Source organism: Hypanus sabinus, chromosome 26 (genome assembly GCF_030144855.1).
Source record: "Hypanus sabinus isolate sHypSab1 chromosome 26, sHypSab1.hap1, whole genome shotgun sequence".
NCBI classification, from domain to species: Eukaryota; Metazoa; Chordata; class Chondrichthyes; order Myliobatiformes; family Dasyatidae; genus Hypanus; species Hypanus sabinus.
In genome coordinates, this window is record NC_082731.1 from 11,006,621 (window position 1) to 11,078,709 (window position 72,089).

Genomic DNA, 72,089 nt, shown 5'->3' on the forward strand with positions numbered 1-72,089 from the left:
AGAGTAGTATGTAACAATTGAAAAAAATGCAAGATCCCGATGATATTTGACAATATGTACGTGAGCATGTCGAGTCCTGTAGGAGTTGGATGTAAATAAAAATCGCTACTTAAATTCGAGAATTGGTAAATTGACATCCCCCCCCCATCCCTCTCTCTGTCAGTCTGTCCCCCTTTCACTGCTTCTTTCTGTCTGTTTGTCCCTGTTTCTCACACAAATACGCGGTCATATAAACCGTCTGCCTCACTCTCAACTCTCTCTCTCTCTCTCTCTCTCTCTCTCTCTCTCTCTCTCTCTCTCTCTCTCTCTCTCTCTCTCTCTCTCTCTCTCTCTCTCTCTCTCTCTCTCTCTCTCTCTTACACAAACACACACACACACTCCAAAACAATCTTTCATTGCTAGCGTTCACATTTCCAATTCGAGGTTATCACATTGAATCTTTCCAACAGATGCAGCGAGCTGCTGATTATTTCCAGCGTTTTCTGCTTTTGAGTTCAGTTGTATCATACAGATCCCAACTGTAGGAAAGTTTCATTGCTCACCACAGTTAATTGAGCAAGTATTCACAAATGCTGAATTTCACGGATGCTGGTAACCCTTCGCAAAATAACAGACGCTTATGTCTGCAACACAAAACGTGTCAGATGGTACTGCGCCTGGAAGAGGCACAAAGATTTATTGTGAACCATAGTTCTTCCGAGCTGTACTTTTAGTTATGACAACATATTCCCTGGGCATTCAGTGCTGAATTGGTGAAATGATATCGGTACCCAAATATGTAGGAAATGGAGAGGTCCATTGTCTTCTCTGACCTTCATTAGAATAAGAGTGATGGCATTGAAGTGTGAACTGTGAATAAAATTTATGCTAAAACAATGGCTGGTGTGGGATTCTATAAAAGGATATGAATAAAATGAATGAGATATGAGTAAAACCTCCTATTTTTTCCCTCACAAGTTCAAACAAATATTGCGTAAATTTTACCTGTGAAATTTTGGGTTGGCTGAGGCCAATAGCTTTTAGGTTTTTTTTAAATTAACCTGTTGATATTCATGAGTTAAGGCGGATAAATGTATTTAGAACACATAAATTTTGAACATGATGAATGCTTAAATCTTGTCTTGGTATACCAACAATGATCACAGGATGGCAGTAACGGGGTCTAGCTGAACTGAAATATATTCCAGTCCATAAGAGAGAACTGGAGATTTCAAATTCAAATTCTTATGGCATTCTTTTTTTTAATGTCTGGTTTCAATTATAGTGGATTATTATCTTTCTAAAGACGAGGATCCTAAATGTTCCGTGATTATGGTCAAGAAGTTCAATTCGTGACACTGGAGCCAGCTGGGGAAGGAGAAAAGATATTCTTTCCCCAGAGCATTAATTTTCTTCCTGGCTTTTTAGTTCATGCCTTGCGATCTGCCAAAGCTAACTTCAAAATAAAGCCATTTATTTTTAATGAGATGATGATCTCAAATTCTCAGTTGTCATGCATGGATACTCTTATATTGCTGGCTCTTTTTCTTTCCTTCACCCACTTTCACAGCAACATGCCCGAATTTTATACCGGCAATTCCGACTGAACGCTGAAGGAACTCAGCAAACTCGGCAGCATCTATTGAAGGGAAATAACTACACGTTTTTTTTCCTTTTCCTGGTGTAGCCCGTCTTCCTAAATCCATTTCTATTCTCTTTTCCATGCTTTGCGACCATACAGCATGCTAGACCATGGACTCATCTGTCGAAAGACAGCGACGACATCTAATTAGATGTCATTGCTGCGTCTTTCACTCATTGAAGGAAATAAATTCTTGTATTCCAGAATCACCCTCCCCCATTAAACTCACCCTCAGTTCCAGCATGTGTATTTTCCTTGTTACCTTTTCCCATGTGATACTCCGTGTTAATATTGCCCAAATGTATCGCATTATGCTGTTCCAATTCTGTAACCAGCAACTTGCTGGGAACCCTTTACATTCACACAGGTTAATCGAGACTGATCCCAATAATTCAAAAACATCTTTTTATGGAGCTAAGTCGTGGATGAATTTACAACCATCTGGTAAGGATGATCGCAGAGAAACGGGACCCTACTTGGATGTTCATATGGCAACGTGCATTCACCTGGAAGAGAAAAAGTGTACACATCGGTTGGCAGAACTGATGGGTTATTTTCACATTTTCTCATCTCTGTTGAAGTTGTCAAGTGGTTTTATTTTCACTTCTGGTCGTTTTTCACATTTCCCCGCTTGTATGCTTGAAACCTCATTGAGCAAAAAAGTTCAGAATTCATTTTCTGCTTATTTCTCGCCAAATATCAGTGATATTTATGGACTCAAACACACACAACAGACGCTATTAATTGGCTTTAAGCACGACGCAGTGTTAAGCGGTCATTTCCCCATCCAGCTCTTTGCAGCTTAGGGCAACGTTTTACCGCATTCAAACCACCAGTGCTCGTGCCTTCTGCAAACTTACTACCCAAGCTTTCCAGTTCCTTATCAGAATAATTTGCAAATTTACTAACTCACCCTTCCTCTTCCTCATCCTGATTAATGATAAAAATCACAAAAATATAGGCAGTCACAACAATCCTATCTTCTATGGGAAAGCCGATTTGAGTCAACGCAGTCAAGTTTCCAGGGATCTCACCCCTCACGTCTGTGCGGAAAAGCCTGTCATGGGTAACCTTTTCAAACACGAATCTAAAAACAGGTGCGCCACGCTACCTATCTTCATCAATTTGTTTAGTCACATTCTCTGAACACCGAGTAATGCTCAGGAGGCGCGATCTACCCCGTACAAAGCCATCAAGATTTCGTGAGCTAAATTCTAGTGCATCTTGGTTTGAGAAAACCTGTGAATCGCAGCAGGAACATTTTAAACGTCAGTTTATTCGCTCATGTTAAAATTGTGTAACTTGAATTATACGATACTATTTGATAATCGTTTCAATGAAAGAAAACTATTTTGACGAAAGTCTTCAGATATCAAATAGTACGAGTATATTACGAAGCACATCGCCTTCAGCAATGTATATTTGCATTATTTATTTCCCCACTGCTACTCGTACACTTTAAGTGTGTTTAAATTTGACTTAGTTGTTCTTGAAATGATTTAAAACAATTGTTTGGAAAGTTAAGTGAACAAATTAATTAAAATTATTAATGTTAATGCTAACGTAGAATAATTGAAATATCTTTGTACTAGTTATAATAAAAATTAATTACATCAGTTTAATCATTTCCTTTTGATTTGCAACACGGCAAATTTTGATCCTCAGCCTCAAAGTACATTGCTTGCCTGAGTTAAATCTTCCTTATTTACTTTACTCAACGCGTAGGTTTAATTGGTTTTGTGGTTCAGTTTTATCAATAGTCAGTAGATCATGGTAAGAAAAATAGAATATTTAAAAAAGAACTCGTAGGCATGTGAAATTTAAACCAGAGATCCCAGTGGCAATAAAGCAATCAATGCGCATTTTACCTTGTATTGCATGCTCTTTGTTGTTATTCTGACAAGTAAGTCATATAATATGTTGATATGTCTCACAAGTAAGAAGCACATAGTATTGGCCAACACAGCGAAAAGCATAAAATCTTTTCAGGATATTATGTAATTTCCCTGTGATGTTAGGATTTTGAGTGATTCAACCTGTCCTGAATTGATCGCCAGAAATATCAGATTTTGGCGTTTTCCAGCTTTCTCCAAGGAAGTAAGGCTTAGATCCTGACATAAAGGAATTGGGATTTCATCCCGTTACTGTGACGAGAGCATGCGTTCTCCATCTGGTGATCTTATTGTTACACACCAAGCGCCCACACAATGTCTCCTTTCACGGGCAATTGAACAATCTCAATGTTGTCACACTTCCGTTAAAATTGCAAATAAAAGTTGGCTACCAATGTAAGTCATGAAACGAGTAATGCATGCATTTACAGCTTCATTGTTTTTCAAATGTGAGAAGACATGCACCTTCCAAGTTCCGGTAATCAACATTCTGTCCTCAGTGAAGTAGCAAAACTCGGTGATTCCCATCTGTGATGACATTTCAACAAGGAAGTTGGAAGCCCTTTTTTCAGTCCAGCAGCTTGGTAGGATTCTTTCAATTTCCATGCTCACTGATAAGAACTGGAGAGGCACAGTCTCCCAGATACCTACTCTCGTGATAGAGAATCACTAAGCAGAAACATAATCGTGATCAATATATATCCTTTATAAAATTCTACTTTGAGAGAAACACGTAAATGGTATAATATCACTGCTCCAAATGCAAATGGTTATGATTGGTTATTCGCGGAATTTCTTCATAATAGTTCCACAAGGCTTGCTAATAATGATCATACTCTCTCCACCCCGACTTTTTAAGGCAAGGCAACTGATTAAGATACAGGACACAGAGAATTATAATTTAGTTAATTCAATTGCACTTTCTTAGTCCCGAGTCTTGAGTATCAAACCTTATTTTTGAGCTTGGTCAACGGGGGAAGATACGAGAACTCATTTCTACACAACTTATTGCTCTGTAGGTGCATATGGATATTAGGAGAGGGCGCCCCTCAAGATGTCATACTAACTTAATTGTTTCGTTCAAGTTCAAAATTAGAATGGTAGATTACAAGGCGTATTGATTTTTTTCACATTTGTGGTAGACTCCAATCTCTCACTGTTTGACAATGATTTAATCACAGTTTATTTTAAAATATACAGAGGAATATGCTTGGCAAACTTTCTGTGAAATTCTAACCAAAATAAATGTTTCACAAAGCAGAAATCAGAATCAAACTGATAGAAGAAAGGGAAACAAAGTTGCAATTTTACAAGCACGATATCGCAATTAACACAAATTATACAGAGAGTAGTGGTCTATTGTTATCATCTACACAAGAGATTCTGCAGATTGTGGAAATCCAGAACAACACCCCAAAAGTTGGAGGAACTCAGCAGGTCAGGCAACATCTATGGAGCAGATAAATTTCGACGCTCCATGCTGAGATGCTCCATCAGGATGGTCACCATTCGTCATCATTTAACTTCGGGTCCATTAAAACAACAGCTGGAGTTGAGTCTGCTTCAATATTCTCTATTTCACCTGTAATGACAGAACACGAACAGAGACTCCAGTGAGCAGCTGAGAGAGGCAAACAGACAAAGCAACCAAATGGTCGAAAGAGCACAGTAACAAAATAAAATGTTCTTATATTTTCCTTGTAACTTGTTAGATTCATTATCAGCTCCAGGCTGCATCGCCAGCCTATATTTCTATATGCTCCATTAAATGTACTTATAAGTCGTAATTATACAGGGAAATGATTGGTCGACTGGCTTATTTCCAACCAACATCTGATTCCTCATATGTCAGATATGAAGGAGTTGATGCATTTTGCAGTTTTCTACTTGATCTGTTACCGCATGTCGCGTGGTGTACTTTCGGACGAAGTCTGACCTTACTTACTTTCTTATCCCGTTGCAGCGAGCGGATATTCTAAAATACACCGTGCGTAATTTTACATATTATTTCGGCGAACAAGAAACACCATTCATGTTAAACACCAAGAATAAGTTCTTCTCTGCCCTGGTCTGAACTGTTGTGTTGTTGGTCATAGTCCCTGGAGGTAAAAGTGAGAATGCTGCCGATCAAGGTTGCAGATCATCAGGGTGTTTTATGGCTCGTCCAGCTTTATTGCACAATAAATGGGAGTCGAAAAGTACAACGTCAGGCTAAGGGCACTCTTGGAATTCTACCGATATTCTGGTCTGCATACTAAATGTCAGACATTTGTTTTGAACCTACTACAGTAAAGGTTTGTAGTTTATTCGTTTATATGAATAGCTTGTCTCAGGAACGGGAGTTGGAAAAGAAATGCAAGTATACATAAAAGAATTAAGAATCACGTGCGTTGATGCTTTGAAACAAAATAAAATCGCATTGTGAATAGCAATCATAAATACTTTGAAAGTTTCCACGTATGAGTGACATAGAATTAAGAGAAATAGAAACGACATGATGGCGGAACTCAGCAGACTGGGCAGTATCTGTGGGGAGGAATTAGTAGTTGCCGTCCAAACCGGCGACTCTTCATTCCTCTCCGTAAATTCTGCCTGGACTGCTGAGTTCGGCGAGGATTTATTGTGCGTTGCACTGGATTTCCAACATGTGCAGAATGATCTGCAGCTAAGAGATATAGTTTCAGAAGAAAGAGCAATGAAGTAAAGATGGTGATGGGGAGGTCTATTTAAGACCGTTTTACAGAATACATAAAATATTGCATCTTTATCGGTATAGTTGCACCGAGTGATTAGATTGGCAGGGTCGAGACGAGTACGTTGCCTGTGTAGAATACAGACAGGAAGAATGTGTGTGAGGCCGGTGTTCTGTGCTCACTGTCAGATGTGGGAAATCCGGAAGACGCCCAGCATCCCGAATGGCCACCTCTGCGCTAGGTGAGTCGAGCTGCAGCTCCTAATGGACCGCGTGAGGGATCTGGAGATGCAGATCGATGACCTTCATCTGATCAAGGAAAATGAGGAGGTGATAGAGAGGAGATAGAGGCAGATAGTCACACTGGGGCCTCGGGAGACAGAAAAGTGGGAAACAGTCAGGAGAGGGAAGGGCAGGAGTCAGATGATTTAGAGCTCCCCTGAGTCTGTACCGCTTGACAATAAGTGTTCCTGTTTGAGTACTGCTGGGAGCATGGCAGAGTTGGGGAAAGGAGCAAAGGCTGCATCTCTGGCACAGCCTCTCGCCCTGTGACTCAGAAGGTTAGGGAAAGGAAGAACACAGCAGCAGTGATAGAGGATTCTATAGTTAGGGGGTTAGACTGGCGATTCTCAGGACGCGGGAAAGAAGCACGGATGGCAGTTTGCCTCCCAGGTGCCAGGATCCGGGATGTTTGTGATCGCGTCCAAGATAGCATGAAGTGGGGAGGAGAACAGCCGGAGGTCGTAGTACATATTGATACCAACGACATAAGCAGGAAAAGTTAGCACGTCCTGAAAGCAGACTACAGGGAGTTAGGAAGGAAGTTGAGAAGCTAGTAATCTCGAAATTACTGTCTGTGACACGTGACATTGAGTATAGGATTCGAGTGAGGTGGAGGATAAATGCTTGGCTGAGGGATTGGAGCAGGGAGCAGTGATTCAGATTTCTCGATCACTGGGGCCTATTTTGGGCCAGGAGTGACCTGTACAAAAAGGACGGGCTGCTCTTGAATCACAGGGGGACCGATATTCTGGCGAAGGCTATTGGGAAGAGGATTATTAGGGGGTGGGAACAAAACTGAAGAGACGGAGGAACAGACGGTTCGCTCACAGAGAGAGATTGGAGAGTGCAAGAGGGAGTATAGGTAGGTGATAGAGAAGGGACGCGCTCAGACTGATCATTTGAGATGTGTCTATTTTAATGCAAGGAGAATTATAGACAAAGCGGATGAGCTTAGAGCGTGGATCAGTACTTGGAGCTGTGATGTGGCTATTGCAGAGGCTTGAATGGCTCAGCGGCAGAAATGGTTACTTTGAGTACCAGGCTTTAGATGTTTCAGGAAAAACACAGGGAGGGAGGCAAAAGAGGTGGAGGCGTGACACTGTTGATCAGAGATAGTGCCACGGCTGCAGAAAAGGAGGAAGACATGGACTAATTGTTTATGGAGTCTCTGTGGGATGAAGTTAAGAACTGGAAGGGTCAATATCTCTACTGGGTGTTTTTATGGAGCACCCAATAGTAACAGGGGTATCAAGGAGCAGATAGTGAGACAGATTCTGGAAAGGGTAATAATAACAGGGTTGTCGTTGTCGGAGAATTTAATTTCCCAAATATCGATTGTCATGTCCCTAGAGCGAGGGGTTTCGATAGGGTGGAGTTTGCTAGATGTGTTCAGGAAGGTTCCTTGACACAATAAGTAGATAACCCTACAAGAGGAGAGGCTGTACTTGATCTGGTATTGGGCAATGAATTTGATCAGGTGTCGGAGCTCTCAGTGGGAGAGCATTTTGGAGATAGTGATCACAATTCTATCTCCCTTAACATAGCATTGGAGAGGGATCAGAACAGACATGTTAGGAAAATGTATAATTGGAGTAAGGGGAAATATGAGGTTATTATGAAGGAACTTGGAAGCGTAGCTTGGGAACAGATATTCTCAGGGAAATATACGGAAGAAATATTCAGGGTATAAATGCGTTGAGTTCTGGATGGGTACATTCCAGTGAGACAGAGAAAGGTTGATAGGGTACAGGAGCCGTGGTGTACAAAGGCTGTTGTAAATCTAGTCAAGAAGAAAAGAAGAGATTGCGAAAGGTTCACAAAGCTAGGTAATGATAGAGATCGAGGAGATTATAAGCCTAGCAGGAAGGAGTTTAAAATAGAAATTAGGAGAGCTAGAAGGAGCCATGTGAAGGCTTTAGCGGACAGGATTAAGGAAACCCCAAGGCATTCTACAAATAGGTGAAGAGTAATACGATTAGACATGGGAGAATAGGACCAATCGATTCTAACAGTGAAAAAGTGTGTATGGTACCAAAGGAGGTAACAGAGGTACTTAATGAGTACTTTGTTTCAGCATTCACTATGGAAACGGATCTTGGCAACTGTAGAGATGACTTACTGTGGACTGAAAAGCTTGATCATGTAGATATTAAGACAACTGGAGCTTTTGGAAAACATCAAGTTGGATAAGTCACCGGGACCGGGCGATATGTACCCCGAGCTGCTGTGAGAGGAAATGAAGGAGATTACTGAGACTCTGACGATTATCTTTTCACCATCAGTTGGGACGGGAGATGCTCCGGAGGATTGGAGGGTTGCTGAAGTTGTTCCATTAGTCAAGAAAGCGAAGAGAGAAAATTTGAACGAAATCACAGATGGATTACTGATAGAAGTTATCAGTTCTGATGCAAAAAGAAATAAAGTGGCGAGTCACATCAAGCTGGATAATTTAACAGTCCAGGCACCAGAGAAGATGATAGAGTAGAAAGGGTGGAATAAGTGTACTTTGCCTGACACTGTTGAATAATATTGTGTTTACGTCCAGACAATACGAACAGAAAATGAAGGAAGGAAAGATATGAAATAAAAGGTTGAGTTCTAATGACAGAAACGGGCCCTTTCGTCCACTTTGTTCTAAAATAACCACCTATACATATCCGACATTTGTCACATTAGTTGCACAACATGCGACATCTTGTCTATTCAAGTGATTTGCCAGATGTTTACTGTACGTTGCTTAATGTTCTCCACCACTTCCTCTGGAATTGTCTTCGTTTCCACGTTCAATGTCCTTCCTCTTCTTCCATGCAACAAAACATGACAAACATTCCAACTAACTACCCCAAACATACTTATCATATTTCATTTGATTATATATCTTTGAAGCCAGCCTCCTTCGCTCCAGGAAGAACAAGCCAAACCTATAAAATTTCTTCTGACAAACTCCAGTCAAGGGAATAGAGAAATCGACAAATGTCTTTTACATTCTGTTCAGAGCGATCAAGTGATTATAATATAATGGTGACCAGTACTGCTCAGAATACTCCAATCCCGGCCAGGTGAATCTTTTGTGAATTGGAACCACGTCGTCCAAATTTCGTTAATCTTTACTAGTCCAGTGAAGAAAATTGCCACATCCCTTCGTTACTGCCACATCCTCTTGTAATTCCGCCTACGGGGAACAATTGACTTATACACCAGTGTGTCTCTGCTCATCAAAAGTTCGTAGTGTCTTATCCTGGCCTGCATGTTCTCTAATGTCAGTGTATTTCACGTTCCAAAATTCATCCCCTGATCTGTCACAGGACTAACTTGCTTCTGCCAACGTTCTGGTCAGCTCTGCTACTGATATCCTACTAGTATCCGTTAATAAACATTTTGGGCAAACTTACTAATAAGATATTCTACGTCAAATACAAGTCATTAATAAATGGCATAGTCAACAATGGTTTCAGAGGTGACCATTGTGATGCACCACTCCGGAGATTTGCAATCAGAAAATCACTGCGATCTACCTCCTATCTCCAAGCCAATGATATATCTAGTTTTCCAGTTTGCTTTGGAGATCGTTATCAAAGGGTTTACGAAGGTCCATGCACACACATTCCAAGAGTGAGACCTGGATGTAGCATTAAATAGAGAGGTAAATGGACGTCGCACATCACTTTTGAGAATGAAACGCAGATATTCTGCAAAGTGATCATCCAACTTCAAGTGGAGGATCCATTGTGGAGGAGGCCTCATCGTGAACGACAAATATATTACACTATATTAGAAGAAGTTTGAAATAGACTGAAACTCTGCTTTATCTGCATTATGTGGGTCCCTTGATAACGGGATGAAAGGACTTACGTTCTGTAGTGGCATGAGGAAATGTCAGAGTGGTATCTGGGAAGCAATTGCGGTGTATGGAGGCGCAAAGGACTTGGTGCAAAGGAAGTATACGTATTAGTCTGGAATGTTGTTGGGGTCACCGGAAATAGTGAGGCATGATTTATTGACAAGGGCGCGGGTAAATTTGAAGCTGAGGATCCGATTTTCTTACGTCTTCAAATAGAGGCGAAGTGATTCCGAAACCAAAGGGAAAGGTCATAATTAGTCCTCGAGAAGACGAGAGCAAAATGATTCGGAAAGCTATAAACTTTATGAGCTCTTTGTCAACGCATGAAGCAGCAATATTGTAGTAGGTAATAACGTAGTTCGTAGTTCAGGAAAGCCGGTTGATGGAGGTGGCGAGTCAAAGGCTGTACCATCTTTTCCTCAAAAAGACGTTCCTAAAGTACCCCGGTTTCATCTGAGATCTCATGATAATACCTTTCATCAAGTTACGGTAAGAGATATTGAAGGATATGTTGTTCCATGTGAGGATGGTTTCAGCCGCCAGGTAAATGTGTGTATTAGAAACGCCCGTTCAAAGAGCTGGCCATAGTGTCCGACTTTTCCAAAGTGGATCAAGAACATCCTTTTTGCTAAGTGACAGCCATGATCCGGCTTCAAGCTGGATTAAAGCATAGCGGTATTGATAGTCTCCTCTCCTTTCAAAGAACTTCACAGGCAAACAGCAATGCTTATTCTGGGGTCAATTTTGCAATGTCAGACAAAGCCGCAGTGACCTACGCACAACTTTGCTCCTACAGAGATGACGGGGAGCAATATACTGAGAGAATTAAAATGTGTCTGTACCTTGAGTATAGGTTCGCCACCCTTCTTCTGAATATAGAAAATAGAGCATAGAAAAGTACTGCACAATGCAGGTCGTTTGGCTCACATTGCTCTATCGACTTTTAAACCTACTCTAAAATCAATAGACCGCTGCCCTCCAGCATAGCGGTGCACTTTTCTTACATCCGTCTATCTTAAAGTTTCTTAAATGTCCGGAATGTACCTGCATCTGCCACCACACTACGGCAGCGTGTTGCGCAGACTGACCATTCTCTTGGTAAGAAACCTCTGTCTGAGATTCTCCAATCAGAAACAAGAGAAAATCCGCAGCTGCTGGAAACCAAAGCAACACAACAGGCCAGCCCTCATCTACGGGAAAGAAAAGCACAGTCAACTTTGCGGGCAGAGACCCTTCATGAGGTCTGAAGAAAAGAGATGAAGAGTAGATTTAAAAGGTGGGGGAGGAGAGGGAGAGGCACAAGGTGATAGGTGAAACCGGGAAGGACGGATCAGACAAAGAGCTGGGAAGTTCACTGGAGAAAATAGGAGAGGGCAGAAGGCCATAGAAGTAAGAAGAGGGTGCAGGAGCATCAGAAGGAGGCCATGCAGGCAAAGAGATAAGGTGAGAGAGGGAAAAGGGGGTGCAAAATGGGAAAGGAGGATGGCATTACCAAGATTTCATGAAATCGATATTTCTGCTCGCTGTTCTTTTCCAGCCCTGAATCTCTTTCACCAATCAACTTCCCAGCTCTTCACCTCCCTGTTTCACCCACCAGCTTGTGTGTCTGCCCCCCCTCTCCCGCCCCACACCTTTTAAATCTACTCATATTGTTTTTTCTCCAGTCCTCCAAATGGTCTCGACCCTAAACATCAACTGTACTTTTGTCCATGGATGCTGCCTAGCTTGCTGAGTTCCTCTTATATTCTCCATGTTCCTTCCTCCAGTCATCTTAAAAATATATCTTCTCCTGTTAACCAATGCTACCTGGAAAAGGGCGTATGGCTTTGCACTTCGTCAATGTCTCTTAACATTTTTTTTACACTCTATACAGATGTCCATAATTCCTTTGTCCACTCGTCACTCCCCACTGATCTTCATTCTGGCATTTCCTCTGCCTCCCTCCCGGTTTCAGTTATCAGCCTGCGTTTCACTCTCCCCTCCCCAACCTTTTAAATCTACTCGTCATCTCTTTTCTCCTGACCACTAAAGGGTTTCGGCCCGAAGCTTCCCTCTACACGACCATTCAGGGCCCTAAACAGTCCTCTAGATGAGGCAGCAGTTCACCTGTGAGACTGTTCGAGTCATTCATTGTATACCGTGCTCCCGCTGTAGCCGCCTTTACAACATAAATTGGGGGATCACTTTGACGAGCACCTACCCCCAATCCACAGAAAACAACCAGAAAATGTTACTTCTGATCCCTATTCCCACTCCGACGTTCGTTCATGTCCTCTTTTACCGTCAAAATGACGGCACTCTTAGTTTGGAGGAGAAACACCTCATATTTCATCGGGGTAGCCTTCAAATTGGCAGCATGAACATAACCATATATCGATTCCTCTAACCTAGTATTTTTCTGACGTCCTCTTCCTGCCTTTTTCCCATGATCCACTCTCCTCTCCAATCCAATTCATTTTTTTCTTAAGTCCTTTACCCTTTCCGCCTATTACTTCCCCGATTCTCACTTCATATTCCCTCCTTCAGCTACCTACCTTCATCACAACCTAACTTTACCTATCACCTTCTAACTTGTAAATCTTCCCCTCCACTAACCTTATTCTGGGCTCTTTTTCCTTCCTTTACAATTTTGATGAAGGTTTTCGGCCCGAAATATCGGTTCTTTACTGCTTTGCATATATGCTGCCTAATATGTTCTTCCATCATTTTGTGTGTGATAGTTTAATTAAGTCACCATTCTTCTCCCATTCTAAAGAAAAAAAAAGTCCAAAAAGCCTTTCATACGACGATATGATCTCTAATCTCGCCAAATCGTGGTAAATCTTTACTGGACACTCTAAAGCAAACACTTTATTACTATAGCGAGGCAATCAGAAATGAACACAACACAATCTGGTAACACTGAGTTTTATAGAGCTGCAAGATCACCTCACGGCACTTGAGCTCAATCCTCCGACTAATACAGGCCAACACAGCATACACTTTCTTAACCAATTTATAGAGATAGCAGGAACTTAACAACGTGGACACCAAGTTCCCTCTGTTCCTTCAAGCTACAAAGAATCCTACCATTAAACCGGTTTTCTGTCTTGAAATTCGACCTTCTGAAGAGAACGTCCTCACAGTTTTCTGTATTGAATTCCATCTGCCACTTCTCAGCCCAGCTCTGAATCCTATTAATATCCAATTGTAACTTACGACAACCATCTGCAATATCTACAACACCGCCAATCTTCATGTCATCTGCCAGCTGGCTAATTCACCCTCCCACTTTTTCACCTAAGTCATCTGTAACAATTCCAAACTACGGGGATGTCGTAACAGTCCCTTGCAGAATATCACTACTCACAGCCCTCCAGTCGAAATACACTCCACTTACTACCACAGTTCATTTTCTCTGGGCGAGCTAATTCCGGTTTATTCAGCAAATGTCCCAGGATCGCCAGTCTCCTGACTTTCGTAATTAACCTACATGGATAACCTTGACAAATGCCTTCCTAAAATGTATATTTACTGTATCCACTGCTCAATCTTTATTGTTTCTTGTTTTCACTTTGTCTAAAATTTTAATCACTCTCGTGAGGCACTACCTCAACTTCACAAAGGAATGATCATAACCCTTAATCAGATTTGGCTTCGCCAAATGCTCGCAAACTCTGTCTCGAAGAATTAGCTGTAATAGTTTTCCCACCACGGACATCAAACTCAAAGCTTTATAATCCCCAGAATGATGAGTTCGATACATTTACGTAACGACTTTGCTGTCTAAATCAGTACTTGGTTGGTAGTATTGCCCCAGCTTGCCTCTTTCTCCACTTATATTGCATTAATTAGAGGACACTCCCAGAAAACCATGCTGTAATGGTAAACCTGCTGAGTACTGCAGAGCTCTTACATTAATTTCCTGCTTAAGCGTGTCGCTTAGTTGTCAGATTCCAGCAAGTATGGTCCTTCTATCCCCGCTTGTCACCCTCCATCATCTGTCTCCATATTCATCCAATCCTTCCCGTCTGGCTACATGTGTATGATTCGTTACTTTACCTTTGTATGCCACCACCTGTCAAATTAAAACAACTTCTCTCCATTTCCCACATTTATCTGAAGCTGTCCATGTCCATCACCCCGGCTAGATAAGATTTTCACCTCCAGCGTTTTGGGTCAACTTCCCGCTCTCTTCTTCACGTAGGCTGCTTTCCTCCTTAACATTCAGTTCTGAAATACTGCCTCGATATGGGAAACTCTCCCCTCACAATCTTGCATATACCAGCGAATTCCTCCAGTGGTTTGTTTCTGTGCCAGATTCCCCGCATCTGCAGTTTCTTGTGGCCCGTTCCTATCTCTGTGTACCTCTCCTTGTGTTCTAATTCTCGAACGGACCTCATTCACTCTTACATCAGACAATCCTGGTCATTTCTTGTCATCGTGGTCATCACGCTTTTATTCTATTAGGAACGCTAATTACTCACTATGCTTTACAAGTTCCTTTAACTCCTCTCGAGATCTAAAGAAGGGGTTTCTACCTCAATTGATCACCGCATTTCGCTTCCCACAGATACAACCTAACATGCTGCGTATTTCCAGCGTGACAACGTTTTCTATTTTAATTCTTCGCAGTATTGAAGGTTAAGAAAATATGACACATTTCCTCCAGATGAAGATACCGCAATAAGAATAAACTTAAAATACTCCTTAGCCACTGGCACTGAGGTTCGCATGGAATACTTTCGCCCAGGAAGCTATTAATGCTGTGGGTGAATGATTCAAAGGTAATTGTTTAATTTGTATTAGTCGTGTAAACTACATAGGTTGCTCATTCATCCGAATCAAGAATTATTTAAAGATGTATGAAAACCCGAGAGAAATCAATCACTTGTGCTTTGTCTCTATACAACATCCTAACATCCAATTTTACGATCACTCTGTTCTTTGTTTGTGGAGTAGGTGTTGTTAGATTACATTCAACTTTATTGTCATTGTGCCGAGTACAGATACAAAGCCAAATGAAGTTCAGTTAGCATCTAACCAAAAATGTAAACGATAGGTTTATTTACAAAATAACTGCGAATAAAAATTACGTGCTACAGCACACAAATATAAAAGTACAAAGACAGTACAATATGGGTGCAATACTGCTTAGCGCTGTGATGTGAGTTTCAGCAGCGTCACAGCCTCAGGGACGTAGTTCTTCCTGTGCCTGCTGGTGCGGGAGCGGTGGCTCCTGTAGCGCCTACCGGTTGGGAGGAGAGTGAAACTTCCATGGTTAAAGTGAGACGCATCCTTGATAATGCTTTTCGCCCTGCCCAGGCAGCGCTTGTGGCAGATGTTCTCAATGGTGGGCAATTGGTTGCCGATAATCCGCTGGGCAGTTTTCACCACACACTCGTGTGCTTTGCTCTGAAGATGAACAGAAGTCTATAGTGATTTCATTATAAAATTTGATTACCACTTTCCATTCGTTGTTCAGTTGTCAATCCTGTCAGCGTCACCTATGTTGATTAGCATAGCTCAACGCTATTTGTTAAATACTAATTTAGTAGTCCCACCATTCAACTTCCGAATTACAATACTCCTGTATTTGGACACGCTGATAACCTGCTGGAAAATTACTTTGTTTTCCGATCAGCTTCCCAACTGAGAAGTGTCCCACCTCTTCCCCATCCATTGCTCCTCGGTTCTTCACCACGAAGAAGTTTAAGCATAAATGATCGTTTTATTTACCAGTTCTAGTCTCCGTCCCAGCTCTTAATTCTCTCCGTCTCTCTCTCTCTCTCTCTCTCTCTCTCTCTATCTCTCTCTCTCTCTCTCTCTCTCTCTCTCTCTCTCTCTCTCTCTCTCTCTCTCTCTCTCTCTCTCTCTCTCTCTCTCTCTCTCTCACGCACACACACACTCACTTGAACTGACAATGATAGCTGCACATGTGTGAGCACGTGTACACACACGCTCGCACGCGCGTGCGCACACAGACTCACGAGTGAATCAAAGAATCTGATGCATACGCATTCAAATAATTAATTAAAAAGTATCATTCGCTCAGCTTCTTCCTTCTTGTTTTTTCGCATTTTCCCGGCAAATCCCGCTGACATTGTCAGTAATTCCTTCCTTTAGGGTTATAATTTTCGTGCATTGTATTTTAGTTATTTTATGCAGTGACAACTCATTCATTCGCGTTATTAGGTATGAAATGTAAACACCATGGAATCTTCACCGAAACCCAAACGTACATTGGGGAAAACCTGAATTGCTTATGTTAGAAGAATTAATTCACAACTTGCACCGCGATAAAATGTGAAATATACGTCAAACATTTTAATGTGTTTGTTTCGGCTACTGGACCATTGAAAGTTGCTGTTACCTTAATAGTCGTTGTAAATGCGCTGTACATCATACTCATCATAAAGAGGATCACAAAGACGAGAAGCGTTGAAGCAGAACAAACATCTTCATCCAAGTTTACGAATTCTTCTTCACCACCTGAATAGTCATCCAGGTCTACCGGAATTTCACCGACATCTGAAATCGAAATATATATTTTCTTAGGAAAGCAACATACACAGATGACCCACTCCCCTTGAAGCACTTGTTTATCAGACCGTTTTGAACTTCAGGTTTCAATTTAACATTCGTTCAATGGCATTTAATAGGTACTGGATTCCAAACTTAATTCGGAGCGTGCATGAGTCATTTGGTTAGACCATATCCTAACTTAAGAAAATAGTTCTGTGCGGTCCGTGTCAATTTTACTTAATGTGCTTTTTTTTAAATTACTGACCACGTATCCTCTCGATCCAGATTTAGATCCGTACAATCCCAGACGGTGAAATCCCTTTCTCTAGTTTAACTTCTGGTAAATGCCTAGTGCCGAGAATTGGAGTTGGAATTCATTAGGTATTGAGGAAGTGGAATTCATTTCCCACATATAGGAAGTCGATTATATTCATTTGATGATGTAGAGTTCTATTTATCATAATTACAGTTAAATTCATGAAAGTGACATCAAATGAGAAAGAGCACTGTCCCTACAGGCGATTGACAATATTGACCTCCCCACCCCTAACATATTCCGAGCAGTTGCCTCTGTAGCCCATCCCCATAGAGTAAAGGAAAGAGATAATTCAATAAATACTGTGATATTCCTTTCTTCTGGCGAGCTTTGCTTTATGTAGTTGCTGCTTGACTTCCACTTGAGCGTTTTATTCTCCTAAATGCAAACTTAAACGTCGATATTGGCGACTGCTTTAGTCTGTGACATTTCCGTAATCTGCATGCATGAATTTCCTTCTTCTCTTTCGAATATCCACGACTTCTAACACACTGTTGTTTTAAATATGTACCCTCTAAACTCAGCAACTGACACTTAACAAAATTTGCTGGAACATAGACCATAAATTCATTCATTAATTTTCCATCGTAAGATCACATTGTTTACAATGCTGGCAATATTATAGCCATCAGTCAGTTGCACTTCTCTGTACGGTGAGCTGAGGGGTTAATAATTGAGGAAAGGAGTGCTAAAGGGAATGCAATGGGCCTCACCAAGTAAGACCATATAATCCTCAAAACTCAGTACCAGCAGCCGAGCCAAGATAATAAGATACTGACTTATATCACCACTCTAGATGCGAGATGAGAGATATCACATCTCCAGAAGCATATTAGGGTTCATCTGGAATTCATAAGGACCGATACAGGAATATTGGATTGATTTCCACGGCAGATGACGCACCGATACTTACATAACTACAAGTTGCATCTCCTTCAAAATCTATTAACTATGGACATGTGATTGTCCATTGCAGCTTCAGACTGTGCTTTATTTATTTTTAGCACCGTTGGCGCTTTCGAAATAAATTTGCTGCATATTATTTTTAATGTATTCACCAGTATATTTCAGAATTATTGCAAGGAGTTGAAGGTTCCTTGCAAGGAATTAAAGGACACCAGCACAGGGCAGAAGTAGGACTATTAGGATAGGTCGCCAGAGATCCAATTGCCCGTTGATGTTCTATTTGTCTCGTGCAGGAAAGGAAAGTGCAGGGACGAATGGAGCAGTTAGATGGATGATAGTACACACTGATTTGTAGTTATTTAGTATATCACAGTACCATTCACCGAAAAACATCACGGGTAATATTTAACAGCAAATACCTTCGTGTTTTAAATTGCATGATCTAAATGTGGAGATGTAAGTAGCATATCAATAGAAATAGATGAGAAAAGTTGCAAACAGTTTTTGAATTATTTGCAATGTTCGGGACTTTCACATGACTGCCCAAAAACGGGTCCCACCTTGAGATATCTGGTCGGGCACAACAAGATTGAGAGGACATTGTAGACAAGATTGAGAAGCTTGCAGAGCTCTGAATTTCAAGACAAATATGTTCACAGAGAGACTTTGGCAGATCTTTAACTCGTGTGTGTCAATATGCATAGGGAAGATAAGCCAAATACCCTGTCTGCTGGAACACGATGACACACTCTCTGTTGTATAAAAGGGAGGGAATTGCCACAGTTGTGGGTGCTCAGAACTAATGCAAAGATAAGCTTGTAGTGGCAGTTCAGTTGAGACAGACGTAAAAGCAGGTGTTGAATAAGTGCACGTTATACCGAGCATGGATATCTATTTCCGTTTCAACAATTACAAGGAATAGGGATGGTTGCAGGGAAATTACTTTTGTATTCGCTGATGTCGAAGTCTTCGGTCTTCTTCATTCTCTTGAGCACTGGATGAAGTATACTCAGCATCAAAGGTCAAATAGAGCTTGGACGACATTTCTATTTACTTAGCATCATGTTTCTGCCTGAAATCAGCAACCAAGCATCATGTACTGTATTCACAAATATTCCCCACGGAGACGGTAGAGATATAATCCGGAAGTAAGAAGAGATATTACGGAAGGAAGCTTCTTGGCGAATACTGGATAGACTTACGTGAAATCTAAAAGAACAGCAGGCTCAGTTGATCTTTTCGAATGCGATTTTGGCATAAACATGATTTATAAATTTGCCGATGAAAACTGCTCTCGGCAGAATCTCACAGTTTGATGAAGGGACGTACAAGAGTGAGATTAATCAGATGGTTAAGAGGTGCCACAACAATAATCTTGTTCTCAATATCAGTAAGAGAAAGGAGTTTATTGACGACTTCAGAAAGGGGAGGCGAAGAAACACACATTAGTCCTAATCGAGGGGTCAGCAATGGAAAGGGTGTGAAGTTTAAGCTCCAGGACGCCAATCTCTCTGAATATCCATCTAGATCCCAAAATATATATGCAATTGGGAAAAACGCCTGCCAGTGTTATATGTCATTTGAAATTTGAGAAGATTTAGTATGTCACCCAAAAAAATTTCTGCGGAAATCTAACATTCTAACTGGTGGAATCATCATCTGGTATGTAGGCGCTACCGCAAATGACCGGTAATAGCAGCTGAGGGTTTCATCTAACTACTTCATGGACACGAGACCCCAACATTGAGAACATCTTTAAAAAGCCGATTCCTCAAAAAATTGGCAAATGTCATTAAGGGCTCCCACCACCCAGGACGTGCCCTCTTTTCACTGCCGTCACCAGGGATATAGGGGTACGAAGGCACGCACAAGAGATTTTAGGAAAAGATTTTGTTTGCTTTACCAACAGATTCTAAACAATCCATGAGCTCATTAACATAGCACACTGGCTTTGCTCTTTTAAGTATCGTATTATTGTTGTATTTTTTTATAAGTTTGATGTATTTGATTGTGCTGATGCCGCAAAATTCACGACGTATGTACATGAAAATAAACTTGATCCTCATCCATATTCCGAGCTGTTTTATGTGGACCTTTTACTTTCAAAGTTCAGATGAGAGGTATAGATGCACGAAAGAGTACATCCGTCAAACTAGATCACGAATCTCATCTCTACGAACTGGTCGGATCTGAATAACCTCAGTAGTTTCCCCTACATCGTTGCCTGCCCCGTCTCCCTGCCATATTTGCAACATGTCGGAAGGAAATAGCAGTATACTAGATGTATTAATGAAGCTAATATATAAAACCGAGTCATGGATTACTCTTAGTTGGAAAGATAAGAGAACACACCTGGAAGGTAAAAGGTTTTCATTCTGAATTTATTTCAAAGTAATGTGGCATACAGAATATATCACTACCTGCTATCTATCTAATCATTCTAATGTTATCGAGAGCTCATCACAATGTTACCGAACAGATGACATTAATGGAATATTTCACTTGTGCGATAATCTAAAGAGTGAATACTATGCGTGGTCTTCTGTGAATCCGCAAAACGAAAACTCAAAGAGCTACGCAGTAAGCAAGAAGTACTTCCAAAGTATTAGTCATTGAATAAAGCAAAATTAGACGCACGATTTAAAGTTGTCAGTTAGTACAAGTGACACGTTAACTAAAGTTGGTTTACCGTGGGATTTATTAATACTTCTGACTAAATTTGTTGGTAGTGACGGATGTCCAACCAAACAGCTATAGGTGGTTCCCTTCTCCCAATCTTCTGCGCTGATCCTCAGTTTGCTGGTGACTGAGTTAGAGCCGTTTTCCTTATCGCTGTTAAACTGGATTGAGTATCCCGAATGCAAAAGGGTGTCATTAGCCATCCAGCCGACATATATATCTTCCGGATAAAAACCGGTCGCGAGGCAAATTAGGGTAGCTGCTTCCTCGGCTTGAATCTCCTCAGCTGCTGGGTACAAGAGGTAGACTTTCGGACGCTGCACTTCAGTAACTGGAATAGAAAAAATTATGTTAAGTTAGTTTCGTCTGTGACTTGCAGATTACTCAGTAATCCTCAAGATTAGAGATTTTATTTACCATTCTATTGACTGGTTCATAAATGTCACTGTCCAACAATTTACTTAATGCACTCTGTGGCCTTAACACGGGGTTTAATTGCGCTTACCCTTGTTTTTTTTGGTGGCGATTGTCAGTGGTGTTGGCAGATCACGGTCTTCTACGAAGCAGAGGTATTCGGTTCCACTGTTCCACTCCTCCACACTGACTTTCAGTTTGGTGACGATGACGGATTTACTTCCCCTCCACTCTGGGCCGCGAGTCTCTACTCCGTTCATTCTTCGACTTCCATTTACTCGCCAGGAGACTATGACATTCTCTAAATCTGTGTAAACCACTTCGCACACAATGGTTGCTCTCCGAAGCGTCCAAATCTCTTCAAAGGACGGCTTTTTTATGATGACATTAATATCAGCCTCATGGCAGTCTTCTGGCAAAAAAGTGTGAATGGTTATTTTCATTTTATGAAACTTGAGATGTGGATTATATCAACTGTAACCAGACCACAGTAGCTCATAATCCCACTTTCTATGTATTTCTCTGTTATTTTCTGCTTCGCTAATACCATTCCTCCTGCCTTATCAGATTGATTCCTCTATCTTCTTTAGGTGATATCCAAAATAATCCTCCCGTTTATTTATACCACAGCGCAAAGATTACATTGACATGAACTTAACCGTGGCTGCATTCGGGAATGCGAATGTTCACCCTCAGATCAACAGAATACTGAGGGAAAACGTGGCTCGTTGGCCTGAACGTGGCTGCATCGGAAGAGATTCACATAAAATGAGCAAAACGTTTGTCTTTCAGTTTCTATTGTGATTGTTGAAACAAATTGACCGAATAGGATAATTAAGAATAATGCTATACTCCGTAAAAACTGCAAAGTTTGAGAGCATTATCTCCATTATGTACAGAGTGGAATGCTGTTCAAAATAAGGAAAGAAAATATGAAATATCCATAAATCCTAATAAGAGCGCTGTTGTGTGTTCAGTACAGCAACAATTTATGAACCCAGTACTGACTGCTATCTCCTCAATACTTTCCTTAATATTTTGCTGGAGGAACTCCACTAGAAATAGGAAAAAGTGCCAGTAAAGTGAAACCGAAGTGGCCAAACTGTCTGTGTAGGTTACCACATGCCACAAGATATAATAGAACCACGTGTTCACAACGAGCTCTTGCCACATAATTGATTTTGAAAATTACTAAAGTCTACTGCAATGTTGAGCCTACAGCTGCAATATTTACGATATCATGATATCTAATGTTAGGGAAATACTGTCAGAGCAGCTTAGGTGAATAAGAGCAGTCCATTTTGTGCATGTTAAACCGTACACCAATCATGTAACAGAAGCGACTGACATAAGAGTTTACGGTCGTAAAAGCAGCGATTGGTACTGGGGCCTCGGCTACTCTTAGTCTATTTCAATGATATAACTATTGGAAATGCTGTAATATGTCTGTTTGCTGGGAATAGAAGCTCGGCAGCATCGTGATCTGTGAGAAGGATTCCGGGAAAATTTAGAGGGGTGTGGACAGGAAAATAAATTGCTAGTACTTAGCTGATTGAATGTAAGGTGGAAAACGTGAGGATATCAACTTAGGAGAAATTATTAGAACGGTAGTGCAACCATGAGGAAATCTGGAGATGCTGGAAATTCAAACAACAACACACACAAAATGCTGATGGAACACAGCAGGCCAGGCAGCATCAATAGGGAGAAGCGCTGTCGACGTTTCGGGCCGAGACCCTTCGTCAGGCCTGACCAAAAGGAAAGATAGTAAGAAATTTAAAAGTAGTGGGGGGAGGGGGAAATGTGAAATGATAGGAGAAGACCGGAGAGGGTGGGATGAAGCTAAGAGATGGAAAGGTGTTTGGCGAAAGTGATACAGAGCTGGAGAAGGGAAAGGATCCAAACTGAGAAGCTCGAAAACGGATCCTGAAGCCAACTGGAGTCAGTTGGCGGCGGAGCCACGTTACAAAGAAGGATATATGACTGTAATAGCGGGTCTGGGTCAAAATATGATCGAAAAGTTGAAGGGCCGAAGGAATTATAGATGAGGGGCGGCGAGAGAGGGTTTCACTGAAATCCCGTCGAAGAGAAGATTTTAACTTCTTCAGTGTAGACATCACTGGCAGAGGCTTTGCAGTAGAATTTAATGAGTAAGCGCGAGGAAATCTGCAGAATCTGGAAATTCAAACAACAATACACACAAAATGCTGGTGGAACAGCAGGCCAGGCAGCATCTTTAGAGAGTACCGCTGTCGACGTTTCGGGCCGAGACCCTTCGTCAGGAATAACCGAAAGTAAAGATAGTAAGAGATTTGAAAGTAGTGAGGGGAGGGGGATATGGGAAATGATAGGAGAAGACTGGAGGGGTGGGATGAAGCTCAGAGCTGAAAAGGTGATTGGCGAAATCTGAAAAGTGTTGGGGTTCATCGTGGTCTGCGTGCTCTTTTACGTAAAGAATTGAATATCAAGAGCAGGTTGTTGCAATTACTTTCTGGAACTAATAATCGTAGAAATCCCATTGTCCCTTGCCACATAGATCATGCCCCATTAATACGTTAACAGTTTCATCTGATGAGGAGTTGTGATTAGATTTGAGCAATATGCATTCAGAAGCAACCATCTGTCCTTATCATGAAAAGGAGTTAACATTCATGAAGTTCATGAAGGGTATTTAAGAACTGCACTGACAATCTAATACAATGATGTCCTTGTGCCTGTATAATGATTTTCATAGTTTCCTTTCGTGCAATTTATGACTCCGACCGACAACACGACGCCAAGGCAGCGCAGAAGTAGAGCGACGTTACTACAGGTCGGAGCGTTCTGGATTTCGCTGGTCAATGCCTGTGTCATTCTGCAAAAAGTCTTTAAGTCTTCCCCGTGGAATGTATTGGTCGTCCCGGATGCTCCACTTTCCTCACACAGGCAAAAGACCGACAGGATAGGTTAATTAGTCATCGTAAATTGTCCCATGATTAGAATAGGGTTAACCAGCGTTGTGCAGTTGCCCGGGCGACGTGCCTCGAACGGCCGGAATGGCCTACTCCGCGCTGTAACACTAAGTAAATGTATTGCACTTCGCTGTATAATGGGATCTAATTGTCCAAACCATTGATGCAAATATGTTGACTTTGCATTTTCCTGTAAACTACATTCCAGCTTTTCCGTAAAAGCGGCGATAGTCTGAACTCCCTGCAGCGTGGAATGAACAGTCCCCGTAGACATCCGTGGATATCATTGTACGTTGTCGTGAGATCAGGTCCGAGCATCATCAACAGCATGCGAGATAAAAATAAGTTCGCCATAAATGAGGAATCACTCTCCACACCGAGTGGCATATCTATTTCTCTGTTCCACGGAGGAATGGTTTGCATGCGAATATTTCAATGTAACATAAGTTCAAAAAAGAAGGGATGTGAGAACAGTTTCAACTCAGACGTTGTTTCACGTGTCCTGGTCGGATGGCCGCTAGTGGTGTGGAAGATTTCAATACTTACTTAACACCAGTTAGTTGGGCTCACATTTATCTCTCCATCTATCGATCTGTTTAATATGTAGTTATTTATTTACTTACTTACTTACTTACTTACTTACTTATTTAAAGATATATATAGCATACGCCCTTCTGACCATTCAGACCACACCACCAGCAACCTCCGATATAACCATGTCCTAATCGCTGGACAATTCAGAATGACCAATTAACCAAATACCCGGTACGTCTTTATACTGTGGAAGGAAACCGGAGTACCAGGAGGAAACCCAGGTATTCTATAGGATGATCTATAACTTCTTACAGAGGACGATTCTCACCCAATTATTCACGCCGGCCATGTCGGAGACTTACCACTAAAGCACCACTCTATCACCTGCGAGTTATTAATATGCTAATTCATATCTATTGATCATATTGCACTTGACTTTAAACAAACCTGTTTACAAGCGTGGTCCATTGGTGTACGATATTAGAATATAATTACAAACGCCAAGAAGGGCTCCGTTCATATTGTCATTCATCAATTAATATTTGCACACGTTCTTCCAGCTTTAACCTATTGAGATCCTGTTGGTGAGGTACTTTAACATTATAATTCAATTTGTCTCCCCATGTTCAACAGAGATTCGACTATATAACACTAATTTTAGTTGACGCTCAAATATGTTACCTTATCGGACCGACGGAGAGGTCTGATACTAATAAAGTACTACAGTAATAATCGTTTCAATCTGCTCATTGCCGACCTTTGTGTAGTTTTATCTCTTGACTGGGAAGTAAAGCATGGAATGGATGCGTGCCTTTTGACAAATTGTACTTACTTTTCGAGGTGCTGATGTTTGCTTTCACAATAGATTGTGAAGGTGGGTGCGTGACGACACAGGTGTATGTTGCGTCCTTCTTCCAGTCGTCTGCAGTCAAGTAAAGGAGGCTTCTCGTGCTGAAGGTCATGTCCTGTTGAAGTGCAGTTGGGAGGCTGGTAGCGTTAGAGTAGAATGCGGCTCTGTCCTTCTGCCACAAAACGGTTATGTCATCGGGGTAGAATCCCGTTATCATGCATGTGAGCGTAGCGATACCCGCAGATTGAACCTCCTCTGGAGACGGGGACAAGAGGCGTACCCCTGGTTTCACTGGTTTGGCTGCAAGAGAAGGTCAATCAGACTTAATCTCCAAAACAGGTTGGACAAGTTTCCTAACTATGCGCTGGGCAAGTTGTTTAAGGATCCATGGTGAACGGTCTACTTGTTAGTCAGCTGTTAAGGATAATGGTGGTGATAACTTTCTGCCCGGAAGTGTATCACGAGCGGCGTACCACGGTTCTAAGAGCTTTGTTCTTGGTGATATAACGATATGAATGTGCATATAGAAAATATAATTTCTGAGTTAATGGATAAGAGTAAACGGTGGTGTTTTCAATTTCGATGACGTGTATCAAAAGCTATGGCAATACAGATCAAATACAATGTTAGACTTTGCGGATGCAGATTGAGAAATGCGTGTCGATGCAGTTTGGGAACTGAAGAAGGGGTACGCCATGAATAGAAAATATTTCATTATTAAGGAATGTTTATGAACAGAGCGATATTGGGGTTTAAGTCCATGGTTCCCTGAAAGTAGCAGCAACGGTAGATAGGGTGTTTTCAAAGGAACACGGCATACTTGCTTTCACAGGTCAAGATTAGCATATGAAAGTTGAGACGCTCTGCTTTAAATTTGCCAAACGCTGGTGCACTAGATTTTTAAATATCTGGTCGTCTCGTTGCAAGGCATTGCGCTGTAAACAGTGCATAAGAGATACAACAGTATGTTAACTGGGTTGGAGAACATCAGTTATGGGGAGCAATTAGAATCGCTGGCCTTGTTTTTTTCTGGAGTGAAGGAAACTGAGTAGTGACCCTACAACACCTTGCAAAATTATCAGCAACATGGGTACGATAAGTAGACAACAACATTCGTATGTCTAGACTATGAAATCCAAAGATGGCATATGCTTAAATTAAGTGGGAAGAGCTTTAGAGGGTACCTTAAGGAAAGCTAGTGCAAACGAGACTGTTGATATTTTAATCACGCTGGAAGTGGACACACTCACTGCATTTGAAAAAAACATTTAGACGATCATTAAAATAGTAAAGACATTCAAAGATTTTTTTTCTGTTGCTGAAAATTGGATTGAGTTAGATATGAAACATCTTTGAACATTGGGTTCGGAGGGCCAACTGTATTTCTGTGCAGTATGATTTTATGACTTCAACTTCTCAGAAGAGTAGTAGAAGGATACAATTATTAGAACGCCTGTTGCAAGTCTCCAGAAACCTGGTTTCGGTCTTGACCTGCACTACTGGAGTTTATATAGTTGCCGTGTGGCTGTGCGCATTTTGTTTTAGGTTCTCCGATTTCCATATCGAACACCATGCCGGTGCTAGCCACGACGACTTACCATAACTTACTCTTCAGTAGAGTAGAATCTGAGAGGAATTGTTGAAGCTACGAAACAATAAAATAGATTGAAGTGGAAATGTTTGAATGAGTGTTGAAGCGGGTTCGGATTCAGTCGACCGAAGGGTCTGTTCCAATGCTGTCGGGCCCTAAGCTTTCAACATTTCATTCGACGAACTCTTGGGTGGTGGAATGCTATCGGTGCACCATTTGTCAGAAAACCTGTCTTCCCCTGAATAAGATTATACATTATGATTCTAGCAGAGGGCAACTCGTTCACCATCATGCCTGTTTTCCCTGAATACTGCGGCCTGGCAGTTTCTGCTCCTCTTTCTGCATCTAAAAACAGATTATCGTTTTTACCAACATTGTGATTGTTGGTATTGCACCCACCTTTTGCGGTTCGTGTCCGTTTTGATAACGGAGCAGCTGATTGATTGTCCTGCACCGAGCAGGAGTATTCTACCCCGCTGTCCCACTCGGTCACGCTGCTGGTCAAACGGCTGACTGTCACGTACTGGCTCCCGATCTTTGCTGCTTGTTCTGTTTCAACACCATCAGCCCGTTCCGTTTCACCCACTGACCAAGAGATGGAAACCCCAGCTGGAGTCGTGGCGATCACTTCACACACCAGTGTGGCAGTTTTGTTTATCCACATTTCTTCAACGGTAGGATCTCTGAGAAATAATGCGTATTCTAGAAGATATAATTGAGAGGACTCATGACGAATCTGAAGTTTAGCAAGGATTTCAATATGGTAATAAGCTGCTACACGTTAAGAGCTTAAGATGTAATTTGTTCAATTTAAATCATGCTTAAGTCGTCTTTTCGTGCATCTTTGGGTCAGATCATGACCGCACGCTACTCTTCTATTCTGAAAGAAAGGAAAATGGTTGAAAATGAATAACGTATCGTCATTCATAGATAAGTGTGGCGAAGGATAGAGAAAGAGATGCAGTCGGACATCCCCGGAAAGGACGACGTGATAAAACACCGGCGTGGTGAAGGGGCAGTGGCTTGTGGCAGAGCAGTCAATGGGATGCAGCGAGACAGAGAGATTGACTGAGGGAGGACAGAACACAGGAAGATAGAAGGTGGAAGTGAATGTTAGGTTTGAAGAAATGCTGAATAAATATGCAGTGTTCAATCTATTGATGCAAGAATGATGGACCAGTTTAGCACAAGGTTTAACTGTTTGATAAGTCAAGTGGTTGCCTCGACTACTTTCTTTCTTTCATTTGTCTCTTTTGCAACATTTTCATTATTGCATGCTGATACCAGCCACAGATATAACATATCAGAAAAAATTAACGTGCTGTTAAAATGGAAAGTTTACGGGGATCACAGAGGATTTTATATTACTGCCCCTTTCCTATGCTTATTTTTTTAAGATGTCCGGATTCCATAGAATCATCTCAGAGATACAAATTCTATTCGATGCATTAACATGATCAGAAATCAATATTCACTGATGCGCCATGACGTCTGCTGACTACATTTCACAAGATTTTCTTGTAATTCTTACCTCTGATATTTAATGTTTGCTGCCTAAACATTCCAAATCACACTCCTATCTTTCCCTTATCCAAATTTAATACTGACACGTATCTCAATCTTCAGTACTCTGGCTATTTTTAAATTTTGTCCGTAGATCATTACAGCCCACCAAATTATGAGGAAAGTGGAAATACTGCACCTATGGATTGGGTACTCATTCTTACCTGACTCAGCTCGTATTTCTTTGCGGATGTTGCTGCTGGTTGCAGAGTGGGATACACTACACGAGTACACAGCACCACTGGCCCATTCGTTTAGAGGCACTTTGAGCACACTTGCTGAGGTAAACGTTTTGTCTGAACTTTCAGTGGAAGAAGTGGTGGTAAACCCGAACTGTACGGCTTGTCCGTTTTTCTGCCAGGTCACTGCAATGTTTCCAGGTAGGTATTCGCTCATGAGACAAATCAATTCAACAAAGCCCTGTGCTTTTTGTTCGGCAGTTGCAGAATAGACAAGAGTGACGTTTGGCGGGGTCGGCTGTTTTGCTAAAATTAACAAAAACAAAAGTCTTTGAAATGATTGGATCAATTTTAAGGTGTTCTTCTGACAATCTGTAAGGCATAAGACAACTACAATATTCCTTGCGTCATAGGAATCTCTACACGTCAAGAGCTACGTTAGCATTTCTAAGACCTTTTGGCTGAAGGGATGACTGAAGCTGAAATATTTCCTTCAGCGTAGTGGTATCACAGCTTAAGGTTATTTTATTTTTATATACCTTGAATGGTACTTCGAAATTTCTCCTGATTATTCTTTGTCGCATCAAAGCTGCCGTTGGCCATACGAATTGACTAGAGGAGAGAGATTTTAAATCTAGCTTTCAGAATAAAATCTCTCACTCAATGTCAGCAAGACCAAGGAGCTGATTATTGACTACAGGAGGTGAAAACCGCGGGTCTATCAGCCGGTCATCATAGGGGTCAAAGGAGGAGAAAGTTAGCAACTTCACATTCCTCTGCGTTCTCATTTCAGAGGATCTATCCAGAGTCCAGCTGGTAAGTGCCACTAGAAAGAAAACACGGCAGCGCAACTACTCTCTTAAAAGTTTGAAAATATCCGGTATGTCATCTAAAACGTGACAAACGTACGCGTTAGTGCCGTGGAGGGTATACTGACTGGTTGCATTACGGTCTGATATGGAAATATCAATGCCGTTGAACGGACATCTTGCAAAACATGGTCGTGAATACACCACAGTTCATGACGAATGCAACCTTCCCCGCCATTAAGCCCATCTATACGCCGCGCTGTCGCAGGAATGCAGCATTTATCTTCAATGACCCTGGGGTTCCAGGCCACGCTCTCTTCTCGCTGCCGCCATCAGGAGGGAGGTACAGAAGCCTAGGTACCCAAACTAATTGGTTCGGAATCAAATATTACCCCTTCAATATCAGGTTCTTGAACCAGAAGGAATGCCTTCACTCAACTCCATTCCCCTAGACGTTGAACTGTTCCCATAACCTATGGGCTCAGTTTTAAAAATATATATATATTCGTCTCATGTTGACGATATTTATTGTTTATTTATTTTACGTTTTTTTTTACTGTTTGATTTGCACAGTTTGTCTTTTCCCATTTGGCTGTCCGTCTAAATGTGTGCTGGTTTCTTTGATTCTATTGTGTTTCGTGGTGTTTGCTGAGAATGCCCGCAAGAAATTTAATTTCAGGGTTGTGTATGATGACGTATATGTACTTTGAAATTCGATGATGATGATGATGATATGTAGGCTTGTTAAATGTTAATCGTATCTGAAACGTCAGCAGTCTGTCCATATTTCAGTATATAGTATTTTATAGTCTGCACAATTTTCGACTAGGTTTACCTGAATAGGACTAAAGTTATCTTTCAACTTCAGCACATTTCCATTTTACTCAAACAGCAAGTTGCTGTTGATGATTGCTGAGGTGCACTAAGTGTGGGGATCAACAATGGCAAGTTGACAGTATATCTACTCAGATAGAGCAGGCAATATATAACATAAGTTGATAACATGAGTTAAGCATGAGTTTAAACTGAGTTGGCAAGGGGAAGGAAACCAGGGTGTTAGGGTCGAGGAAGAGGAAAATAGAAATAAGTAATGGAAGTCCTGCTGTTCTGGAGGATTAAAACTAATGTAGCAGGGGGATGGGAACAAGTGAAGAGAGACAGAGGGGTGTAAAATGAGAGTAGAAGCAAAAAGTAGTAACGTAAAAAGTAAAAGTAGCAGGCAGGCGAATCCAGGGCAAAAATCAAAAAGGGCCACTTTTCAACATAATTGCATAAGGGCTAAGAATGTCGTAAAACAAGCCTGGAGGCTCTGTGTGTAAATGCAAGGAGCATTCGTAACAAGATGGATGAATTGACTGTGCCGATAGTTATTAATGAATATGATATAGTTGGGATCACAGACATGGCTCCAGGTTGACCAAGGATGGGAGCTCAACATCCAGGGATATTCAATATTCAGGAGGGATACACAGGAAAGAAAAGGAAGTGGGGTAGCATTGCCAGTTAGTGATCAGATTAATATAATAGAAAGGACGGACATTAGCTGGAGAATGTGGAATCTATATGGGTAGAGCTGCATAACACTAAGGGGCAGAAAACACTGATGGGAGTTGTGTACAGGCCACCTGACAGTAGTAGTGAGAATGGAGATGGCATTAAACAAGAACTTAGAAATGCGTGCAACAAAGAAACAGCAGTTATAATTGGTGACTTTAATCTACATATAGATTAGGTCAACCAAATTTGTAAGGGGGCTGAGGAAGAGCATTTCTTGGAATGCATGCGGGATGGTTTTCTGAACCAACATGTCGAGGAACCAACTAGAGAGCACGCAATTCTAGACTGGGTATTGAGCAATGAGGAAGGGTTAGTTAACAATCTTGTCGTGCGAGGCCTGCTGTGTAAGATGGATAATATGGTAGAATCTTCATTAAGATGGTGAGTGACATAGTTAATTCAGAAACAAAGGTTCTGAACTTAAAGAAGTGTCGCTTCGAAGGTATGAGACGTGAGGCTAAGATAGACTGGCAAATGATACTTAAAGGGTTGACAGTGGATACGCAATGGCAAGCATTTAAAGATCGCATGGATGATCTACAGCAATTGTACATCCCAGTTTGGCAAAAGAATAAGCCAGGGAAGGTAGTGGACCCTTGGCTGACAAGGGAAATTAGGGATAGTATCAAGTCCAAAGAAGAAACATACAAATTAGCCAGAAAAGGCTGCACACCTGGGTCTGGAAGAAATTCAGAGTCCAGCAGAGGAGGACAAAGGGATTAATTATGGAAGGGAAAAAAAGAATATGAGAGAAAGCTGGCAGGGAACATAAAAACTGACTGTAAAACCTTTTATAGATATGTGAAAAGAAAAAGATTTGTTACGACAAAACGTAGGTCCCTTATAGTCAGAAACAGGTGAATTGATCATGGGAAACAAGGACATAGCAGACCAATTGAATAACTACTTTGCAAACACGAGTAAATCTTCAGATGCTGGAAATTCAAACAACAACACACACAAAATGCTAGTATAACACAGCAGGCCAGGCAGCATCTATAGGGAGAAGCGCTGTCGACGTTTCGGGCCAAGACCCTTCGTCAGGACTGACTACTTTGGAATAAATACTTTGGTCTTGTCTTCAGTAAGGAAGACATAAATAATTTTCCGGAAATATTAGGGGACCGAGGGTAAAGTGAGATGGAGGAACTGTGGGAAATACATGTTAGTAGGGAAGTGGTGTTAGGTAAATTGAAGGGATTAAAGGCAGTTAAATCCCCAGGGCCAGATGGTCTGCATCCCATAGTGCTTAAGGAAGTAGCCCAAGAAGTAATGGATGCATTAGCGTTAATTTTTCAAAACTCTTTAGATTCTGGATTAGTTCCTGAGGATTTGAGGGTGGCTAATGTAACCCCACTTTTTAAAAAAGGGGGGGAGAGAAACGGGGGAATTATAGACTGGTTAGCTTCACATCGGTGGTGGGGAAAATGCTAGAGTCAGTTATCAAAGATGTGACAACAGCACATTTGGAAAGCAGTGAAATCATTGGACAAAGACAGCATGAATTTCTGAAAAGAAAATCATGTCTGACGAATCTTATAGAATTTTTTGAGGATATAACTTGTAGAGTGGATTGGGGAGAACTAGTGGATGTGGTATATTTGGATTTTCAAAAGGCATTTGAGAAGGCCCCACCCAGGAGATAACTGTGAAAACTTAAAGCACACGGTATTGGGGGTATTGTATTGATGTAGATAGAGAATTGGTTGGCAGACAGGAAGCAAAGAGTGGGAATAAACGGGACCTTTTCAGAATGGCAGGCAGTGACTACTGGGTTACCGCAAGGCTCAGTGCTGGGACCACAGTTGTTTACAATATATATTAATGATTAAGACGAGGGAATTAAATGCAGCATCTCCAAGTTTGCGGATGACACGAAGCTGGGCGGAGGTGTTAGCTGTGAGGAGGATGCTAAGAGGATGCAGGGTGACTTGGATAGTTTAGGAGTGGGAAAAATCATTGCAGATGCAATTTAATGTGGATAAATGTAAGGTTATCCACTTTGGTAGCAAGAACAGGAAAACAGATTAATATCTGAATGGTGGCCGATTAGGAAAAGGGGAGGTGCAACGAGACCTGGGTGTCATTGTACACCAGTCATTGAATGTGGGCATGCAGGTACGGCAGGCGGTGAAAAAATCGAATGGTATGTTGGCATTCATAACAAGAGGATTCGAGTACAAGAGCAGGGAGGTTCTACTGCAGTTGTGCAAGGCCTTGGTGATACCACACCTGCAGTATTGTGTGCAGTTTTGGTCCCCTAATCTGAGGAAAGATATTCTTGCCATAGAGGGAGTACAAAGAAGGTTCACCAGATTGATTCCTGGGATGGCAGTACTTTCAAATTAAGAAAGACTGGATCGACTGGGCTTATACTCGCTGAAATTTAGAAGATTGAGGAGGGATCTTATTGAAACGTATACAATTCTAAAGGGATTGGACAGGCTAAATGCAGGAAGATTGTTCCCGATGTTGGGGATGTTCAAAACGAGGGCTCATAGTTTAAGGATAAAGGGGAAACCTTTTATGACCGAGATGAGGAGAAACTTCTTCACACAGAGAGTGGTGAATCTGTGGAATTCTCTGCCACAGGAAACAGTTGAGGCCGGTTCATTGGCTATATTTAAGAGGGAGTTAGATATGGCCCTTGTGGCTTAGGGGATCAGGGGGTATGGAGAGAAGGCAGGTACAGGGTTCTGAATTGGATGATCAGCCATCATCATACTGAATGGCGGTGCAGGCTCGAAGGGCTAAATGGCCTACTCCTGCACCTATTTTCTATGTTTCTTATGTTTCTACATTGATCATAATACAACTTTAATTCTCCGAGTCCACTCTGCCAATTAAGGATCCATTTTTATACTGCGAGAGACAATTTGCTGTTCCATATTCGATGGTTGATTGATGTTGTGTATTTGGATTTTCAGAAGGCCTTTGACGAGCTGCCACTCATGACGCTGCTGAACATGCTAAAAGCCGACGGAATTACAGGAAGATTCTAGCATGGAAGCAGTGGCCGCTTGGCAGGAAGCAAAGCAAGCCTTTTCTGTCTTGTTGCCGTTGACTAGTGGTGTTCCACTAGTGTTGGGATCGATTCTGTTTTACGTTATATTTCAGTGATTTGAATAATGCAATTGAATGTTTTGTTGAAACGTTTGCAGATGATACGAAGATGGGCAGAAAGGTAAGTAGTTTTGAGGAAATAGAAGGGCCACAGAGCGACTCTAGACAGATTAAGAGAATCGGCAGGGGAACAAATGGCAGTTGGAATACAGTGTGGAGAAATTCATGGTCATACAGCTTGGTAGAAGAAATGAAAAATTTAACTATTTTGAAAAAGGGGAGAAAATACAAAAAAAAACTGTGGCACTAAGTGACTTGGGAGTGCCTGTCCCTAAAGATTAATTTGCAGGTTGAACACATGTTGAGGAAGGAAATACGATGTTCACATCCATCTCAAGAGGACTAGAATATAAAAGCAATGATGTAATGCAGAAACTTCATAAAACACTGGTGAGGCCTCAGATGGAGTATTATGAGCAATTCTGAGACCCTTGTCTTCAAAAGGATGTGTTAAAACTGGAGAAGATTCATAGGAGGTTCACAAAAATGATTCTAGGATTGATTGGCTTCTCATATGAAGAATGTTAAATGGCTCTGTGCCAGGATTCGCTAGAATTCAGAAGAATGGGGCGTGACCTCATTTTTACCTATCGAATGGTGAACGGCCTTGATAGAATGGATGTGAGGTGCATGTTTCCTATAGTAGGAGAGTCTAAGACCAGAGTACACAACCTCAGAATAGACAGGTGCCCTCTTAGAACGGATATGAGGAGGAATTTCTTTAGCTGGAGAGTGCTGAATCTCTGGAATTCTTGCCGCATGAAGCTGTAGAGACCAGGTCTTTATGCATATTAAAAGCTGTGGTTGATAGATTCTTGATTGGTCAGGACACGAAGAGGTACGGGGAGAAGACAAGAGATTGAATAGGAGAGGAAAATTGGATCAGTCATGATGAAATGACGGAGCAGATGCGATGGGCTTGATGGCCTAATTCTGTTCTTATCTCTTATGGTCTTATGGCCTTATGGAATGAAATGGAAGCAAACTCTTGAAATGAGCAGTTTGCGTCAAATCTATTGAGCCAAGAAGGTGCTGGGCAGCCTGCAATTGTCGCCAGATTTCCAGCGCATGCCCAAATCCACTAAACCTAAGCAGACATCTTGGGAATATGGCTGACATTGTAATAGGGCATTGCTGCTCACTGGAATCACAGGATAGGTGTTTGGGTCCAGAATGTTTATAATTCGTCTGAAAGATATTTTGGCGAAAGCAACATGGATAATTGGAAAGAGTGATGGAGAAGTTCAAGACACACAGTAGCTTAGCCGTTCGCGCAATTCTATCACAACTCGAAGAGTTAGCGTACAAAGTTCAATTTTGATGCTGTCTCTAAGGAGCTTGCTTGTTCTCCCCGTGACCGTGTGGGTTTCCAAGGAACTGTCATTTAATTCTATAGACCAAAGTCATAACAGTTAGAACATCGTCCTATGGTTAGTCTAGGGTTCCATAAATGAGGTGCAATAATTCTACATTAATCCATTTTCGTGTATTTTACCCACAACCACATCAGTCCACCATATTCTATCATTGTTCTATGCACTGTGGACAATATTGAGTTGCCAATTAGCTAACCAATTGAACGTCTTTCAGATGTGGGAGGAAAATGGAGTATAAATATGGGATTAGGAGAGAGATTAGGTAAAGCATTCTTTTCTTTTACAATGTGTTGCAAATGTTGAAATTATTCAAATGTAGAATGAGGAAATTGGCATACTTCTTAATGCAGAGGACGTTGCGGACATGCAAAGCAAAAGGTAATCACATATTACAGAAGGAGGGGAGATATAGATCTTACAACAAAACTGATGAAGGTGAAGTGAAAGAGTAGTCCAATGCACTTTATTGGACTGAAAAACAGATTCCCTTCGATTGGAAATAGCACAGTAAAATAGAAAGGGTGTTGATGGTGAATCTAAGTATTTAATACATTCACCCTCTCGTACTCATCTCAAATGCTGACTCCTTCCCAATTTCTCAGTTAAGTGCATGAAATAGTCTGTACTTGACGTCTGAAAAGTTCCTTTCCCAATGAGATCAAAACCCGGGGGAATGATCGACATTAATCTGGGAGAACATGGGCCGGGCTGACGGAGTAATACTCCACAGCGCTATATACAAACAAAGATCATGTAGTTTACTTGCCTATTTAACAAAAAAAAAAAAACACGCACACGTGGAATTGGACTGGGTTTCCACAAAAATCCATTAAGAACGAGTTTCAGAGAACTTTTAAACACGACTAAGCTCGGGCAAAGGAGCTTAACAGCATGTTTAAACTAAGAAAGATGAGGCAAACAAACAGCAATAGGACCAAGTAAATTGGACGAGTGATAGATATTTTTGCGAATTGCTTCCCTGACATTTGTGGATCCCATAATAGTGTCGGAGGTTTGCTATCATTTGAGTTTGTTTTAGGAAGGAACTTCTTGTAATCATTCAATTGATTGATGAAAATTAAAACCCGTTTCGCAGAAACGTTTCCATTGGAACACATATTTTAGCATACTGCTTCAATGACGCCAGTTTTATATTTTGTACCATAGCATGGTCTGTTTAACAATGTAAACCTTTATAATTGGTGTCTTGAGCGACACTGACACATCTAGAATGTCATTCATTAAGATCTGGTGTGTAACTTTTAATTAAATGTAGCGCCCTGCCAATTGACTAAAGCATTCAGCGAGATGGTAGAGACTTGATATTATTGTGCTCTGCTTTCAAAGAAGACATTGATTATGTTGACCTTCATTCAGTATCTCTTCTCGCCTTGCGTACAGACCTTTTGCCTACCTCTGCCCTCCCTGAATATTCTGACGATTAACACTAATATATAACCAAAGTTATACAAGTCCAACGATTCTGACAACAGAAAATATGTTTATTCCTGGTCGTCTCGGCGCTCACTAAATCTATGGATTTGTTAGAGCATGATATGTGTTTCTAAATAGAAGACATTTTTCTTCCATTCCAGCTAAATGACAAGTTTTGTTTTCGCAACGAGTGTATGTTTTAACAGCCCCTCGAAGTATCAAGTTATTAATCTGAACTGAAGCCTATTTAATCTTCAAAGTTCTTCCCTAATTGGGTCTGCGACCATTGGGGAGTAAATCCACATTCAAATATGCAAGGATATGAGGACCTCGCACTTATATCAATACAGCAGGTAACACTTTAAAGTAACCATCGGACGGGGTTAGGGTGTAGCAGGTCGGGGGTAATTTGTGCGCTTCAATTTGTAAAAATACTCCAAGTTCAATTTTCGTCTTTTTAAACGAGCGAAAGTATTATCTTGGGAGGATAAAAGCGTGTACTTAAATTCTTCTGGGGTGTCTTAGTCAATGAACGTGTTTCTAATGAAATGCTTATACTCCAAAAAGACATTATCATATTGCCCTTTTCGGTTTGCATCATTTAAACGAGAATATAATTATATTTTACTTCGGGGAAAAGTACGTGCTTTCTCACATATAATTTAAAAAAAAGTCACTTACCAGCTTTCACAGTCAGCCTTGTGCCAGCTCCATCGTAGTAATTATAACACAATGATTAACTTCCTATTCAACGCAATTCAAAAAGTAATCATTAAAGCTGAATTGTTGACAGAGGCTTTCCACAATAATACAGGAACAAAGGACTGACCAATATATTCCATTTCCTTCAGTTTCACTCGCTCCTGTATTTATTCAGTTCACTGTAAGCGCACATGATAATAAAACTGGAATTTCGCTGTTTCAGTACCAGGGACTGTAGGTAGAATTCAATCTAAAGGCGAAGCAGAGTTGTTTGAGAAACTATGTTGAGTAACATCCATGAACGTAAAGGCATATTTTGTAATCCCATTTATAAATAGATGATCTTAAAAAAATAAAACTGTCTCGGAGGTTTGTGCTATGGCTTGGACTACTGTGTCACAGTAGTGGCACATCAGTTCACATGAGCACAATAACCTCCTTGTTGGAAATAGCGTATAAATCCGTCAGATAATACCATACGCCCATGATACGATGGTAGGGGACATGGTTGAAATGGTTGCACTGGCCTGTTTAAATCCCGTCGATACTAGCTCTCAGCCAGGTAGATAATATCAAGGCTTTGTTATTAATATGATGATCACATATGAACTACAATTACACAGGCATATAGAGCAAGGCTGTGCTTTGTGTACCAGTCTCTGGCAGAGATAAAGAATGTTTGTCTGAAAGCAGTTTTTGTCCCTAAAGGAAAATCTTGCATTAATTTTGCATTAATAATTGCCGAGGTGATTTTTGCATGAAGGGGACTGAAGATTCATCACTGTGGCACACCCCATACACACAGTCATTGATATCACTACTAAAAGGTTCCTTCTAAATTAATACAAGAAACCGAGGTCACGGCGGTTACAATTACAATCTAGCTTAATTTCGCATTATTCTATACAACTTACTTTATAACCAATAATCCTTCGAAAATAGTGTACAGTTTTATGCATTGTATATCTGCATTGTACAGTTCAGGAGCGGATTAACATTGACTTTAGTGCATTAGTGGTTTTTGAATTGCGGAGTCCGAGCTTTGTTTCACTGTGACAGTATAGGCACAGTGGTTGATTCAATAGCAAAAAGGTCTCTATTTACATAACTCTGGGAGAATACTGACGCTGCACCTCCAACTGCGTCCACTTGGATATAAGCGGCATTGTGACTGTTGCCAACTTACTACTAGTGTACATTTGCTCTACAGGGGAATCAACTACTGCTCAGTAATTTCCTTTTCCATAAGAACGAAGCAGTTAGAGATTCTCGCGTGAAAGATTTTCAAACTTTTTGAATTGGCGTGTGCTCAGTTTCGTTACTGTGTTCTTGAGCTTTGCAAAAATACGTGGCTGTGTCTTCAGCCATTAGGTTGCTGATCTTCAGGGAAAAGGACTTTGCTGGCTTGTTGACTGATTCCGCATATCGTCCTCCAATAGATAGCCTCTCCCAACCAGATCGACCCGGTCTTTGGATGAACCATGATGTGCTATACAGGCTATAGCTAGTATCTCTTAAAACACAGTTGATGGTCAGAGTTTCGCCTGGTCGTTTTGTTGCTTCTCTTGGTGTCTGTTCTACCCTTGCACTGAAGGCATCTGAAGGGAGGAAAACATATTTAATAATCACATATCTGAAGCAGCACCGAATTTAACATAAAATGAAATCTGTGGACGCAACGGCAAGACAGTAACCATTATTCTCTTTAAAACTGAACTGCACTTACTTGGCAACCAGGTTAAAAATATCGAAACGCATAAAATATTCATCGTTCCTTCACGACCAGAAAGCCTGTTTAAACAGAGAAGGTTCGAGACACCAGCGCAGGCTGTCTGTGCAACCCTCTGGAGAAGCAAAGACTTTATAAGCCTTGCGAGCCTGGCCTCATTTGCATAATGCAGAATGAAGGCACACTCACTACGATTATAGCTTGGATAATGATATGCATTATATCCGATAACTACATCGGTAAAATATATGACGCATTAACGTGAATGTATAGATAGAAATTTCAAGAAAGATCTTCATTGCTTCCTTCCATCGTACTGAACGTATTTCTCTTTGCTCTGTTATATGGTGAGAGCTCCGCAAAAATATGTTAAAGATCTAAATGTCATTATGACACAGAAAATACTCTGAAAACAATTCAGTTTATCACCACGATTAGCTAAAGATTATTCCTATTGACGCAGACAAACTGAGCATGTCCCTGTCTCCCTATCTTGCTTCCTCTATTCACCATTGGTAATCTACATGAATCTGATGCCAGTCGTAGTAACAAAATCTGAGCCGAAGTTTATTTTCATTTTGTAGTTTCGTGACTTTGCTTGCAATGTGCGTGGGCAGTAGCAAAGCCAAACACAAGATACAGGAGGAACTCGACTAGACAGAAAGCATTACGATATAAAAACTCAGATCTGCCTAATTTACGGTAGTAATCCGGGTCATTTCTGATCAGAAGACAGAAAGGAGATAGATTTAGGGACGAAGATCGTATCAGATTGTTCATTGTGAAGGGATTTGTCAAATTCGAACAACATGGGAAACTGGAACCACGTTCCATAAAGAAGTCAAAAGGAGAAGATGGGCAATTAATTTGAATGGAATACGTAACCTATAAGGAAGAGTGAATGGCGGCAGACGTGGCAAATCCAGTCAAGATGATTAAAAAAGCATGCTTAAGGTTTAGGGAAATAAAATCTAACAGCGATACTGAAAAAATATAAATAAGCCAGTAAAGAACTCGATATGAAAATTTGGAGAGTGTGAGAGAGAGAGAACCATATTTTGGCAAGAAGGATACATACATCAAGTGATTAAGGTAACTCGGCAGAGTATAGAACCACTCAAGGATAAAATAGGAAGCATGCTTTTGGAGAGCGATTATGAGCGTTCAGTACTAAAGTGTACTTTGCATCGGTTTTTACCAAGGAGAGAGAATTAACGGGTAGTGAGACCAGAGTGGAGCATGATAATTTGCCAGGACATTTTGAGATTAGGAATATCTTTAAAATCATTCATCTTGAAGTGTTTGCAGGGCCTATTGAAGTATTCTAGAGAAAGGCGAGAACGGTGATTGCTGGTGCCATGACCATCATATTTGTACAAGTTCAAGTTGATGTTTGTTTATTGTCATTTGAGTGTACATATTTACAACCAAACGAAACAACGTTCCTCTGGACGACGGTGCAACCACACAACATATATCACACACAGTACAAAAAAAGCAAAATATTATACTAAAATAAGGTAGCAAATTATAATTCAAAATGTATGTACTAATGCGCAGCGCAGGTAAATAGTAAACAGTACAGTAAGCAGTCCGCTGTCCTAGAGAAGATACATAGGTGTTGGCAGGGTATTCATCTTCTCACACCCTGAGGGAAGCAGCTGTTGTAGGGGACAATGTGGTTCCTTTGTTCAGGAATGGAAATGGCGTTAATCTGGAAATAATAGATTGGTGGATCTTATTGTCAGTGTTAGGGAAATTAATGCAGAGGATACTTAGAAATATAATTCATGAGCATTTGGAAAAGCAGAGCCTAATTAGGGATCATCAGCATAGCTTTGTGAGAGGCAGGTCATCTCTTAGTATCAGTATTGAATGTTTCGAGGTGATGAAGATGATTGATGAAGGTAGAGAGTTAGAATATGTCTACGTGGGTTTTCGGGAGATATGCGACAAGGCCATTCAAGGGAGACTCGTACAGAAGATTAAGACGCGTGTTATCTATGGTGACTTGGCCGTTTGGATTCATGATTGTGTCGTCTACCGAAGACAGTGCGTATTACTTGATTGTTGGCGCTGGTTCAAGTACTGTACGTGACTATTGTTGTTCCGTACCAGGACCTCCGACGTTACTGATGATATATATAGTGGCAAGCATTTGGTCTATGATGACAGACGAAAAAAAAGCTCATTAAGCTCGTTTAATTCAGCAGCTGATTTTATTGGGACAATTGCAAAGACTGGCAGGGCGCAATAGAAGCGTTTTCGCAAGTTCCCAAACGACTTTGCGACCCAGAAATAACCTTCTCCAGGAGCCCGTGCACGGACCGTAACACCGTGGCCACGGCCAGAACAACAGCCCGTCCCGCTTCTCCAGCGTGCCCACTGAGAGAATAGGGCTTGAATGCCTGGATCTAGGGTGGAGACCTCTGCCAACTCCGGCCATCGTCCCACGCTCAGCAATCCCTTTAATCGGGCCGGCAGAAGATCGCTCAGCTGTTCGCTGTGAAGCTGCAGGGCAATGGTGGGGAAGTCTTCATCGCTGCCACCTGAAGCGCCACCATCAGCGCTTACCGCTGTGTTGCTTTGGGCCATCTCGCGGTGTGCTGTACTGTGGCGGTTCGCGGTGAAACCGTGTTGCATTTTGCCGCCCCCGCCGGGTCCGCTTTCTGAAGGTGCCCTGCCGGAGAATCACGGATTCGGCGCCGAAGTAGAGTACTGCCCCCAGTAGATCCACGTGCGCCCATCAGCGGGACATCAGGTCCAGGCCAATGAGGCAGGACTCCAGGATGTCAGCCATACGCACCTCGTGTTCTATTGTGTTTTCCCCCAATGCAATGCGCAGCCATCTCTTCCCCCATGGCGCCGCACAGTTGCCAGTAACCGTAGCCCGCTGGACCGGCGTGGCTGTCCACACAGGCAAGGTGGATGAGCCATTTTGCGAGGAACCCTGGGTAGATAATGGTGAGGATTGACACCGTGTCCACCAACGCAAGACCTCTGATAACCCCTACCACGCAGTCAACACAAAAGCCTTGTTGTTCACCCAAACGTCCCACCCGGAGAGGGGACAGCCGAAGGTTTCTGCTGAAGGTTTCGAGCGGCGCAGGGGCTATGGCGTGGCGCTGCGCGGAGCAATCCCAGGCCATGTGGCTTGCCTCGTCATACCCTTAACAGAGACCGCTCCGTAACACGCGACGGGGCCTGAGCGGTGCTGGTCGGAACTGTCTCACGGGCTTCTCTTCGTCAGTTTTCTCCTCCACCTCGGCGACACAGGCCCAGGCTCTTTGCGGGCTGGGTGACACACGAATGCCTTGGGGGAGTGAAGTTGCTTCGCCCTTCTGCCTCTGCCAGCGATGATGGTGATGTCAGGGTAACATGCTGCCGAAGACGCTCCGGCGTGAGCGCCTTTCCGAAGGCGTGAAGGGCAAACACTTCCTGGGCCGCGGAAGGGAACTGGGGTTAGCCATGACGAGCATAGTGGCGGAGATCAGCTGCAAACGCCCTCCAGGCTTTCTTCTAAAAGTCGCCATCTGCTGCCCAATTCTTCTCTCATTGTTTCCTCCAATGGCCTCTACCCGAAGCACAGCTCCTGCGCCGCTTGGATAGCCCTATAGTCATGCTGCTCAGCTGTCGTTAGGTCGAGCAGGGCACGCGTGGCGTCCCCATCCAGTGCGAGGACAAGGTCCACCGCCGTTTTGATGGGGATGCACATTGTGCCATGCGGCAAATTTGACGCAACAGGAAAGGCTCCAGGCAGCTGGTAGCATTATATCTGAGGAGCTTCAAGGAGGACCATGTAACGTGAAAACTGTTGGTCCTCTTCTTCCTCTAGCGGCGTCAGTGGTAACTGCCATGTTGTCCGTCTTCCCATTGCTGTGGTATCTTGCGTTCCCCGGTGCGTTCCAGGAGGGAGTTGGGTGATGTGCTCTGCCATGTCTCCCGGGTTTGAGAGCCTGCGGGACAGGCTCGCCCCGTCGGGGTCCCTTGGGAAGGCATAATGCTCAGTTCCCAGATCATCCCTCCGAGTCGGCGCCCCATCTTCAGCCCGAAGTAGCAGGGTAGACATACTTCTCAGTCCTTTGATCAATTCCCCGGGTTCTAAGGTGCTTCATCCGATGTCGTATATCTTCAATCTCGCCGTCAATTTCTAATCCCGCTCCTGACCCCAATATGACGAGCATTCGGTGACAGACAAGAACTGCTCCTTTAACTCATCAGTCGTCTTTCTTGCAACAAACACAAAAACAGACTGGCCGGTATGACCCAAGGAAAGAACCATCCAGTAACATACTGGTGGTGGAGGTCATTATTACACACCCTAGTTACAGTCAATGTGACCCACAAACAAACAAACATACGAATAGCTATATAACCCAAGTTAAAATGTAACGATAAATGAACTTGAACTTCCCATCATAATCCCACGAAAGCATTTTAAGACAAGAACAATAAATTGCTCTGGCCACTAGAAATGCTGGGGCGTGCTGTCCACCAGGCCCACTTCGACCTCGCCACACCCCCCCAGAGCCCTACGATATATATTCATATTCAAGTACATTTGTTGAATATAGAAATTAGACATCCTTTAGATTTACATGCTTCCTGGTAGCCGCAAAGCAAGAAATCTGAAAGAACACAATTTAAAGTAAGAAAGAATAAGCATTAAAAAAGAGACCAAGCAACACACACAAAATGCTGGAGAACTCGGCAGGCCAGGTAGCATCAATGGAAAAATTGAAACAGTCGATGCTTCATGGGACCCTTCATTAAGACATGTGTTGTGTATTGCTTGGAACTCCAGCATCTGGGGTTTTTCTCTTATTAACGAAAGACCAATACTCCGTGCACAAGAGCACGAAAAATATATACACGACATGCAAACAAATGAAGCGCACGACAGCATTCTAAACCACAAATGAGTCCTCAGATCCGAACCCCGGAGTAGACCCAAAACTTTGCTTATCAGTTTATCTTATTACCGGGTACGGAGCACAGCAGCCGGAGCAGTCTTCATAGCCTCAGCGCCATGGAGATGACCATGGCGGAGAACGAGCGAAATCGGCACTCGTTCCGACTAATACCCTATCTTGTCAGTCTGTCTGGGCCAAGATTTAAATTGACCCAACGACGGAACAGCGAAATTCTCTGGCGCCCTGGAGAGCGGACTGGCCATCGCGGAGAGTGAGCGGAATCCGTTCTTGCCTCGTATCTGGGCAGGCGTTTTTAATTCTACTTCGCACTGGGGCCCAGGTACCGCTGACTGGAAAGGCCCTGGGCCAAGAGCACGCTGCCCAGCGAATCGCTCCGGCCCTGATTTCGTCGCCCAACACTAAGCCGCTCTTAACCTCCAAGTCCGCTCGGCCTTTCCTCCGCCTTCCTCGTGATGGAAAACTGGCACATTGCTTTGACTCCAGGGACAGGAACCCTCCCCAATCTCCTTCCCTGCCCAGCCCTTCATGTGCACGTCGGGTCTACGCATTGCCATTAATGTACCGACTCCCCGGCCGGTATTCCAGACAGAGCTCATTAGCAGATAATGCCGACAAACAGTGCCTGTGACATCCAATTTCGCCGAGGTCAGGGTTGTCCGTCCACAGCCTTTTTCAATGCCAGGAACTCCAACTTGTGTGTGTGTGTGTGTGTGTGGGGGGGGGGGGCGGTTGTGTAGCTTCGCTCAGAGGGTGACAGACTCCAGCAGTTGTCAACCCTGTGCCATGGTCCCGATACAAAACTCCCCTAAACCCTGTCTGCTGGCATCCGTGTGCAGTACATACGGCAATCGGGGATCTGCAAAAGCCAGTAGCTTTTTCGTCAGTAGCTCATTTAGCAACTGAGAGGCCTCTTCACATTTCGGATCCCATGCCGCTCCTAAAAGCTCCGAGGGGCTAAAATAATCTTTAGCAGCTTCTGTTTTCGTCCTTCTCCCTCTTTTCTCCAAGGGAGCGAACAGCACAGAAGCTAATTTAAATGGTAACTCACTTTAGAGTTGTCCTTCACGAACCTCCGATAGTTCCAACAGAATTGAAAGAACGAGGGCAGGGCGCTCACAGACTGAGGCCTTGGCCATGTGGTCACCACCTCTATGTTAGACGGATCTGTAGCTACTCCATCACATGTGCTCCACATAATTGACAGACGTCCTGGTACTAGTCCAGGGAAAGTTCTAACCTGCAGCTTTCAGGCAGCACAGCACCTTTCAGTAGCCTAACGTCATACTCCTTCAAGATGGACCGGAACACGATGAGATCATCCAGGTACAGCAATACCTTAAGCAAGTTCATATTCCCCGGCTTTCTCCATGCTCTGGCCTATCTTTCCAAACTGGAAGAATCCCAGTAACCGTCTTCTGTTTGTCAGGATCACTCATGCGTATCTGGTAATATCCAGATGTAATATCCAGGTAATATTCAGAGATGTTCCCAACTTCCTTCAGCTTCCACACATGCTGCCGAAGGTCTACACCTCTTCAAGTGCCATTCGCAGTGACCTGTCTCTGAACGCTGTGTTCTCTGTCTCCCGAATGGTGTGGCGAATGCTCTTGGAACAACCCACATCAAACTCGTCAGTGGAAAAGACATCTTCCAGCTTCAACATCTTCTCTATCAATCATCCCTCCAAATTCCAGGTACCGGGGAGTCCCCAGAGTTGAATGACTCGGCAGTCAAATTTCCCTTTTTTGGAGAGAGTTTCTTCCCGACTTGTCTCACAAGAACACTAGACATTACCGTCACCGGAAAGAGGTGCGCCAATGACATAAGCCGGCTATGGGTGCCCTCCCTCTCTGAGGTGTTCCTAACAATCACAGTCATTCTGTTGACTTGTGCAACCGAGGACCTCTGCAGCTCGAATCTCATCAATACCCCAGCAGGTAAGGACGACTTCTCTTCGTGGTCTTCTTGAGCATCTACCAAGAGGTCCTTAACATCAGGCATTCCGGGAAATTTGGGGTTTCCCGTCACTTTAGCTGCTTCTCCAGACCGTAACACGACTGGTTTGGACTGGGTGTACCACACAGTCCCTCTTTTATGCTCATCATCCAGCCCAGTGCGGCCACACACTTCCTCAAAAGCAGCTCAGAACATAAGGTAAATGGACAATGTTCTCTGAAAACTGTCTCCAACTTTCTCCTTGCAGGCTCCCATTAGCCTCCTCACAATAGGAGGATTCGTCCCCACAAGAACTGAAGCTTCGGCCTTTTCGAATGGGTCCGGACAAACTAACACAAATGTATCAAGGACCTCAGCTACTCCCACATCTGCCTCCGAAAACTCCAGATTCAAGGACAAGTGACCATCATATGGGTAGTCATCCGTACTAAGCCTCCAGATCACGAGCGCACTGAATTGCGTCAACGGTAAATGCGTCAAATACTGGTTGTAAAACAAACGGTACATCAGAGTAACCCGAGAGCCTGTGTCAAATATGGCTCTTGCATAAATACCCTCGATCCGTAGCGATACACTGGAGCTTGGCCCCACTAAGCCTTCAGGAGTAGGATATTTTGCTTTGGAGTTTTCGTTGATATATTGATTGGAACGTATTCCGCCCACTCCCCCGCCAAGAAGCCAGGCCGTTTCTTCACTGGGTTCTAAGTTTCCGACGTTTTTCTCCGCTTAGGTAGCTGGGGGCTTACTCTCGGAAGATTTCTCGGCCTTCACACTCCCGCCTGAAGTGTTTCTCTTCCCCATCGTTATCGCAGATAATACCTGTCGCTCCCCTTCTCGCGGGACCCTGTTCACTAGCAGCCCTCAGGGGGTTAGACTCCCAGTCGGCTTTGTCATGCGGCGTGGTCTCACCCGCAGATAACAACATGGATATCTTAGTTCTAAACTCCACTACAGTTCCCTTATCATCCACGAGGAAGGGCTATCAGGGATCTCTAGCAACGGAGGCTACTACCGAGGAATTTACCTTGCTGACGGAGATCCGACGCGCCTCCGTCGCATTTTCCTCCTCTCGTAATTCTCTGATCAGCTCAAAACAAACGAGGGAGTGGGGCGTGTCTTCCAAGATATTGGGAGACCCCAGGCGATCATGTCATGCGTCTGTGCACCTTTCAGGTACAGAGCAACCTTGGAGGTCCATGTCCACAGCTCACTGAGAGTTGCAGCACAATTTGATAGGGTGGTAAAGAAAACGAATCTCATGTTTGCCTTTATTAGTCAGAGATATGTGTTCAAGCCTCAGGAAATAAAGTTACAATTTGATATGTGCAGAAGAGCTTTATAAGCATATAAAGTGCAGGAAGCCGAAATATTTTCAACAGGATTGAAATGTGTGATACTAGAAGACTTGCATTGACGGTGAGAGGAAAATTTAAAAAGAGAGGTGCGGGCCATTTATTTTACATAGAGACCGATGTGGGTTTGGACACGTCGCTCGCATCCTCAGGCTTTACTTCATTATGAAATGGTATTTTCTGTTAATGGCAATCGAATGAATAAATTGGATAGACGAGGGAACCAAGGTCAGACACCATGTTTCTATGATAGAGCCATGCCTTTTCAGTGACACCATTTAAGGTGGCCGAGTATTCCAACAAAAATACTTTATTATCACTTGAAAGGAATGTGTTATCCATGTCAGAGCAATAACCAAGTCGCAGAAAAAATTGAAGCCAAATTGAAATCGATATTCATAATTTTGTCAGTCTAACAAGAGAACATATGACGGTATTGCTATGACTTTATGCATGTGCATTCGTACTGGCAGCTTAGGGTGATTCTTGATTCCCGGTAGCATGTTATCATCGTCTGGATCTAAGGAGTTGGTGCTTAAAATCAGCTGTTGTGGAAGAATAGTCCAATCAAACAACGTAACGTGCTGAACAACGAGTAAGTGACCGTTGCGCCCTTATCTTAATTCGCCATCTATTATTGTCCATCTGTTGTTCACCGAAAACCGCAACATCTAGGGTCGGGTTTGCCCCGTGCTGCTTTTAGAAGGAGGCGTTCGCTTAATTTCAAGAAGTAAAACTATGGGATGAGACACTGAATAAAATTATTGACAGATAGAATAGGTGGGTGGAGGCAGCAGTAGTTTTGTACAGCTGTTTCAGTGAGCGGAGCTGCCTCCTGCACTGCGTTGAAAAATCAAAGACATAAGCATATTCATTCGGCATTCACTTGGTGATGTTGGACGAAAGTGAACATCTGATTCAATTGAGTCTTTAACTTTACAATACACATGATTTGTACAGTGGCCCCAGAAATTCTTCAGATATGATTTTATAACCGATCACCAGTACGATTAACATACACAGATTCCCAATATTGCGTGTGCGCTTCACGTACACGCCGATCTATACATTAAAATTCTGTTTCTCTAAATTATTTTGGAATTAAGAATGGGAAACACCAAGACGGCAGACGATATTTTAAAAGATATTTTGTGTCATATTTCTTCAGAGGTTACATTCCGGAACGAGTCAGAAGACAAAAATTGCAAAGAAGGAGGGAATTCAGTTCTATTACAATCGGCAGGTTAGTAGTACTGAGCAATTGTTGGAGCGCATGATGGCAAGTCTCCGTTTTCGATAGATTCATCCAAATGTCTGAGAAATAGTGGCTGCTAAGATGGCTTTTGACTTTCCAAACAACATTGGATTGTCGCTGTGAACTTCGTAAATAAACCTGAAGTTCAATAATGGATTGCAATTCAATCTATCACGTATGTGAAGGAGGTCATCGCATTTGTTCAGCCTTTCTGATTTCTATATGACAAAACTGCTATAAATGCTGTCCTAGGCCAATCAACATCTCCGTTGTATCGTCTAGTCTTTGAAATGAGTCCCTGGTCCTATGGCAATTAATGAGTCAGTTGTGAAGCAGATAAGCAGCTTCAAGTTCCTGGGTGTCGCCATTTCAGCGGAACTATCTTGTCCCAATACCTCATTTGTAATGGCCACTATTCTCAAAAATCTTGTGCTGTGCAATTGTTTTCCCAGTGACCACATGTGCGCAGTGAATAATTTCTTCAGTACAAACAGTATAAATAACCCGTTTCTAAAATCTGTAGACAAATCATCACGTACTCCACGCTATCAACACCATTGATTCAGAAACCGGTAAAGGAAACGTTCATAAAATATACTTAAATGCCAAAGAGATAAAGAGTAACAACCTTGTGTGCACATTTTAAGATTCCTTTGTGCGCTCATAGCAAAAGATGCATTGGTGCGCACAGGCACATACATTACGGGGAACATTGGCTAGCACATTGATGAAATTACGAATAAGGAATTTGCGGAGATTTATGATATCACCAAATGCATTTGCAAAATTCTTCGGATGTACTGTGGAGAGTATTCGGACTGGTCGTTTCACCACCTTGCGCAGAGGTTCCGAAGTGCAGTATCAAATGAGGTTGCAAAGGGTTGAAGGAAGACTCAGTCATCTGCTTCACAGACGGATACATGCCACCATCACGAACATTCCAAAAGGCTGTCTCTCAAGAAGAAGACATCCATCATTAAGTACTCTCACCATCCGAGATGTGCCCTCTTACTATTGCCATTGAATAGAAAGTATAAGAGCCTGAACACCCACCCTCAGCTATCACATTTCTGAATGGTCCTTGAACCTAGAAATACAACCTTACGATTCCAATTCTATGTGTTTATTTATTGCAGCTTATGTAAATGTTATATCTTGCATTGTACCTGTGTTGTGAAGAAACACATTTCAAGACATATTCTTTGTCAGTGATAATAAAACCGCTTTCCATTCTGATTCGAATTTCAAACAGAGTGGAATTGAAACCCAACGAACGGAGCCTTAAGTTTCACCCTGGTGTGCAAAAAATGTTTTGTGTTGCTGTCTTAAAGAGCTGTGATAGTTTTACAAGGCTCTGTTGTAATTGATCGGAGTGACCTGAAGATGTGGTCCGGAAGTCTGGAAAAATTCAACGAAGGAGTAATGAGAAGTCAGGGCATATATGTACTGAGTAAGATAAAATGAAGGGCTCCGATTTATAGATCAAACGTTGTGGAAAATTTGGTACAGATTCTGGTTATTGCCCAAATGCTGAATCTTGCAAAACACAGTTAAGTAAAAAAAAATCAAAGGAGTTATTAAGGATAAAATTGGATCACTCAGAAATGAGAAAATTTAATGTGTGCAGTTGTGACATGGCACCCCAAACCTGTTCTTAGACTTCTGACCGAACAAAGCATTCAAGTCCTACAATTTTTTCAACACCCTGTCTACCTGCGTCACAACATTCAGGCAACTATACACTCGAAATGCATTACCGCACGTGTGTGAGATATATTCGACTTATTTAATTTTGAGATATGCCCAGTTTCCCAGGAAATCTAGAGAACGAACGTGGGTAAGTGTCTTCATTTTCCATTTTGTTCTAATTTTGATGTTAACCACAAGTTTACAAATCATGGCACCGATATTCTCATCCAAATTTCAATCGACAACAAGGATATTGCTTCCTGAATACCCTTAGGCATATTTCACGGATGTTGCGCTGCTGATCATGCAAATCATCAGGAAACGTCCCCAACGCGCACCAGAAGCTCTGCATGACAGATGCTGCACGGAAGGACTTGTTTTGGAAAGGCGATAAAAACATCACTCACACACTATTCTATGCACTGCATTTACTTGTATATCGGTTTGCGATCACGTTAATACGCATGCTCTATGCGCTTAGCATATTGTGTGTTCTCATTGGAATGAAGTAACCGGTTTTTTTTTTAGGAGTATTTGTGATAGAAAGATGTCTAGCAAATGTTGCAATAGCCGTGATATTTTCTGTTACATTTGTGGCAAGTATACGTTTAAATGTCAAAGACAGAGCAGCACTCCGCTTGTTAATAAGACATACAAGCTATACTTCGGGAATAAAATTCGTGATCAAGAGAAAGCCTTGTCTCTTCACATTTGTTCCACAACACCCGTTGTACTTTATAACTTGGCTCAGAGGTACTTGGAAGTCAAAGGCGATCGCTTTCCCGATGATATGGCGAGAACAGAAAGATCATCTGACAGACTACTACTTCTGTCTAACCATTATTTCTGATTTCTCTGCTAAAAATAAGAAATGCATCGAATTTCCTTGCAGCGGATAGTGAGTTCAGCTGAGAAGATCATCTGGGTCGCACCTCCTGCCATCACGGACATTTACTCTACACGCTGCATCCGCAAAGGAAACAGCATTATGAAGGACCCCATGCACCCCTTATACAATCTCTTCACCCTCCTGCCGTCTGGGAAAAGGCTCCGAAACATTCGGGCTCTCACGACCAGACTATGTAACAGTTTCTTCCCCCAAGCTATCAGACTCCTCAGTACCCGAAGCCTGGACTGACACCTTGCCCTACTGTCCTGTTTATTATTTATTGTAATGCCTGCACTGTTTTTGTGCACTTTATGCAGTCCAGTATAGGTCTGTAGTCTAGTGTTGCTTTCTCTGTGTTTTTTTTTACGTAGTTCAGTCTAGTTTTTTGTACCGATCATGTAACACCATGGTCCTGAAAAACGTTGTCTCATATTTACTATGCACTGTACCAGCAGTTATCGTCGGAAAGACAATAAAGGTTGACGTGACTTCAATAACTCATTCTCCCTTCATGCAAGTGCCGTATGACGAAAGTCTTCCAGTAACGAAGCCAGCATTGACATGGAGTCCAGAGAAGGCAAACGAAGCTGCCACGGTTCACGCTCTGGGTATGGAAAAAATACTGATACAGATTTTGAACCTTTTCTGTTGAGAGAGCCTCATCTGATAACTCAATCTGAGTTAAATGACCTGGTCAGAGACTTGAGTTTGTTATATACAAAAGCAGAATTACGGGGCTTAAAACTGTAAGGATAGAATCTGCTGTCATTAGATACAAATATCGCCTGAAGGATTTCGATATTTGATACAGATGATTCCCAGAATAACTGATGCGAAGATTAATGAAGCTTTTTTTTTGTTGGACCACAAATCAAACAGGCCATCAATGACAGGCAATTCGGAAACAAAATTTTAGCTGGACCAGAGAGAATCGCATGGAAGGCACTCTAAGGGTGTTACTGAAAAGTTTCTTGGCAACTCCGGTGCATCAGTGCTGACTGACATGCTTAAAACATACGAAACCATGAGGTGCAAAATGTCACTAAAGATTCCTTTCCTCCATTCCCAGTTAGTCTTCTTTTCTGTACTCTTTTGCGCTGTTAGTGGCAAGCATGATTAAAGATTTTTTTTGTGGGGCATTGCGGGCCAGAGAAACGTTATCAGGGAAAATGGGATTCGTCAGTGCTGGCCGATTACTGTTGGGCACTTAATCGTGAAGCCTCAGACGCTGAGTACAAACGAAAATCATCATCAAAACAGTGAAGCCACTTCCAATTCCTATGGCACACTAGTCGAAGACCTCTAATCCGAATAGCAACCTTGCACGATCTTTTCATGCCTTCTACCCACCAAATCAATTGTACATCCATTTTCCAGTTCATTCTGGATCCTATATAGTGCAACCAAACTTTCGGAGCAGTCTGACAGACAGGACCATTTCACATTATTGCTAAATTCCGTGGAGAATTCAACTTCTCTCAATCCTCTTAGACACCTTCTCAAAAAGCTCAGTCAATTTCGTGAGATACAACTTTTTACGTACAAAGCCATATTGTTAGTTCTGCAAATTAGCAGATTGTTCAAAAGAAGAGCAAGTAAATACAAAATGTGGAATTTGAAGCTTTCTTGGTAGCCGAAAGGTATGTGTAACAGTGGGTAGGAATTGTTCTTTGCTACCATATACCTTCCCCTTCAGTCCTGTGGCTCTTCCACTTATCGTGTCCCATCTTAACACATCATTGACACTCTCCCATCCTCCTCACTGTTACTTCCCTTCCATCTCCCAGCTGGGTTCACCAACCACACGCCTGTTTGTGCTTCTCCCTTCCCCACATTATTTTATGCAGCTTCTGTCCTCCTTTTCAGTCTTCATAAAGGTTCTCGCCCTGAAGTTTCGACTGCAACACACGTAAAATACTGGAGGAACTCAGTACGTCAGGCAGCATCTCGGCCATGAATAAACAGTTGACATCTCAGGCTGAGACCGTTCACCAGGACAGGAAAGGAAGAGGGAAGATGCTGAATATGAAGGAGGAGGGAGGGGAGGAGAACAATAAAAATTGAAGGCAGCTGGATGGGGATGGGGGATGGACCTGAGAATTTGTGAGGTGATACGTGCAAAGGGGAAAGAGCTGGATAAGAATTTTGATGGGAGAGAAGAGTGGATTACGGGAGAAGTGGAAGGAGGGTGGTCACCATAGGAGGTAATAGGTTGCTGAGGAAAAGAGGGAAGAGGCCTGAGTGGGGAATTGAAACAGAAGGAAGAGGAAAGGAATGAACTACCAGAAATTCCAAACATCGAAGTTCATGCCATTTGGTTGGAGGCTACCTAGATGGAGTACCTGTTTTTCTTTCAACGTGAGAATCGCCTCATCATGGTAGAAGAGCAGGCCATGGACCAACATGTTGGAACAGAAATGGGGATCAGAACTGAAATGATTGGCCACCCAGAAATTCCACTTTTAGCGATGTAGCTGAAGGACTCACAAAACGGTCCATCAATACGTCAGATCTCACCAATGTAGAATAAATGATGTCCAGAGTATCGGACAGATTAAACACCGATTTGCAGGTGAGGTGTTGCCTCAACTGGAAGGGATGTTTATGGCCCTGAATGGAGGTGCTGGAGGAGATCCATAGGCAGGTATTTCACTTCTGCCATTTGCAGTGTAAGTGCCACAATGGAGTATGGGTGTGTGTGTGTGGGGGGGGGGGGGGGGAGGGAGGAATGAATGCGCAGAGAAATCACGGAGGGAGTGATCCTTATGGAAAGTGGGAGTAGGGCGGCGGAAGGTACAGATGCGTTTAGTGGTAGCGTCCCGTTGAAGATGGCTAAAGTTGCAGAGGATGATGTGCTGAATACGGAGACTCAGGGGTGGCAGATAAGAAAACTGCAATTATTATCCTGTCAAGGTGACGGTAAGATAGGGTGAGCACAGATGTCCAGGAAATAGAGTACATAGGGGTGAGAGCAGCATTAATGGTGGAGGAAATATCTTCTGTTCACTACCCGCTATAGATGCCACCTCAACTGCTGAGTTCCTTCAGTAACTTGTGTTGCGTTTTCTTCTTAACTGCCCTCTTCACCTTTCCTGAAAGCTCCATAACCAGGAACGCAAAGCTTCCAGAGGTGTCATTTTTTTACAGATAAGTATTATCTAAAAAATTATACGTCATGTTTCCAATGTCGCAGCTCATCTGCGTTTTTACTATTTTCTGTGAAGGAACATAGCCCATTTTTACAGAACAGACCGTAGTTTAATTCTGAAATGCAAAAAGTACAAAACAAATCATCAGTATTTAAAGCAAATTACATAATAATCTTTTCAGAACCTCAATTTTGGTACTCTCTGTATAATGTCAAGCTGCTAAATATTGACAGGTATGCAGCCATTTTGATTCTGATTATTTTCATTGCAACAATAAATCATAGGGTCTGCCCCGAGGTCATATATAGCATAGAGCTTCCAAACTATAAAGGAACTAAAACAAGGAACTGGCATTTTCGCAGAAAGTAATTTCGGCATCCATTTCAGAAAACCTCAACAATTGGTCCAGAATAAGGTGTGTTATCTTGCCATTGACAAAGAATGGCATGATTCTTACAGTTATTCTATATTCCAGATGAGTATGTTTAAAGTTAGTGAACTTGTAGGTCTTTGGTACAATTGAGAGCATAGGATCGCAGCCTAAATTTTGGGTGTTCCAACCCTTCCGAAAGCCCTTCAGTCAGAAACATTTCTCATGATAATATATCTGACTTTCATGTCAGGTAAACTTGGAGGGAAGTTAGGATATACCTTTACCAAACAAACCAGATCTGAACTTTCTTCCTGGCAAATGGGTACAAATAGACTTTGATGATCATTGACTGATGTTTTAAGGATGGATGAATCCTTTTTATGGATAAGACACGCCACTGACAGTCGCAGATGATTAACAAATAGAATTTGGACTAAGGCATTCATCATAACCTCCACAGAGTTAGTGAGCTTTTCGTATTAGGCTCTGGATAGTAACATGACAGGACAGGTGGTTGCATGGCTCCAATGCGCAGTTACGTGCCACCAGCTACCACTCTGACAGCTGCGCGCTATTTTCCTAAAATATATCAGCATATTATCTAAGATGAACATTTTTGCAAACTTTATTTCATATCATAGGGACCTACGTGCATTACGTACCAACAATGCTTACTTTCTACTTACAGACCGAGCACAGTGTGCGTAAATTAATTATTGTACTAAATCTCTTCGGTGTTTTTACTAACTGGGGAACTATGTATGACTAAATTCTAGATTCTAAGATTCTGCAGGTGCAAAAATACTATTATGTAAATCAGGGGCAAACCCACGCCATGCACGCATTTCTATATCCGCAATGAAACCGACATTGCTATTCGGAATATGACTGAGTTATGAAAACCGGAATAGCAGCAGGAAACAGCAAAAGGTGCAAGGCAGTGATAACAAGGGCAAAATCGCCATTAACTCCTTTTGAGTAGAATGACAAGATAAACAAATGATTTCAACACCATCTTGTGAGATTAGGCTGTAGCTCTGGAGATGTAATGACAAAAGTCAGCAGCCTAGTGGACAGTTTTTAGAGGTGCAGAACAGCAAGAATGCTTTAATCTGTCAGTATTTGTTCCTGTAATGTAGAGACAAATAGACTTCCTTAATTTATGCATCGAATATAAGTTATGCAGTTTAGCCCGTGATGAGTTGGGCAGTTTTGAGTACCCATTACAGAGCCGTTCTCTTCGTCAGAGTGCAGTTTCCATCCTACCCTCCATCAAAGAGATATATAGTGGGAGGTGTCATAAAAGGGCCAGTGAAATCATGAAAATCTTTCCCACCCGGTTCATGGAGTGCCTGTACCTCTCCCATTAGGGAGGACAATATGTAGAATTCACAGAAGGACCAGCAGACTCAAAAACAGTTAGTTTACACAAGCAGTACGGCCGATCAACACCTGCAACTACAAACCACCCCTCCACACCCCAACCACAGCTACGTAAAAAATGTCCTGTCAGTCATCTTACGCTCAGACAATATCGTGCATCACATGATGGATGCAATCAATTCAGTTATATAAGCTACCTTCCATACTTATATTTAATATGTTATCACTATTTTTATTTGCTCAGCTCAAGCTGGTAAAACCTGAGACACGGGCATAACCAAACGCTCTCATAGAAACATAGAAACTAGGAAAACCTACAGCCCAATACAGGCCCTTCGTCCCACAAAACCGTGCCGAATATGTCCCGACGTTAGAAATTACTAAGCTTACAAATAGCCCTTTAATTTTCTGAGCTCCATGTACTTAACCAAAAGCCTTTTCAAAGACCTTATCGTATCCACCTCCACCACCGTTGCCGGCAGCCCATCCCACGCACTCACCACTCTCTGAGAAAAATTTACCCCTGACATCTCCTGTGTACCGACTCCCCAGCACCTTAAACCTGTCTCCTCTTGTGGCAACCATTTTAACCCTGGGAAAAAGCATCCCACTATCCAAACGATCAATGTCTCTCATCATCTTATATGCCTCTATCAGGTCACCTCCCATCCTTCGTCGCTCCAAAGTGAAAAGGTCGAGTTCACTCAGCCTATTCTCATAAGGCATGCTCCCCAATCGAGGCAACATCCTTGTAAATCTCCTCTGTACTCTTTCTATGGCTTCCACATCCTTCCCGTAGTGAGGCGAGCAGAACTGGGCACAGTACAACAAGCGTGTTCTGACCAGAGTCCTATATATCTGCAGCATTACCTCTCGGCTCCTAAATTCAATTCGACGATTGATGAAGGCCAATACACCGTAGGCCTTGTTAACCACAGAGACAACATGTGCAGCTGCTTTGAGTGTCCCATGGATTCGGACCCCAAGATCCCTCTGATCCTCCACACTGCTTAGAGTCTTACCATTAATACTACATTCTGCCATCATATTTGACCTACCAAAATTAACCACTTCACACTTATCTGGATTGAACTCCATCTGTCGCTTCTCAGCCCAGTTTTGCATCCTATCAATGTCCCGTTGTAACCTCTGACAGTACTCCACACTATCCACAACACCCCCAACCTTTGTGTCATCAGCAAACTTATAACCCATCCCTCCACTTCTTCATCCAGGTCATTTATAAAAATCATGAAGAGTAAGGTTCCCAGAACAGATCCCTGGGACACCTTATCAAATACCTTGCTGAAATCCATATACACTACATCGACTGTTCTTCCTTCATCAATGTGTTTAGTCACATCTTCAAAAAATTCAATCAGGCTCGTAAGGCACCACCGGCCCTTGACAAACTCATGCTGACTATTCCTAAACATATTATATCTTCAAATGTTCATAAATCCAGACTCTCAGTACCTTCTCCATCAATTTATCAACCAATGAGGTAAGACTTACTGGTCAATAATTTTTGGGGCTATCACTACTCCCTTTCTTGAATAAAGGAACAACATCCGCAACCCCCCAATCCCCCGGAACCTCTCCCGTCCCCATTGATGATGCAAAGAACATCGCCAGAGTCTCAACAATCTCCTCCCAAGCTTCCCACTGTAGCCTTTCTACATCTCATCCGGTCCCAGCAACTTATCCAACTAGATGTTTCCAAAAGCTACAGCACATCTTCTTTATTAATATCTGCATGCTCAAGCTTTTCATACTGCTGCGTCATCAGTACAATCTCCAAGATCCTTTTTCATATTGAATACTGAAGTAAAGTATTCATTAAATACCTCTGCTATTTCTTCCGTTTCCATATACACTTTCCCACTGTCACAGTTGATAGGTCCTATTCTTTCACGTCTTATCTTCTTGCTCTTTACACACTTGTAGAATGCCTTGGGGTTTTCCTTAATCCTGCCCGCCAAGGCCTTCTCATGATCCCTTCTGGCTCCACTAATTACCTTCTTAAGCTCCTCCCTCCTTCCTTATAATCTTGTAGATCTCTAACATTACCTAGCTCTCTGAACCTTTTGCAAAGTTTTCTTTTCTTCTTGACTAGGTTTATTACAGCATTTGTACACCACGGTTCCTGTACCCTATCATAACGTCCCTGCCTTATTGGAAGGTACCTATGCAGAACTTCATACAAATAGTCCCTGAACATCTCCCATATTTCTTCCGTACTTTTCCATGAGAACATGTTTCCAGTTTCATCTTCCAATTTCCTGCCTGAGAGCTTCAGAATTCCCCTTACTCCTATTAAACGCTTTTCAAACCTATCTGTTTCTATCTCTCTCCAATGCTATTGTAAAGGAGATAAAATTATTATTAATAATGTTTATTATTATTATTATTATTATTATTGTTGTTGTTGTTGTTGTTGTTGTTGTTGTTATTATTATTATTGTTGTTGTTGTTGTTGTTATTGTTGTTGTTGTTGTTGTTGTTGTCGTAGTTGTTGTTGTTGTTGTTATTACGATTTCAGCTTGTTGTGTTTTTTACTGCATTGGATTCCGAGTAACAATTATTTCATTCTCCTATACATTTGTGTACTGGAAATTGCATTAAGCAATCTTGAATCTTGAAACCTGAATTTTGATCATTTTTTAATTGCTTATTGATTAGACCTCATCTTAGAAATTAAACTAGAAGAGATCTGAAAGGATATTAATACCTTTCGGTGATACTGAGCGCAAAATGAGAATATAAGCAGACATAATAGAAATTTGGTTCTCTGCAAGACTGCTCAGTCATTTCAGAGATACTGGGTGTTCTGCACTTGATTTTGCATTTAGTGGCTTGATCACCAGAATCTTTCATAGTTAGAGGGGGAGCCAAGTGATTCCTGAACTTTTCGTCTAAGGATAATGGAGATTAGGAGATATTTCATGGACGTATTCAATGTTATTTGGTCATTTGACTGAACAAAAAATGAAGAATCATGTTTGAAATTTTGAAGAGCTGAAGACCAGCGGGCAATAATGTTAAATATTTGACAATAATCCAATGGGAGTATTGCATTTACTCCGCGAGTTCTTATATTCTGGCAAGTACCAAGAAAGTCAACAACTGTTTTCAATTGATACACAGTTTGAAGTGAAATTTTCGCCAGTACAGAATAGGGGAGGGGTGCTGGTTAAAACGGCACTGTAGATTTCCAGAAGAGATGCAATAAGACAGATTAGCCGTACAGTATGTTGACTCATTCCGGATTTCTAGTCATCATGGCTTGGCTTCGCGAACGAAGATGTAGGTTGGGGGCTGCCCACGTCTGCTGCAGGCTCGCTGGTTGCTAACGAGTCCAAGACGGGACAAGCAGACCCAGCCGCAGCGGCTGCTCGGGGATGACGGTCGTGGTCGTGGGCGTGTCCTTCGGTCTGCGCAATGGTATTTTTTAGCTGGAGTGTTGTGTGTGCGGTACTGGCCCCACTCTTTACACCCGGGGTTCATCTGCCCGAGCCTAGCAAGCTGGAGAGGTGACAGCGAGGTTTCTATGAATGCAATAAATCGCAACTTCTAATAAGAGTCCACAGTGATGTGCATGAACGATATCTATGTTTTGCTTTCATTTGGTTCAAGGGTTATTAATTTTATTAGAAACGAAAACAGCACCGCAAATAGGTGGACGCTGAACAATCAGGTACGTATAACCACACCGCCACAAAATTCATCCAGAGCAATTAAAAATTTTATTCACAAATCATTTGGCTAAGGTTTAGAATGCAGTTTTGATGAGGTCTGGCAAACATAAAACCTGGCAAGTCTCAAGCTGGACAATCAGGTGCCATTTCACCGGTGTCACAAGCATGTACAATCATATTATGTCACAACATCGTTGAAGATAGGGATTTTCTTAGAGCCTCGCCGACTGAAAATAATTTAAAATTCTCTCCTTTATCTTTCTGATTCAACAGCAAGATGCATGAGAAAACAAAAAAAAAATAAAGGTTGTAAGAAATTACTTTATTCGAATTGTATAACGAATAATCTCTCTCTCCCGACTGTCACCACATTCAAATCTGACACCATTTCGTTCTGCAAACTTGCATGTTGTGTTACAGATCTTGGCATTTATCGAAGCCCAATCACATTTTATTCTTTTCATACACTTCCTTGATATATTATACCATAAAGCAAAATACTGTATTGCAAAAAAATAAACTACAGTAAGTACAAACTTAATATCAAAAGGGTTATTAAAATTTAAGTTCCATATAGGTAGTAAATCATACTATATAGTTGGGATCTGATGCTGCAATCGGCTAACATCTCCCTTCAGGCAGGAAGCTAAATGAAACTGCACTACAAGCAGGACTAGTATCAAAATTATGGAAAGATTTGAAAGGATTCTAACCTAAGGGTATATCTGGACCTTGATCTCACAATTCCAAAACTTATTCCCAAAATCGAGGTCACATAATGATCCATTTGCTTTGACAGCATGTCGTCTTATTCCATAGTGTACTTAGTCCATCGAGGTCGAATCCAATGAAGCGAGGAAAACTGTTTTGTAGAGGAATGGCTTTTATGAGTCTTTCCCCGCATTCGGATGGCATTCTCCCTGGAGCATGGCCCATGTTGTTGATCGGATTTCATCTAGCATCCTAATTTTACTTCACGTAAACAATACATTTGTTTATTATTAGTTTTAAACCATTCTCATTCGATTTTTTCCCTATTTAAACACGAGGTGTTCTGCCCATTGTACTGAAACACAGTAACTTAAAACACATCTGACTTCAAACACATCTCCGTTTGAAGCAGCCTCCCCATTTCTCGAGATCATTTGGGATGTACACCCGTACTTGCCTTCCCCGGGGAAATCCTATCGTTCACGCCTCTTCTACCGGTTCCAACGTACATTCTGCTAATCGATGATCCTTTGGAAAGGGCTTCTCATTCAGGCTATACAAGGTTTGGAATAGTGCACTCAGCCTCCACTGTAAGGTGTGGTTTGATGTCCATAAATTAATCTGCTGTTTCGAAAGATCATTCATCCTCTCACTCAGTCTGATGCTTAGGGTTAACATGGTCCCTGATATGCACAATAAATGCTTTTCCTGGCAGCCCAGTGTTTCACAGGTTGTCCTTCAAAATGAAACCTGTTATCCGATTGTATTTTGGGGAACTTCATAGCAAAAATTAAGTTCTGCCATCACTCAGTGTATGATCCCGAGCAACACACAGACAAAATTCTGGAGGAACTGAGCAGATCAAGCAACATCTATGGAAACGAATGAACAGCCGACCTTTCGGCCCGAGACCCTTCATGAGGACTGGAAAGCAAGAGAAAGATGCCAGAATAATAAGCAGAACAAGCTTCGAGGTGATAGGTGGAAAAGGCAAGGGGATGTATAGGTAGGAAATTAATAGGATACGAAGGTATATCAAATGAGAACGTGAAGTAGGAGGGACACCAGTGTGAAGTGACAGGCTAAAGAAGCCAGAGAGATGAATTGAAGACGAGGGAAGGGGAGCAGAAGTATCGGAGTTTGGAGAAATCGATGTTCATGCCATCAGGTTGGAAGCTACCTGGATGGAATATGAGCTTTTGCTCCTTCAATTTGAGAGTGACCTCATCAATGAAGAAGAGTCGTCCATGGACTGAAAAGTCAGTAGGGAAATGTGGATAAAAAATGAAAATGGATGGTCATTGGGAAATTCAGGATTAGCAAATGAGGCAGAGAAACTCAACGGTGTTGACTCTGCAGTTCATTAGCAAGGAATGCCGACCCCTCAATAATCACCACTTCAACAGTCTCTAGCTGTTCTCCTCGACTCTGACACCCTCTTCTGGTTTTCCACCTAATAATGTTTTCTTTACTGACGAGACATCATTCGGCTCAGATTCAGCACTACATTCTCCTCTTTAGACCTTAGACCGTCTAAAGGCACTGACTTCCACTCTCTCCCCAGCAATCCAAGCCTGACCATCAAACCTGCAGATAAACGGGTGCAGTTGTGTTGTGGCAGAGTGAGATCTACCTCGGTGAGGCCTGGTGACAACTTGCAGCACCTCCTCTTACATGCCCCTTGAAAAGGACCTCACTCAGGACCATCAGGACATTATCTCCAATACTATAATCAACTTCATCAACTCGGAAGATTTCCAATCCACTGTCAACAAACTCATTGTTTACTTACCCGGGAATTCACGTTTCTACTTCTTACCCAAGATCGACAAACCTGACTGTCCGTGTAGGCCTATTGTTTCTGCCTGCTCCTGCTCCACGAAGGTACATCACCAGCGAAAGGAGGAATTTTTGCATTGTCCGCTGCAGTTGACATGGCTCACTCCAGGAAGCTGATTGTAGTGGATTAGCCCGAGGGCTTTTCGATTCACCAGAAGGACCAATATGCTGTCAGAAAGGGCAAAATCTGGAGCACTGTGTTTCATGAAAAAGCTATTTGTGATGCTCAGATTTACCTGGAACATCTCGTTCGCCTGACCTGGAACAGCTATGATTACGTGCCGTAGGTTCTACTTACTGAGAGAGTTATCCTTCGTGAGCCTGACTGCAGTTCACATGCTGACAAAGGCATTTGTTAAGCAGCACTCGAGGTATTGAGTGCCTCGATGAACAAAGAAAAAAACTGTGCACTGCAACATTATGGAATAATTGTAGGAGACTTCATTCAGCCTTGTTTGGAGAAATCTCTAGCCACTTATCATCACCATATCATCTGGAGTACAAAGAGTATCAACGCATTTGGCCACTGTCATACTATGATTAGGAATGCCTACCATTCGTTCCCTAATCCGCATTTTGGGAAATCTGATCATCTGGCTGTTCTCCTCGAATATGCATACAAGCAGAGGCGAAAGCACAAGGCTTCATAGATACAGACAACAATGAACTGGTCCTGGGAGATAGAAGACCAGCTGCGCGATTGCTTTGAGTCAGTGGACTGGTCCGCATTCAAGCAGTCTTCAGAGGATCTGATCGAAAATGGCATGGTGTTCCCAGGCTTCTACAGATAGTCATATATGTGGTTGTCTGGGGTTCACATAAAAAGTTATTTGGAGTCAGGTGTTCCCATCAATGAGATGAGATTTGAGGTGTGGGTTATACAGGAGACCTACCCTAGAAAAAATGACACATCGGGTCAGGTTACTGACAGAGCCTGCTCGCTCAAGAAAGAGGCACGATGCCTCAATCAAAACAACTTTCAGAGGACCTTAGAAGAAGAATTGTGGAGACGTATGAAGCTGGAAAAGGCTCCTAAAACATTTCTAAAGACATGAATGTTCATCATACCACAGGAAGAGATACTGAAGGAATTACTCTTGCTACTCTAGCTAGGAGTGCGTATCCTGCAAAGTTCACAACGACAGCACATCGTACAATGCTGAGGGAGGTGAAAAGAAACCCAATGATAACAGTTCAAGAGCTGTAGAAATCTCTCGAAATTGCTAAAGTCTTTGTACATGTGTCCACTATAAGAAAACACTGAACAAGATTGATGTTCTCGGAAGGACACCACAACAGAAACAGCTGCTATCCAAAAAAAGAACACATTGCTGCATGTCTGAAGTTTGCAAAAGACCACCTGGATGTTGAACATCGCTTCTGGGACAACGTCCTTTGGACAGATGGGACAAAAGTTGATCTTTTTGGCAGAAATGCATATTGCTATGTTTGGAGAGAAAAGGGCACTGCACGCCAATACCAAAACAACACCCCAACTGTGAAACATGATTTGGGGCTGATTTGCTTTCTCAGGACCTGGGTAGCTTGCAATCATTGAGGGAGCAATGAATTCAAATTTGTATCAAGAATGCCAGGGTAGCAGGCAGTCACTTGCAGCTTCATAATGTCTTCACAAAGAGGGATAGATATGGATAAGAACTGGATGTCCGTAGTGAAAATAAGGCGATTATGAAACCGACATTTTGCAGAAGTGATGGAGAGCATGTGAAGTGTTACGGATGTAGGAAGGTAGAGTTATTGTTAGAGTTATGAATGAACCAAGTTGGCAAAATAGAGACGAGGTATGCAGATATGAGTTCCGTGGCTTCTTTGTATTCTGAGGCTTTGTCCTCTGTTCGAACTTATCCACTGCAGGAAACACCTTCCCCAACTCCGCTCTATCTACGGTCATTCAATATTCAATATGTTTAAATGAGATCTCCCCTGATTATTGTGAACTCCAGCGAGTTCAGATCCAGAGCCACCAGATGCATATCCTAAGAAACCACTTAAATTCGGGATCATTCTCGTGATCCACAGCCGGATCCTCTCAAATGTCAGCATATTTTTTCTTAGAAACAGTGCAAAATAGTTCACAATACTCCAGTGGAGGTTGTTAAGTTCTTGATTTAGTAATAGAGTCAATGTTTATCCGGAGAAGGCAGGAGAATAGGGTTGAGAGGGATAATTCTCTCCGAGTGGAAAATAGTTCCGGCCTTTATTCCTCTGACCAAAGTGCATTACCGTACATTCCCCTACACTATATCCCACCTGCCATTTTTGACCATCTTCTAAACTATCTCAGTCTTTCCGTGGACTTGCTACTTCATCAACATTTCCTACTCCGTTACTAGCTTTCTACCGTCAACGGGCCTACTAAAAATCCAAGTGAACAACATCTACTAACTCTTTTTGGTCTGTCCAGCATTTATTTTCCTAAAACATTGCAACAGATTTGTTAGGCAAGACTGTGCCTTCAGGAAGTCTTTTTATTTTATCATGTGCCTCCAAGTACCCCAAAACTTAATCCTTAGTTATGGACCACAGCACTGAAGGTTGTATGCCTGGCCTGTAATTTCTTGTCTTTTGCTTCCTTCCCTTTTAAAACAGCGGGGTGGCCTTTGCAATTTTCCAGTCCCCCCGAAACCATTGCATAATCAAGTGATTCTTTGTAGATTACTATTAATCCCTCAAAAATCATACGGTGCTGAAAAAGAAGAGTGAAACATAGTTATTGACATCATTTTCAATGAATCGGGGGAGCACAGGAATCACGTTTGTGGCTTTGAGCCGAGTGCTGAAAGGTTGGGTTAATACCAATGGCTGCTCACTGGTCATAGTGAACATGCTGGATTGAATAACCTATTTCTATACTGTATGATTCTACGACATTAATTCCCACATTGTTAACAAGTGCAATTTTCTGTGTCTGTGTATCTGTCGTTGAAAGGTCGACGGATGCTTATTATTCCTTTTGGTGGCATTGTTGAAACACAAACATCGTGTTTGTTCCTATCAGGTACCTTCGACAACCAAGAAATCAGCACGCCTCACCTTTAAGCTCATCTTTCTCAGTGCTGAATATTTTTAGTATTATTCATCCTTTACTTGGATCCCAATTAAGCAGTTTTGGAATTCACGTCTTTCTCCAATTTGTCTGATCTTACCCCTCTGATCTCTGTAATCTGTCTCTGTCAATATCCCAACCAAGTTCAGTTCCCTCATTCCCCCCCTATTACCGTATTTCTTCACGTTACAATTAGCTTTGAATTATCGAGGGCCTCGAATTCCTCTGGTAAATGTTCCGGTCTCTTAACATTCCTGTTATCCTTGTTACGAATCCCGTAAGTGGGTCACTTACCAGCAAAAATAGAGAGGTCCGTTGAAGTCTGATGGTACTATTTTTTGACAGTATTTATTGATAAAAATACACAAAAATAAGATCAATGCAAACATACAGATAATATACGTCGTCAATACTAAATCTAAAAGCGCGGGTATAATAATAATCAATAAGAAATAGCTGAAACGTTGTCTAGGGGATAATGTATTGTCCGATGGAAATATAAAAGTCACTCAAGTATATGCAGGCTGCAGCCTTTGGTTGGAGTCAAGAGAGAGAGTTTAAAACTTGCCCATTCCTTTTATGATGTCAATCCTTCGAGAGTCGTTGGGGCTGATTTCTCCTTTGTTTTAGCTAAAGCCGTTCTTCCGTGGTGAGGCCCACCAATTCCGAGGCAAATGGAAAAGGACGCAAGTGGGCTTTCCACCGGCTGTCGCTATTACGCTTTTACGGGATTTCTACCTTTTCTTCTGGTGCGTCTGAAGGGGCTGTTCCCCAGACCCTCTTTAATCCTGACTCACAGGGTCTCAGATGTCAATCAGGGTGGAGGGATGCCTCCCCTCGACCAGCCCACTTTTGGTCATTCCCTGAGTGCTTCAAATAAATAGCACAGTACTCAATATGCAATTCCGTCTCCATGAGACAATGGCCGTTTCCCGTCTTTGTATTGCTGAGGGGCCAGGACATTCCAACCGTCTCTCTCTCATTTCCTGGGTCTCCTGACCTGAATTAATAGCGATCTTGCGATTCTCAAAAAGGAGGGGGTACTTTGGGACCCTTCGGCCCCTCAGAGTTGGGCACAGGCGTAAAATCCTTTAAAAACTTCTTCTTCGTCCTAGTTCATTTTAATATCGCCTGATGAGTTTCGGTATCAATTGATTCCGATTCTGCGTAGCACAAGAAGCATAGAACAAGCAGTATGGAACGGTTCAGCACAGCCCAGCACAATTGATTCAATAAAACAGATTTTGATTCAATAAAAGACATTTGACTAATGTCTTCAAATAATAAATAATCACCGAGGACCTCACGTGATTTGTACACACAAGCTGTGTGGTGAAAAGGCACAACAGCGCCTCTTTCACCTCAGACGGTTGAGGAAGTCTGCTATGGGTGTCCAAATCGTAAGAACTCTTTACAGGGATACAGCTGAGAGCACCCTGACCGGCTGCGTCACTGCATGGTATTGGAACTGTACCTCCCTTAATCGCAGGACTCTGCAGAGAGTCATACCGACAGCCCAGCGCACCTGCAGTTGTGAACTTCCCATGATTCAGGACATTTACAAGGACAGTTTTGTAAAAAGAGTCCGTACAATCATTGGGGACCTGACCTATCCCAACCACAATCAATTCCATCTGCTACCATCCGGGAAGCAGTACCGAGCATAAAAGACAGGACCAACAGGCTCCGAGACAGCTTCCTCCACCAGGCCATCAGATTGATGAACTCTCACTGATTTGAGTGTACTCTATATTCCATTGACTGGTATATTTATTATAAATTATTATGAATTAATATGATTGCAAATAGCACATTTAGTCAGAGACGTAACATAGAGATTTTTACTCCTCATGTACGTGAAGGATGTAAGAAATGAAGTCAATTCAATTCAATATGACGAAGCGTATCAAAATCAACTATTTTCATAACTGAACGTCCGATTGCTGCTCCTAATTTTATTTTAGATAAAATTGAATTGATTTCAAATATTTGTTGGGAAAGTTACTTCGACAGTGATGTGAACGAACTAATTTTTGTAAACGTTATTGCTAAGTCTGAATGATTAAAACCCTTCTGTCATAAATAAAATTAATTATTCTGATAATAGTTTCTGTTCTTTTGGGACATTTCACTTTCTACAAAAGATTGATCGTCAGCCTCAAAGAGCACTGGTTGTCTGAGTTAAATCAGTTATTTATTTCCTGTATTCAACGTGCAGGTCTAATTAGCGTTCCGGTTTAGTTTGATCAATATCACTGAATAGTAAAAGCTATATGAAAACTTATTCGACGGCACGAGAAATTGAGACGTGAATTTCCAGTGGTAAAAAGTCGTCTATCCATGGCCTCCTGCACTGTCGTGGTGAGGTCACACTTAGGTTGAAGGAACAACACCTGATATTCCATTTTGGTAGCCTCCAACCCGATAGCATGAACGTCGAGCATTCGATCTTCCAGTAATGCCCTCCAACCCTCCTCTCCTTAACCATTTTAAATCCCCTTTCCCTCTCTCACCTTATCTCTTTGCCCGCCCATCGACTCTCTCTGGTGCTCCTTCCCCACTTTGTTTCTTCCACCGCCTTCTGTCTCTTTCACCTATCAACATCCAAACACTTTACTTCAACCCTCTCCCTTCAGATCTCACCTATCCCCTTCTGTTTTTCTCTCCCCTACCCCCCACCTTCTGAATCGATTCCTCAACTTTATTTTCCAGTCCTGCCGAAGTGTTTCGGACCGAAACGTCGACCATAGTCTTTTCCATAGATGCTGCCTGCCCCGCTGGGGTTGCTCCAGCATTCTGTGTGTTTTGCAACGATATGCATATAATCTATTACTGAGATAATCTACTTTTTCTCGTGATTTCGGGCGTCGACTGATTCAGTACAAATTCTCGCTTGACATTCCACAGTACTAGATTTTGGCTTCTCCTGGGTTTATACCAGGATGAACGGTTTCGATCCTAACATAAAATAATTGGGATGTTTCTCCTATTACCGGGGTGGGAGTACGTGTTCTCCGTCGGGTGTTCCTATTTTAACAGAGCGATGTACTGCGCAGGGCCTCCTTTCACGTGCATTTGATCGGGATGAAGGCCGACACGTTTCCATGAGAAATTCGAAAACTTTCCACATGAAATTGGACTACCAAATTAAATAAATAACCCAGAGGTGCATACATTTACAGCTATATTATTCTTCCAAAGTGAGCAGACAATCAGCTTTCAAGCTGCGGTAATGCATTTTCTGCCCACTGCGAGTGCAATATCATCTGGCCACTCCATAAGTACCGACTGTGATGAAGGGTCAACAGGGAAGATTGGAGACATCGTTTACAGCCGAGAAACATAATAGACTCTTTCTTTTACCATTCTCAATGATAGCAACATTATAGACTCAACGATCTATGCGGGAACACAGACAAAATGCTGGTGGAACACAGCAGGCCAGGCAGCATCGAAAGAAAGAATTCTTCCAGTCTGGCCTGCTGCGTTCCACCTGCATTTTGTGTGTGTTGCTTGAATTTCCAGCATCTGCAGATTTCCTCCTGTATGCTTTTTAAAATCTATGCGCAATCACATTACGCATTGTGGCCTGAGCGTACTGTAGAGATTGCGGTGAGGTAAGGATAAAAGACAAAATCCCGGAAAAGGATGACTGCGGCAGTGGATTGTCAAATAAGAGAAGGGAGACCGCTGGCGGCCAAATGAGCCATTGCAGACAGATGGTGAGAATGACTGTGATAGTGTTTAATCAGAGGAACATAGCGTCCCCTTACGGAGTAAGGAGTGTTGGAGACAAACGAGATAGAGATAACAAAAGGATGTAAAATACACCCAACAACTAAGGGACAGTTGCTTTACTAACTTCATCGGTTGTCAGCTTTGTTGCTTTTCACACTTGGCGATCAGAAGGAACTCAAAAATATGTAATTTACCCAGTGGTCAATGTCGTTAATTTATAAGCCAATCTGTATAGAAAGTAGCAGTTTTCTGTTCAGTCACTGTGGGGACAGGGGTCATGCTGTTCCATTTGTGTATAAGTAAAATATATCATTTGAGTCGTAAGGGTGCGTGTGTTCTGCCTAGGCCCAGTGATATTCGGTAATTTATTATCAGTGACTAGATACTTGGAGGTTCCACCGAGGCGGCTAATTCTATGGGAGAAAGTAAGTCAACCCCGCAGGCCGAACGGTCTTAAATCCTAAACTGCTTACATTTAAGCAAAGGGCTGAGTCTATTGCTGGAACGCACATTTTCCTCCGGTGTGAAATAGTCAAGTCAAACTAGCACTTTAGACGCCGACATAGATAGACTGAAGCGTTAAAAAAAAGACTTCCACGGTCAGGATATTGTCCCACATTAAGTTGCCGTGGTCCTGGTTGTGCCCTACCCGAAGCAAAGGGAATGTCGGTGGTTAAAATATGGTTAAATTCCGACACGTGGGCGTCTCGATTGTGTGTGCGTGAATGGTAGGGTGAAAATCCCCCTTTTCTGGACTTCTAAAGGATTCGGTGCATGTTTGTACCAGAAAGCATTAGGTAAGTCCCGAAGTGTATTATGTGGGTGGAATGGACTAAACAGACGTCGTTAGAGGAAGGGAAATGTGAGACTATCGGGTAGCCTGTGAATGTTTAATGTAGATGTGAAATGCTAAAGACTTTAGATAAATCCTGTAAAAAAGTAAAGTGAGCACGACAGGAGACGGGAGGTGGAGGGATTCGGGGGGGGGGGGTTCGAAAAGTTGCTTTGAATGTACCTTGAACTGATCTGGTAGGAGCCTTAAGGAAATATTTCCCTCACACTGAAGATTGCAGTGTCGTATAGAAGACGATGTTAATGTATGTGTGGAAAGTTTTCAAAAATTCAAAAATATTCCGGATTGACTCTAGTAGCTGGGATATGCGGTTTAACGATTGTCATTACGTTGTAACTTCTTTTAGAGGAAACACATACTGTTAGTTGAAGAGCTAAGTCAAATGGTGAGTGTTTTACAATGTTGCCAAAATCAATTACAAAATCACAGGGTGAAAACTATTATGAGGAATGGGGAAAATCCTTGTCTGAGGCCTCATAGATACTCCGTACAACAACTGGACAAGTTTGTACATTGTATAAAAAGTAAAAGTATTAAACTCTAGGACAAGAAATGGCTGCTGAATTAAATGAATCTTTTTCATCAATCTTCATTGTGGAAGGCACAAGCAGTATGCCTAATATTGCACTATGTGAAGGAAGAGAAGTGCATGTAGTCTCTGTTACAAGAGCGAAGGTGCAAAAAGATGATAGACCGAAAGGTACATAAGTCACCTGGACCAGATAAACTGCACCCTGGGGTTCTGAAAGAGGTAATGTTAGAGATTGTGCTGCCATTAGAAATGATCTTTCAAAAACCGTTGGAGTCTGGCATGGTGTCAGAGGACTGGAAATTTGCAAATGTTACTCTGCACTTTAAGAAAGGAATAAGGCAGCAGAAATAAAATTATCGACCAATTAGCCCGACCTCGGTGTTTGGGAAGATGTTAGACTCCATTATTAAGAACAAGGTGATGCTGAACTTGGTGGCAGAGGACAAGATAGTACAAAGTCAGCCTGGTTTCCTTCAGGGAAAATCCTACATGATGAACCTGTTGGAATTCTTTGAAGAGATTACAAGTAGGATAGATAAAGGGGATACAATAGATATTGTACAATTGGATTTTCAGAAGGCCTTTGACAAGGTGCCACACCTGAGATTGCATACCAAGTTAAGAGCCCATGACATTACAGGAAATCTACTAACATGGTTAGAGAATTGGTTGATTGGTAGGCGGACTGAATGGGAATAAAAGGATCCTTTTCTGATTGGCTGCCAGTGACTAGTGGTGTTCTGCAGGGGTCAATGCGGGGACCACTTCTTTTTATGCTTTATATAAATTATACAGATGATGGAATAAATGAATTTGTTGCCAAGTTTGAAGATGATACAAATATTGCTGGAGGGGCAGGTAGTGTTGAGGAAACAGATAGGATGCAGAAGGACTTAGATTAGGAGAATGGGGCAAGAAAGTGGCAAATGAAATACAATGCTGGAATATGCATGGTCATGTACTTTGGAAGTAGTAATAAATGTGCGGACTATTTTCCAAATCGGGAGAACATTCTGGAATCTGAAATGCAGAGGGACTTGGGAGTTCTTGTGCAGAACACCCTGAAGGTTGACTTGCAGATTGAGTAGGTGGTGAGGAAGGCAAATGCCATGTTAGCTTTCATTTG

General features: G+C 42.2%; 1 pseudogene; it reads right to left on the reverse strand.

Annotated features, from left to right (window-relative positions):
- Positions 1 to 20,416: 20,416 nt before the first annotated feature.
- On the reverse strand, positions 20,417 to 39,639 carry LOC132381827 (Ig heavy chain C region-like; annotated as a pseudogene).
- Positions 39,640 to 72,089: the final 32,450 nt, after the last annotated feature.